Source organism: Sebastes umbrosus, chromosome 15 (assembly GCF_015220745.1).
Source record: "Sebastes umbrosus isolate fSebUmb1 chromosome 15, fSebUmb1.pri, whole genome shotgun sequence".
NCBI lineage: Eukaryota > Metazoa > Chordata > Actinopteri > Perciformes > Sebastidae > Sebastes > Sebastes umbrosus.
Genome location: NC_051283.1, coordinates 10,859,553 through 10,931,641, shown reverse-complemented (window position 1 = coordinate 10,931,641; position 72,089 = coordinate 10,859,553). Strand labels below are relative to the sequence as shown.

At 40.9% G+C, this 72,089-nt stretch overlaps 1 long non-coding RNA gene across 1 annotated transcript; it reads right to left on the bottom strand.

Annotated features, from left to right (window-relative positions):
* Positions 1 to 29,859: 29,859 nt before the first annotated feature.
* On the bottom strand, positions 29,860 to 48,786 carry LOC119503428. The gene is made up of 4 exons (XR_005210311.1): positions 48,505 to 48,786; positions 48,294 to 48,401; positions 31,542 to 31,708; positions 29,860 to 30,153 (listed from the first exon to the last, which is right to left on the bottom strand). It is a non-coding gene; the product is annotated as an uncharacterized LOC119503428 (long non-coding RNA).
* Positions 48,787 to 72,089: the final 23,303 nt, after the last annotated feature.

Genomic DNA, 72,089 nt, shown 5'->3' with positions numbered 1-72,089 from the left:
AGAAAATGATAAAACAAAACATTTACTTCAGCCACACTTCCAACTGGGAAAACCTATTAGTCATAAAATGATAATATTACAATCTTTAGGTTTAATTTTATATGTTGTAAGAGTCAAACAAAGTTTGATGTTGCCAAACAATCAGATATTGTGTTTATTGATAAGTATGGCTCTCTTTTATTTAAGTATTTTCGGATAAGAGTTGCAGTGCAGCTCTTTGGATATTTTTTTTTTGCTGCCATTTAGATTTCATAAAGGCAAAATCACATTGTTCTCTCCATTACAGCCTTCTTGTAAATACCATATGCTGTATTTGCTTTTCAGAGGTGGAGAATTTCCCCACAAAATTGGAATATATAATCATCTTCTGTTATCGTGCCTCCACCATTATTTGCACAAATACAGATGCACCTTTCAAACACTGCTTGATAGATCGATCAGAGAATCTGTCACATCTGCACCTAAAAACTGATGCAAAAAGACTTAGTACGTGTGACTCTTGGTTTGATTTGGCATGAGTTGAGAATTGAAAATGCATCTATGCTTCTAGTTATGTCTTCCACATAGCAACAATATATTTTTTTTCATTTGTAATGCATCGTTAGACATTGGTTTCATCAAAAATCACATACTATGCAATACATACTGTACCCAATATGTGTGCTATCGTTTAACATACTTTTGTCTGAATAAACAGTAGTATGTATCTTTTTGGACGCACTGAGCAGTAATTTACGTCGTCACTTCCTGAGAGCCTCCTTGCCGGTAGGAGGTGTGTAACCATGGTAACCCGTGCCAACCTCATGATACCAAAACGCTTCTTTGTGAGAATAAAAGTCTGATCTAATTTAAACAATATATTACACCTAGCAAAGTGAAATCTTATACTTACAGTTAAAGTGAAGCGTTATTGATGTTACAGAGCTGTCCTTCACCATCTGTTATGAACGCTGTTGTCACTATCGCATTGCATTATGGGATATTTATGAAGCCGTAATGTCCAGCGTTGCATACTGTAATATTTCAACAGAAATAGTTTGCAATTTGCGTACTATCTGTTTCATACTAAGGTTTCGGACAAAAGAAAAAAATCCCTCATACTGTTTTAGCGTTCTAAATAGCATGTTAGTATGTAATTTCTCAACCATTGTTCGGATCATTTTAATTGTTATAGAAAAACTTCCCTGTTTGATGTGAACTTTTTGAATCTACTGTTATATTGCATACATTATAATTGTATAAGCAAATGCAAACCCCCTCTTCTGTTTCTCCCCCTCGTTGTCTCACTTGTTCCGCCTATGCGGGAAAGTAAAACCTTACATATGTTCCCTGCTTTTCGTCTCACTGACACCCAAAAGGAGAAAGAAACCTGTGTGTGAACATATGGAGATTTCCAGTTTTGTCAGCGTCGAGCATCTTTAAAAAAAAAACAACTGTGTGATGTTCAGCTGATGAGACAGATGGTTCATTAGAGAATCACAAGTATCCCGCTAAGTCTTGCACTCACTTCAGGAACAGACCTCAGAGGCGCTCCTGCGGGTTTGGTTCGAGTGTGCGTGCCGCAGGTACTAAAACAGATCTGAGATAAACGGGAGATTACAGCGAGCAGACATCAGATGTTTAAGTAAAGGTCAGTTTTGTGCTGTCCCGTTAAGTCACGGGTCTTTCTGTGATCCGTATTGCTTAATAATATCTGAATGAAACTCTTTGTTTGGCCATATGTTTGCTCCACTTTCCCGTCTCAGTTCTGCCTCTACTTTCTCTTTTCTTTCTGTGACTTTATCCACATCTTCTGTTTTTCCCCCTCCATCTGGACAACTACCAAGTTTTAGTTTCCATGGCAACACACAGTATTTTTTTTTCTTCAGCTAAACTGGTTGGATTGCAGCTACTTTGCAGAGCATTTCATCTGGTTAGAGTGCATATTCTTATCTTTCCGCCCACATTTGATAAATTAGTTATTGCTGACTGTCATGTCATTAAAGAACATATATGCTGAAGATACGTGTGCACAATGTACAGATTATCAGGATGGAAAAAGCTATTATCAGGTCACCTATGTGTATCAAGATGATTAACTCGAGAAGCGTTTGAAGGGATAGTTCGGGTGTTTTGAAGTGGGGTTGTATGAGGTACTTATCTATAGTCTGTATATTACCTACAGATGAGGGTCGGCACGTCCCCAGTTTGGAGAAACAGACAGGAGTACCGACACCAGAACAAAGCAATACAGTGCTGTGGATGGGGCCGGCAGATGAACGTATTTTAGCCTCCTAAAAGCAAGGCTCAATAACAGTTTAAGTGTACGCTATATTTAGAATATTTTTCGAAGACAAATTGAACTGAAAGTGAAAAGTATCTATAATGTTTTTATCATCTGAGCCTGCTGGCTTTGGGGAGAGCATAGATAAGTTTCACTTTCAGTTCAGTTCTCCGTCAGAAAGAAGAAGGAAAGGGCTGTCTGAGGGCAAGGTAAAGCAGTAAAAATATTCTAAACATAGCGTACAGTTAAACAGTTATAGATTTATTTAGGTGAGCCTTTCTTTAAGGTGGCTAAAATACATTTTTCTGCTGTTTCTGTCCACAGCGCTGTATTGCTTTGCGCTGGTTCTGCTACTCCTGTCTGTTTCTCCAAGCTGGGGGCCACGCCGACCGCCAGCTACTGTAAGTTATACACCTAATATGGATAAGTACCTCAAACAACCCCACTTCAAAACACCCTTTAAGGTGTTTACTGTCTTTGCGAAACAAAAAACACTACAGCTGATAAGACTGTCTAACTAAGACACTTGGCGACCGTGAATCTACAGCACAGAAAGCAACAAACAGGACTAAGATATACAGCATACAATATATCTTAGTCCTGTCTGTTGTTGCTGTTGTTAGGAAACAGGTAAAGTCAATGATTAGACAAGGAAGTTCCCGCTGGCGACAGCTCTCCCACTGCTGTGGGCGGGGAAGAAAGAGAGCACTAACAGCTCCTGAGCTGCTCCCAGCAGCAGGATCAGCACCTTGGAGAGCGCCCTGGTGCACGGTCCTGACACTTTCCAGGTCTTTGTGGTAGAGCAACTCGGTATATCACGCCAAAAGCGTACAATAGACCCGTCTGGCCACCAGATGATAGCATGTCAGTGTCACGTTTTACCTCGCCGAGGCGTGAATATTACCCACGTGTATGAAGATGCAGTACCAGCAGGGGGCAACAAACCCACTCATTCAGGTATAGGCAACAAAACCACTTAGTTAGGTTTAGGAAAAACGTAACGGTTGGCCTTCATATACGTAAGTACATAAACTAAGTAAAATATATACAGAAACAACATAATATATGTACAAAAACACGTCACAGATGTCACTAAAAATGACATCAAACGTCACTAACACAACTTATAAAACAAAACACCGGACTCCCAGTTCAAAGTTGTGTGTTTGTTGGAAACAGGAAACATCCAACCGCCATAAGCAGTATTCATCACTTTTTATTCTACGTCATTAGTTCTGAGCATAGCATGTTCACAGGGATGCATTTACATTGCAGTCAGTACAAACTACATGGTGTAAAAATTACACACCAAAATCAAGAAAGGAGCTCTTATTGCACGCTTTTGCCTTGCGCATTATCGTGTCATTCATATGCCTTTTTGTGCGACCAGGCTGGGTAGAGGTGAGGTTGTGTGGTGTTTTCTTGTTGACAGATTCATATTCTTCATGTTTGATCTCCATCTAGTTTATGCTGTTATTCTGTTTCTGACTGTTCTGTACGCGTAACATCTATTGCATGTCTGTCTGTTTTGGAGATTTTAAGATTTCTTCCATTTATTTTCCCAAATAGGGTTTTTGTTTTTTTCTTTTGGTGGGGTGGTGTAAGGATAGAGGGTGTCATATGTTGTACAGATTGTAAACCCCTATGAGGAATTTGTGATTTTGAGCTATATAAATAAAACTTGACTTGATTATTCTTTTAGGATTTTCAGTTTCAGTTTGCAACCTTGGCCGACGCAAAAACAGGAATAGCCCCCTCTAGAGCAAGTTGTTTTAAGAGTAAAGTGCTTAGAGAGTGTGTGTACGTGGAAGGTGAGTGGTGAAGCAAGAGAGAGAGAGAGCAGCGGGAGCAAGTAACGTTATCAACTCCGGCCCAAGCAGGAAAAGTTAACAGTGTTTGGTTTGTCCGTTCTGTAGATTACAACACACTTGTATTGCACCACAGAAGGATTTAGGTTTTGTTTTTGTAACGTTTATGTACTGAGGTGGCTCACACAGATAGTCGTATTGAAAAGATACAGTTTAATATATTGCAGATTGTTGTAATCTGATTTTTGAAAGCACTTTCTAAATAAAAAGGGGAGTTCAGATTTATCAGATTGCTTGTGTTAATTGTTGGAAAAGTAGCAATGTGCAGTAATATAGAAAATTGAGGATGCAAGACATTGAGAATCGTTGTGAATTTGAATTGTTGACAAGTGAAACGTAATCAATCATGGCAGTGCAATACTAAATCCAGGAGCACCCCATTAATGTTGTTAAACCTGTCCAAGTGGATATTAGTGAGTTTAAAACACTCATGCTGTTGGTGATAATTCAGCCACCTGGACCAGGAGCACTGCAGCATCCTCTGCCATCACGATCCTTTAACATAATCATACCCCTACTTTTTGCAGGTATAATAAAGAGATTACATGAAAAAAAGATGGTGGTAGCTGGTACCGGAGCCTTTTTACACTGTTTACTGGTTTGTTCAGGGCAACACGGAGACTGAATCACAGGTTATCAGAGGTTCATGTAAACAGATTAACCTCACCAGCGTAAGGCCAACAGCCAGGTATTTCTGTACTGTAAAACGCAGCCAGTGAATGCATCATGCCACGTCAAACAGGCAGTGAGGGAATGAAAGGTTGCGTAATGATGACTGTGTGTGACTTCTGCGTGAAATGCTGCCTTTTCATACTCACCTTGCCAACATAGGTGATCGCTTACACATGACAGTTCAGGCCGAGCCATTCATCACGGAGTCATGACGAAACAGAAACAGCAGAAAACGACATGCCTTCCCAACATGAATACATGTTTTCCTACATAAATATTGGTAAATCAAACAAGCTATTGCTTCAGTCAGTGTTCATGCTCCCTTTAAAAGCCCTGATACTCATTTCCATTTTAAGGAATTAAGCTTACTTCAGTCCATTAATATGATAATATCAGCCACCCCGACTGCTGTTCCAATGATTCTCATGCATGGAAAGTAATTGTCCATTTATTCAGAATCCTTTCCCTAAGTAATATATTCAAATTGATTGAATCCTGCTGTAGGCAGCCTGAAAACTAATATGTTGACGTTCCTCAGGGTTTTGACGCATTCACTGTCAATTATTTAATAAAGAAAACTAATCAAAGGGTGTCACAAAATGTAGCCATTTACCCAAACAATAGAGAGATATTTCACGCAGAGATGAAATACTGTGAATATTCCCTCAAGTCGTTACTAAAATCATAATTCAATCAAGCAGCCGGTTATTTCAGCTGCAGGAGGTTTTGAAGGAGGAGAGAGATGAAAATGATGCTAAAAGACGACTCCGTGTTGAGAAAGAACAAACTCAACAAAGTTATGATTTTTGCCATAATTGAGCAGCCCTAATTTCATGTGTGGAAATGTTCCGTTGATTTCGATGAGCTACCACAGTAATGTTTTATCAAATAAATCTGAAAATGCACAGGCAATTTAGTGATATCCCCGCAGTTGTGATATTGACTGTCCTTCAAATAAAATCCAAGTCCATTTTGTCTGAGACCGAGACCAGACCGAGTAAAAATGCGGTTTATTCTGAGGCCGAGACCTTCAAACAAGACTCTGCCTAGTAGTAATAAAATGACCTTTCATGACACTTCATCTGAAACATGCCAAAGCAGAGCATCATTAGCTGACGAGAGGAAATGAAGCTCATCTTAGATATCAGTTTCACTCCAAAATATGACATCCACCATTAAAACTGATTTCTAATAATGAGAAAGGGAATCATAATTATCATGTAAAGTTAAAATTAGTGAGTCACCTTTCCTTTCAAAGTTCTCATGTTGAAGATAGACTCACCTCTGTTCCTTAACTCTTTTTTGACTGGACTGCAGAGGGCCAGCCCTACAAATGCAAAAGTCTGTCATCACTGAGTGATGAAGTTACAGGATTGGGTTTCCTCATTGGCCGTTCAAACCGGAACCAACATCGCGGCTCGTTTGGAAACTTTCTACTCTTATATCACGAAAATAGTTCACCGAAATGTGTTTCTGAAAACATTTTATGTGAGAAATAAGCCATGTAGTTGCTAAATCTGTCTTTATTTTGGTTCGACAAAAGTTAGTTTAAAAGTTTCTAGGGAGTTTCCAGAGGCGGCGAGTGGTGCCGGGAGGTGACTGGGGAAGGGTGTGTGTGTGTGGCAGTCACCACGTTGTGTCCATTGTGCCCTGCAGTCATGTACACTTTAGCGATTTTACACACAGAAACTACATGAAAACTAAAATCATACTTGATGATATATGCACAGTATTAGAAAATATTATTGAAAACTACTGACGCACTGCTCTGCAATTCTTTAATGCTATTTGATGTTATCTTTGATTTCTACAACTGATGATGATAATTTCATCAGCTGCGGAGCGCTCTGAGCAAAGCACAGCCGCTTCCCCAGACTTTGTTTCATCCAGAGACGAGTGACAAATGGGATAGTGTGTCTGTCAGACTGTCTGAAGGGTATATCAGCAGATCGATAGTGTCATGCACGGAATGAACTATAGCCTGTGGCAGGTAGGTTTTTCCGTCAAATATTATGACTTTACTTTCAATAAATTGAGACTTTACTCTGGTAGTTTTACAACTTTTCCTTCAAAATATTACAACTTTATTCTCGACTTCTCAGAGAACACATGCAGATATGGGATTTGTTTTCAGTGTGGAGAAAGTTTTGAACATGAGCAGCAATCTTGCTGAAACACGTGCAATGAGCTATTAAAGTCTGTGGGGTTATAAATTAATTAAAATGTATTAATGTATGCTCCTATTGACTGTGAATATGGTGCCACAAGCACATTTAAAGAGGTTGCTTCCCCAAACAAAAGACACAGAAGAGGAGGGAAGAGTAAATCATGCCTACATGTGTGTTGACTCAGCAGAGATAACATTTAATGAGAAAAGTTGATCTACAGGAGAACACATTTGTGAAAGCAATACAGAATACCTGAGAGCCTAGCTGAATTATATTCCATTATATTTTTATATTTTGAATGGTCACCTGCTATCTGAAATTTTTGTGTTTTCCTTTTCATAAATAAGGACATTTCCACCATTAATTGGTGCATAAAAAATCACCTGAATGCAGGAAATGAAGTGGTTGGTGCTCAAAATCCCCCACACATATTGTGTTAGCAACCTCCACTTGAAACACGTTACCATGGCTATGGCGCCACAAACCCCTGATTTGCATAAAGTGGCCTAGACCTCAACTTTATGCAAATGAGGAGCGGCCAATGTGACACGCTGTCTCGCGAATCGCACAGCCACATTACCAGAATGCTTTGCCCGGCTGCTTACATACAGTAGACAATGAATGGGAAGCGTGGAAAGGACGAATCCTGTGGACACGTACCATTATTGGATTTAACATTATAGACATCACCAATAACTATTTGTGTAACAATTTAGCCACAAATTCACAGACATAAACTTGGTTTTAACACCTGATGTTTTTCGATGTCTGACACCTGTAGTGTGAAGTGACGCCGAGGCTTTGGGTGGTGGTGATGAGGGAAAATAGGAGGGTGGGACTGCGCCGTGGCATCAGCGTTTCATCTGTACTGTACGAATAAGGCGCTGGTGAGACTTAACCCCAGACGCCGTGGACCTTGGCTGGTCGCTACCCATGAGGCCGCAGTGGCTGGCTGCCACGGCGACCTCCTGAACTCTGGATGTCAGAGCCGGCAGCAATATTAGCCTCCAGACTGCACTGTGAGATGTCAGATATCTGTCTCTGCACGAGTAGGGAAAAGGGGGGGGAAACAAAAGTGAGAGCACAGGGGAGAAACAGGAGTGAAGAGCAGAGAGTGATAGATGGCACACTGTGATGTCTCTGGAGGGTTGAGAGAAAGTGAGAAAAAGAGGGAGAGCAGGAGGAGAGGAAGGGAGCTTCAATGTCAGCAGCAGGATCAAAGGAGGGAAAGGGGAGGCAGACTTTGGCAATGAAGGCACCTGAAATCCATTCAAATTAAAACATACGCTGACACAAAAGTCGGCACATGAATACAAAGAGCGACTTTGTTTGTTTGAGCCTGGAGAAAGAAAATCTCTTTGTAGGGCACGTTGTATACATGTGAGTGTTTGTCTGGCTGCTTGCCTGCCTGCCCGTGTGGAAATCATCATACACAACTGTGTGTGAGAGCATGTGTGTGGACATTTACTTTTGTGTGTATGTCTGGAGGTAGGCGAGCGTCTGGGAGCTGGGGAGTTTTGGGAAAGGTCGTGAGGCACAGTGGCTTGGCATGGTGGCATATTTCATTTATAAGCTCACTGGGGCATAGCTGTGCTGCAGGGAAGATTAAGCTGTAACTCCTCAGTTTGTACAGAAAATGCAGGGCATGTACCATTAGTGAGGAAAAATAAACCCTCCTTAGACCTGCGAGTAAATTAGTGATGTTGCTGCGGTTGATTTCATCAGCACAATGCATTTTTTAGAGGTTTTAATTATTTGCTTATTTTATTCATTTATTTCCTGTTGGATTTACGATGATCCAAATAGAAACACAGGCATGGCAAAAGGGCATTTATGTCGTGTTTAAACTTGTATTTTTTTTATATTAACATTGCAGACAATGACTCAGCCTAATGGGAATTGCTCGCCGTTAGTGCCGAAACCACTGAGAATGAACCAACTCTGCAGCTTTTAGTTGCTTTTAGCTGTTTTCTGTTTGCCATAGAGACTCGTTTCCAGCAAACGCGCTCAGACAAGTGTACACTACCCTCCCATTACCAAACACCAGAGAGCCCCAGTAAACGACCACATCTAGCAAACTAGGTATTTGATTAAGAGCTGGTAGAAACCAGACCAACAGTAAAAGAGCAGCGTTGATGAACTTGCATAAGTCCATCCAGTCCAGTTTGAAATGCTTAGCGTTGTAACGTTCCCTTATTACAAACCGTGAACTCTACGCGACTCAAATAGTTAATAGTGCAGTTTAAATTAATGAAAACAACTAACCCGAAATCTCAAGTACTGCACTAATTTGCCCCCTGCTGTTCTCTGTTCAGATCACGGTAACTATGGTTGGTAAAGTCTTAAAGCTCCGTGTATACAGCGAAAGTCACCACAATGACAAAAACGCTAATGACGTTGATTGTTTTCCGCTTCGAGGCGCACAGAGTGGATAAACGCGAGACGCTCAGCAAAGCAAAAGCAGCGCACAAAACGCTTCAATCTCATTGAAAACAATTACAAAAAGCACTCTGTCTGATCGGGACCTTAGATGACAAGAAAGTTCAATAAGACGTTCCTGTTCCTCTATGTCTCCTGTGTGATATCTAAGCAATCGTCTGTTAATGCCTGTGTGTCACTTGTGAGTTCCTCCCTAGTGGTCAAACATTGCTTAATAAAGCTCTAAATAACAAACATATGTTTTATTATATTAAATCTTGACCCAAGATTAAGAGCTATGACTGAATGCTAGCAAGTGATCGAGTGTATCAGTGTGGATATATTTTTCTTTCCTGTGGCTCAGAATGCTCAGTCGAGGAAAATCATCTTTACAACCAGATTTTGACTTTGAGTGTTGAGTGTATGTGATCCAGCCTGCACAGTACAGACATTATTACTAGTATCTTATTTTGAAGTGATTATTGTTTGTTGATTTCGTGTTGAGATGAAGAAATAGGAGCCATTCGGCTCTTCAGACACACTTGAGAATGTAAACATTCGTACTGTGAGGTAAGAAGGGGCAACAAAGTCTGCGGAGGTTACATCTTTTTTTTAATGTTGACAGAAAGCTGATGGTGTTAGTTTAAAGATCCAGGTTTCAGCTGGGAAACATTGTCAAGGTAGTTAGCAAAATTATAGGCGAGCAGCAGCCCTCTGGGAGACATTTTTTAGCAGACGAGTCACACGAAAAGCTAAATCCATCACAGATCATCCTCTCTTCAAGGAATTTGACAGAGATTTCTGAAAATAAGGTGCAACGGGTTAAAGTTTTTATTTATTCTACGTGCAATAAGAGCTCTCATTTCTAATGCACCATAAACTGTCTCTTGGTTCCTCGCACAGCTTAGCTTTTATCTGATCCCTATTCTTACCGCTGCTGTTTTTCTCACTTTTATCACATTAACCTAGTCTATACTTTGTGTATAGTACCTTAAAGACTTCAATTGTCTTTTTAATGTTTTTATGCTGCCTTGCTGCAAAAATAATTTCTTCTTATGGGACAATAAAATGATCTGACCTGAGCCAAACAGAGTAAATATACAGAATGTATTTTACTGCTTGTTAACCAGCAATGAGATGCACTAAATATCTCAACAGTAATTCACCAGAGTGTGTTCCATTGGTTCCCATACATCACCGGAAAAAAATCTCATCCCACTCAAGCTCAGCTGGGCGACAGGAGAATAAGATGGTGCTACTCCATAGTTTATCATTTAACATATTTCACGTTTCTTTCACCTTTAGCGCTGCTCAATACCGTCTGACGGCTGACCTTTTAGTGGGAGAATGAGAACGGCCTGTAACTGTAAGCACCCACTCACACACATGCGAGGAGGAATAGGCGAGCGCACGCAATTCTTCTAAGGTCATAGCCCGAGGCGGTCAATGAGAGTGGGGAGCTTTTGTGTTTGCCAATACTTTCCAGCAAACAGTTTGACTCGGCTATATCCTAAAGATAAGCATGAGGAAGAACTTCTCCAATACATTGATGGAAATTAGGGCTGTCGATCGAGTCAAATATTTAATCGCGATTAATCGCATGATTGTCCATAGTTAATCGCAATTAATCACACATTTTTTATCTGTACCTTAACTGGAGATTTGCCAAGTATTTAATACTCTTATCAGGGTTAAATAACGCTCCAAACTTACACTACATTTTGGCGAGGAAAAACTGGCATGGCCATTTTCAAAGGGGTCCTTTGACCTCCGACCTCAAGATATGTGAATGAAAATGGGTTCTCTGGGTACCCACGAGCCTCCCCTTTACAGACATGCCCACTTTATGATAATCACATGCAGTTTGAGGCAAGTCATAGTCAAGTCAGCTCACTGACGGCTGTTGTTGCCTGTTGGGCTTGATTTTGCCATGTTATGATTTGAGCATATTTTGTATGCTAAATGCAGTACCTGTGAGGGTTTCTGGACAATATCTGTCATTGTTTTGTTTTCTTAATTGATTTCCAATAATAAATATATAAATACATTTGAATAAAGCAGCATATTTGCCCACTCCCATGTTGATAGGAGTATTAAATATTTGACAAATTTCCCTTTAAGGTACATTTTAAACAGATTAAAAAAGGTGTGATTAATTTGCAATGAATCATGATTAAATATATTAATCGATCGACAGCCCTAATATATTTACTACTGGGAATCAATTACCAACACAAAACAATAACAAATGTTGTCCAGAAACCCTCACAGGTACTGCATTTAGCATAAAAAATATGCTCAAATCATAACATGGCAAACTGCAGCCCAACAGGCAACAACAGCTGTCAGCGTGTCAGTGTGCTGACTTGACTAGGACTTGCCCCAAACTGCATGTGATTATCATAAAGTGGGCATGTCTGTAAAGGGGAGACTCGTGGGTACCCATAGAACCTATTTTCATTCACATATCTTGAGGTCAGAGGTCAAGGGAACCCTTTGAAAATGACCATGACAGTTTTTCCTCGCCAAAATGTAGTGCAAGTTTGGAGCATTATTTAGCCTCCTTCATGACAAGCTAATATGACATGGTTGTTACTAATGGATTCCTTAGGGTTTCTAGTTTCATCTCTTCATATCCTCCTGGAAAGATCGAATAGCGGCTGAGGGTCAATTAAAAACCGCGAGTTGCGTTAATTCGTTAATGATATTAGTGGCATTAAAACAAATTTGCGTTAGCGCGTTATTATTGCGTTAACTTTGACAGCCCTAAAATGCATACACGCAGCCTAATACACACAAATTGTTGGATCAGTTTTGATGTTAAAATGAAAATATGACACTTCCTAACCTCACCACAACCTCTGCTTTATACATTTATGCTAACCCGATTTAACGGGGCCTTTGACACACAACCATTGTTGCAGCACTTAAACATCCAGACACACGAGCAGGCAGGTAAACAAAGGGAGAAACATTCACATCAGCTGCACACACAAACACACACAGTCACACACACACACACTCACGACGAGCACAGAAAACACACTCAGAGCTGTGTGCACGCTGCTCCAAAATCCTGCAGAGAGGAACATTAAGTCATACAAACACCTTGAGTGTCAGCCTTGGCTGTGAAAGGGGGAAGATGGATGGTCTTTAGGCCCGGCTGCTCAGGCAGTGATGAATGACCAGATAATTTCCAGGCCACACACACATAAACCGGCGCACACGAGGGCTCACACACACCAACACACATCTGTACGAACACTTGCAAAAATACACTAAAAAGCACATCTATTTAAACATTCAGAACAACACACACAACTGCCTTTGTACCTTACATATCTGCACAGGACAGATGCACACAATACACACAATGCATACCGTCTCCTGCAGTCCATGTAGTCGGCTATAAGTTTCCATTCTCTGCCCACTGATGACTGACTGCTCACAGTAAAGAGATCCCACAAGAGTCCATTGCTGTTCCACTGACTCAAAATAGACAGATGGAGGCTGAGGATATTGGTTCGATATAATAATAAAAAAAAGATGGACAATTACATAGAGGTGTTTTATGGTCTCTCAGGAGATGCTGGGATGAGGAAGGATGGAGGGAAAAAAGTAGTGCCCTAGACTTAGGAAGCATTTTCACTTTATTTTATTAGACTGCAGCAAAATTAGTATAAGGTTGAAACAACAAAAAGGGGCCAGGATGATAATCATAGCCATCAATATTTTATGTTTTTTATTCTCTTTTTCTTTTTTTTTCATCAGTAAAGCACCACTGTACCATGTCTGACAATAATACAATTACTGTGAACCAACAACACCATCATTAACAGGGCAGCCAATTATGTCCTGCTGTGTAGGATTAAATAGGAATGGCACAAATGAGGAAGGCGGTGCTGTTCTTTCACAGTGATGGAGGAAGTATTCAGATCCTTTACTTAAGTATAGGTAACAATACCACACTACATTACACTATACCAATACTCCTTTACAAGTAAGAGAAATCTTATACAGAATTATTTTCAGCTAAATATACTTAATGTATCAAAAGTGAAACAATCAATGTAGAAAAATGGCCCCTTTTGAGTGTTGCAGTTAAGCAATAGCTCATGACAGGCCGTGGTATGTTGGGACCCGACGTGAAGCAGAGGGATGACAACCCCCTTAGCTGTCATATAATCACAACATATCACGGTCTGAAGAGTGTTATTACTTTTTTAAAATGGTCATCAAGTATAGCTAAAAACAAAGTTATCCAATTTAAATAGTTTTTATTAATAAACAGTAATGTTCTTTCTGCTTTGGAACGTACAACACAAACTAATGTTATATTAATTTCACGATTTGGCTCTTTATTTACATTATTGTATGTTGCCATTTATTGTGCAACCTCTGAAAACCTGTCCAGCGTCAGTATAGGATGACTTTGATAACTGCTTGTACTGGGCTCACCTTTTTTTTTGTTAGGTGGAGGTGTGTTGCTTGGCGTGGCGAGGATGTTTCTCCACTCTTCGCCGATCCCAGAGTTTTGGTTGCCAATCCATTTACGACCATAATCTCTCTCGTGTCAAGACCTGCGTCAGATAGTTTCTAAATCGTGGTGCTGCGTAGACAGTGATAAGTGTATTTCAGCTGGGCAACCTTGTAGAACCTCCTCTTGTTCTTTAAAGTACAAGTACCTCCATCGTGTTTTACATATACATTATGTATCTTGTATGTAAAATCATAATCTGCAAAGTAATTATAACTAAGAAATACATTTTGTGTAGTGCAGGACAATAGTAAAGTACAATAGGGGCTGCACGGTGGTGCAGTGGTTGCCTCACAGCGAGAGGGTTGCAGGGTCGAATCCGGCTCGGGGTCCTTCTGTGTGGAGTTTGCATGTTAGCGTGGCTTTTCTCCGGGTCCTCCGGCTTCCTCCCACGCAGGTTAGGTTAGGTTAATTGTCGTGGGTAGGTGTAGGTGTGAATGTCAGCGTGAAAGGTTGTCTGTCTCTCGCTGTCAGCCCTGTTATAGTCTGGCGACCTGTCCAGGGTGTACCCCGCCTTCGCACAATGTCAGCTGGGATCGGCTCCAGCCCTCCCGCGACCCTGAATAGGATAAGCGGTTACAGATAATGGATGGATGGAATAGTGCAATATTTACTTCTGGATTGTAGTGGAGTAAAGCAGCATGAAATGGACATACTTAAAGCTACTGCGAGGAACTTTAATTTAATGTTAATTTTGGCAGTCCCTGTGGACAAAAGCGGGAGGGTTTTTGAGAACCAGTCCCTTTAGAAAAATTCTCATTTTACTGCAGCAGAGTCTGACAGTCCTGGGAAAGGTTCTGCCGTGTCTCCCTTCCCTCCACCGGGCCCAGCAATAAGGCCTGGGAACCAACAGCGTGGTGTTGGCGGAGCAGTGAGGTGAAGCTCTGCTCCTGGCCGGAGGAGGAGCCACTGCTGTCGGGCGCGGATTTCTCCACCTCCCACCGAAGCTCCAACTGCAGGTCGAAGGCGTCCGTGAAGCCGCGTCTAGATCTGTCCGTGGTGGGCTAGTTGCTGCCGGAGTTTCTGGTGAACCTGCGTGATTTCGTCTGATTTTGCACGGAATCCGACCCGGTGGTATTGATGACAAGCATACCCAATGACAAGTATACCCAATCTTCTCGATGATGGTCTCCTTTACTTATGGAGGTCATATAGGCATCAGTATTAAATTGATTCTGTTTCATAACCAGTTAAAAGTTCCTCACAGTAACTTTAAAGTACAAGTACCTCAAATTTGTACTTGAGTAAATGTACTTTAGTCACATTCCACCACTGTCCTTCCAGCACAAATAGAGCTAATGCTTTATATTTCCTGCACAGCCCGTGACTTACATTATTGTACGAATCTGCATCTAAAGATTCACATCCAGTGCCGTTGTTCAGCTCCAGTGCAGGAAGTAGAGTGCCCTTTATGAAGTGAAGTGGAAAGTCGGGGTGTGGAGGTCTGGCTTGTTGATGTGCATGTAGCGCTTTAAACTGTCATTCAAGAGACTGGAGTTTGCTTCCTCTCACTGTCACGCTCCACCAGTTAATGTTGGCTTTGTACAACCATGACCTCTGTCTTTCCTGAACCTTGTGTTTCAATCTCTCAAACCCAACCATACCATGACCATAGATTATTTGCCATAACTATGACCTTTCCCTGACCTTAACCATACTGTAATTTGGTTTTGCAGATTCGTCCAATATCACTGTTCTATTTTGGCAATATGGTTATCTTGCATATTAAATTACTTTATTACAACTTTGCTGTTTACAATTACAGTAATCCACTGTTTTAAAAGTACAGGAACCCACTTCAATTCAAAATATAAACTTGATCCTACTCAGTAGTCAGTAATTTATTGTATTAATAAATACATTCTTTTAAATACTAATACTAAACATTAAAGTGTCAATCCGTAAGATTTCAATCCTGGTTGATTTGGCGACGCCCTGCTTACCGTTGGTAACAGCAAATCTGGTTTAATACTACAGGTCCCAGAATACTGGGGGCAGCTAAACACTATAAACTATTGTTTTAATAAATAAGTCAGGAAATAATTGGCCCTTTTCCATCCGTCTTTGGACAACCGTGAAATAATTTTAAGCTGCTCATGACATGAGTCTGCGAACAGCGAAAGTGAAAGTAGTTGGTTACCTCGCTCTCCATCTAACTGCTCACTGTGGCTGATCCTTCTTTTTCCATTACTCTTTGCATTAGTTAAAACTGATCCGCTGTCAAAAATGACGATAACGGTCAGAGTTAAACTCACTGACAAAGAAATTGCATTTCCTGTTACTACTTCATAATAAAAGTCAACTTGTGTTTTGCCAGTTGAATGCTTTTAATGCAAAGCTGCAGCTGTAGGAAATGTTCGGTTGGCATCAGCAGCAGCGGGAACACGCTACAGACACCCAGTTCTAATACTGCAAATATATAAATATTGCAATACTTGCTTTCATCAGTGGGCCAAAGTCTCAATCACCATTGTGATACCACATTCGGCAATTGATATATGTATTTAAATAAAACTATAAAGAGATTATTGCTTTAAAGACACAGTGTGTAATATTGTGGTGGATCTATTAACAGAAATGGAATATAATAATCATAACTATGTTTTCTTTAGTGTATAATCACCTGAAAATAAGAATAGTTGTGTTTTCGTTGGCTTAGAATGAGCCCTTCATATCTATATAGGGAGCAGGTCCTCTTCACAGAGTCCGCCATGTTGCTCTGCCATATTCTTGTATTAAATGCATGAGGTGCATACCTGTATATGGTGGGGAGACACATAAAGTGGCCTACTTGAAAATACTTTACAGAGTTCTCATAAATCTTTTAAAACATTTTTGTGATGTTGTTTATCCCCCTGTCACTGGAGAGAGAAAATGTGAAAACAAACTCTTTCTTCTGGAATTTCGGGCAATTTATGCTGAATATTTGACACATAAAAAACACAATTTAAACCTCTTGGCTCAGAAGTTAGATCGAGGACAGATTGAAGTTATACAATGGCTGCACTGCTGAAGGGTTTAGTTACTGCTCTACATTTGTTCTGAATGTAGATAGAAAAAAAGAAAAGCGGTGAGAAAAAAAGAATAATTGGGTGCCTTGCGACTCACTTGAGGGGGAGGTATTGATTATGGTTGTTACTGCTATGCTTTTAACAAAATAGTTGTTATTTCTGATTGATATGACACAGTGGTTCATGGAAATTTTAACTTTTCTTACTGTTCTTAACTCAGTGTGTGTTTTTTTTATTTCCTGGGAGAAAGGTTTGTTTGGAATAAGTAGACAAAGCGCTGCTGTTGGTAGTTAACATGAGCAGTGACAGCCACCATGACTGAGGAGACAAAGAAAAGAGCACCGCCTACAGAAACCCAAACTTCATCAACACAAACTGTGATTGACAGATGATCTCTGGGAAGTGCAGTGCAGTAACACCCCAGTAATGAGCACTTAGCACCTCAGATGGAGCCCAAAAAACAAAAAGGATTTCATGGATTACCACTTTAAAGACAGCTCACGCTCGCTGAGGCTCCAGTCAGGAAATGTAAAGGAGATGGAATCGGTGAAGTGAGAGGAGTGCTGGGACGGTTGTTGAGAGTATTCACATGGTTGGGCTTGTCACTTTCCTGTCTGGCCTCCCAGCCTCTCTGACCCTCCCCCCTGTGTTTCCTCCTCTGCCTGGGATGATGGGAGATGGCGACTAAAAGGGTGATCACTCACACTGTGTGTGTGTGTGTGCTTGTGTGTGTTTGATTACGTGTATGCATATGTTTTTCAGTGAGTCTGTTTAGTTTAGTTTATTAGGATCCCAATTAGCTGCCATGCCATCTAGGGCGGGGACGATACACCTATCTCCTGATTGGATACTATCACGATACTTGGGTGCCGATTTGATATGTATCGTGATTTTTAAGTATTGCGATTCAATATTACGATTTATTGCGATTTTTGTTAACTTTTTTAACACTAGACCATGGGAAAAAAATCATCATGCACTTCTAGGGGCTTTTACTTTGGAAGATATCTAAATTAATACAATGAAAATGCTTGATTTTCAGCAAGTATGTAGTCAGAAATGTCATGAAGTCAAATATATCCGTCATTGTCAGGAATTATTTATTGAATAGTGGTAGTCTTAATTTATAAGGGACATGTAATGTTTTATACTTCTGGTGAATATAATCCAATCAATCTTATTTCCATATATGTATTTTGTATACAGTTCCTTTTTGTTAACACCTTATTTTGAAAACCGGACGTAGTCACACGTGTATACTTCCGCTAACTTCACCAAGTCCGTTGCTAGCTCTCCCCGTCAACTCCAGTCTCTTTATACATCCATGGTCAGCTCCATTGAGGCCGTTTGAATGCATTTAACATAAATGTCAGTATATGGGTGCTCTACAGTTGTAGCGTCGGCTGATTTGACCACGGAGATGAGAGTGACGGCTGGCTTGACCGCACGTAACCACAAAATGTTTCCGTGGGCCTTTAATATATAACAATGTATCATATTTAATAAGTTGATCATATGTTTAGCTTGTAAAATCAAAGTAACTATTAACTACAGCTGAAAACAATAAAGGTAGTAAAGTAAAAAGTATTACCTCTTACCATTAATATTTACCACTTAATTGTAGTGGAGTACTCCTAGAAAAGATAAGATTTGTTCTACGAGGACCTAAGGATGTTCTTAGCAGCGTATGACAATCTTTAATCACATTATTATTATTTTTTTGTGATTTATTTTTTGTCTGTTTTTGAATAATAATAATAATAATAATAATAATAATGGTAATTGTGTGTGCGTGCGTGCGTGCGTGCGTGCGTGCGTGCGTGCGCGCGGTTGTTTATCTCTGGCCTGTCTCAGGGTGCTGGAGACACCCGATCTGTAACAGGTAGATACACTCCAGCACACACACACACACACACGCACACACACACACACACACACACACACACACACACACACACACACCCTGCAGAATGTAAAACAGCTTGGCTTGCATCCATCAGTCTATTGCGCCGATCCCAGCACCATTATCTATGTGTGTGTTTGTGTGAGCATATGTGCATGATTGCATGTGCATCTGACGTGGGCATGTTTCGATCCTAATGAGTAACCATGTACTATTTGTCTTTCATTGTGTGTGTGTGTAGGGGGGGGGGATTAAGCATGCAAATAAATCATAACTGCGCTGTTTGTGAATTCAGCAGGGGTTTTGTCTCCATGTCAAGGTGCAAAGATCTGCACGCACTCATACAGATGCTCTCTCTGTCTATCCCTCTCACACACACACACACACAGCCAGGCTATGCCTAGTTAGCGTAATGACACATCGGAGGGCCATCAACTGTCCAGGAAGATAAACAGTAGTGACTGGAGGGCCCATTACTCCCAGTCATGCCTGAAGGAACACATTTTAGATGCTCCATCATTACCGACCGTATTAAGCTACAGTAAAAGCCAGGAACAGTGAAGCAATAGGCTGTTTTCTGTCTCTGAGGAATACACTAAAGTTTTGAAGGATAAACTGCTTAATTTGCTTGTACTTTCTACAGTCATCTGCAGTGCTTATTTGCTTACTGTTGGTATATAGTGAGTGGTACTGGATGCCAAATACGATTTAAGATGTAGAAACTACTGTGTCTCATTGTTTGAGGTAGAGCTGCAATGATTAATTGATTAGCTGCCTGTCAACTATTACATTAATCACCAACTGTTTTCGATTAATCGGTTTGAATATTTTTTTTAAGAAAAAAGGTCAAAATTCTCTGATTCAAGCTTCTTAAATGTGAATGTTTTCTGGTTTCTTTACTCCTCTATGACAGTAAACTGAATATCTTTGGACAAAACAAGACATTTGAGGACGTCATCTTGGGCTTTGGGAAACACTGATCGACATTTTTCACCATTTTCTGACATTTTATAGACCAAACAACTCATCCATTAATCAAGGAAATAATGACAATGAAAATAATAGTTAGTGGCAGCCCTAGTTTGAGGTAAACATCGGGCAGTGCCAAAGTTAGTAGCAAGAGTGCTAGTTGTTAGGTTGGTAGTGTTTTGTTGAAATGCTCATTGCATTCCGGCAGCAATCAATAAATCAAATGCTCTGACACAAAAAGAAAAAGATCCCGTAGGTCCTATCTGTGGCTGTTGCAGGACTGCAAGCCCGTCCAATCATTTCATTTGGCCTTGCAGCTGTGAGTACTAACAATAGCCCTGTCCGTTGTTTACGTTCATTATGATATGTTTACGTTCATAATGATAATTTTTGGGGGCGTGGCTTTGGAGGGAGGCCTGAAGGGACGGACTGTCAGTGTTTCCGACTTTCTCTCTAGATTTAGCGACTTTTGGAGCTCGTGCTGCTATGTGCTTTCATTGGAAAAGAGTTGGCAACACTGGGCTCGGTTTTTCAGTTCGATCATTTTAAGAATGTAGCGCACTCTTGCTTTAAAGTCATAGTTCAACATTTCAACAGTAAATGTAAGGCTACAGTCAGCAGCCGTTTAGCTTAGCTCAGGATAAAGACTGTAAATAGAGGTAAACAGCAAGTTCTGTCCAAAGGGAGGTCAATACATAAATAAATCTAACAAACAAGATATACCACATTCATTTAAAGGTGCTAAATGCGAGATTGGGAGCATTTGTATTGCCTCCGCACAGCTCTCAATATGACGACAACTGAGCCGTCGGCTCGTATCAAATGGTGCTAACAGTGAAAACAAAGGCGGCACTACCGACAGAGCTAACAGTGTTAACCAGAGGGGGAAAATTAGGGTGGGTGCTACGCTTCCAAGACGGCGCCATCGGTTGAGTTGGCGTTATTAGCTGTAATAATTGTTTAAACTCTATTACTCATAACCTAGATATTCCCCAGGACATTAAGATGTTAATCCACAATTGCTGTAATTAACACCATGCAAGTTAAAGTCAGATTTAAAAAAATATGTTTTTTATATATTTCCAGAGAGACGGAGGACAAGAGAAAGAAACTGATCCAGGAGCAAACCTGATGGAGAGACTTTAACAAATTCTGAGAAGGTAGGTTTACCCTCCCTTTATTTGACCACAACAGCAACAACATCTAGCATTTTCACTGGATGGCATTTAAAGATATTTTTATTTATTTAACTCCATCAGTCAGGTTATTTCTGCCTCCAGAGCAGCTCTGAGACATATTGGTGTAAATAAATAAATCAGCATTTTTCTGTTTTGGAAAAACAGAGGTGATTTTAGTGGTTAAAAAAAAAACACACCAGTGTCAAAAGAAGAATATAAAAACCACTGATGTGTTTGTCACAGTCAAGCTGCTGCTGTCTCTTCTACTGCAGCTTTGTCTCTGAAATCACAGGCTCACACTGTTTCCAGCCATCTATTGAAAACCGCTTGCAGCAGATACAGTCGCCTTGACTAAAGTAATATATCATCTTGAATAGCACTCGTTCTCATGTAAAATAAAATAATTGTATCATATAATTAATATATTATCCTCTCTTGACCCATCCTAGCCTTGCCTTTTGTGTGAGTGTGTGTCTGTCTGTCTGTGTGTGTGTACAGGTGTAATTTTTTGATGGTGTTGTCTGTAATGTTTAGAGGGGTTGCTTTTATTGATGGAACAGCAGCTGCAGTCTCAGCAGTTCTGCTGCCTCTAAAACCTGGCAGGGACAGCTCTTATCCGGGCTGGAGGACACTGGTGCTACTCAGCTCCTGTGTCTGCACAGATTCTTGTCCCGATAGCTCAATGTTTTTTTTCCCCAGCAGAGAAAACCAGTGCTTGGGGAATTTATTGGAAAATTAAGTAAGGGTGGTGTATTGTTTGTTTTTTGGCAAGAACAGGAGACATACTATACTAGCATGCGGCAGAGTGCACTGAGTCTGCAGCTACAGTAAAAGTGTGTGAGTGTGAACGCTGTCTGCAGTTGTGTTATCCGGTAGAGGGTATTTAGGAACGTCTTTGAACACACCTCTGGTATCAGACGCTGCTGTCGGCTGCTAAAACAAACAGATTGAGGCTCAACTTTGTAAGAGGATTTGAGGAAGAGTCACGGAGCATTTAGATTCGTCACCAAACTTTTCTCCCTTGTTTGGGTAAACCTCTCCGCTATCTGACAGCCTGTGAATAATTATCTCCCTGAGAAAACTGAGAGGAAAACATGAAGCTCTGTCTTTCAAAACAGGTTCAGATCCAAATAAGCCTAATCTACATTTGAGTCTACTATAGATTGTGATTACAGATATCTTTTGTCTTTTAGTGTAGCAGTTAGAGTCGACCAATTAATGGTTCAAAACCATAACTACTGATCCCATGGCAACACATTCTCACTCTTAACTTATACCGCAGCTTGGTCAGTGCCCCTCGGCATCGGAGATTGATGTGCGGGGTACCTCTCTTATGTTACTTTTGGACAAACCAGAGACGGCGTGTCAATATACGCTCGTTAAATGCAAAGTGTCCTTTCAAAATAAACTTCTGTTTTCACAGGAAGTTAGGTTTAGGCAACACAACCACTTAGTTAGGGTCAAGGCCTATGGAAATATGACGCGTTGATGACGCGTGACTCAGCCTCCTTCAATAGGCCTTGGTTAGGGTTAGGAAGCGGTCGTGGTTAACTTCACCGAATAGCAACTCCCGGGACTGACGATACCAATGAGTCACAGGACTAATGACTGACGGACAAAATAAGTCAATGTTACTTCTTAGTTTCACAAACAGCGGGTCTCCTGGTTGAAAGTCTTGTGTTTGTCTGCCCAGTTCACCACCACTCCCGCCTGCCCTTAGCAGATTCTCACGCTATTAATACTACATCACTTGCTCCGACCGTCGAATAATACCGCGGGTGGAGTTAGTTGAAAAGCCTGGTTCGTCACATACTGTCACATGGGAGTGGGCAAATCTGCTTGCTTTTAATTTAGCCTATAGAGCCAATGGATTCCTTAGGTTTTCTAGTTTCATATGATGTTAGTATCTTCACTCTAGCTTTAAATCCGAGCCCACTACAACCTCTGAAAGATTGAGTAATGCGTTAAAGAAATTAGTGTTAAAACGGATATGTGCTAACGCGTTATCTTGTTGCATCTTGTAGATTGATGCTGGTCAATTTCTTTATATGCACCTGACTAAAGAAAGACAATATACTATCATGTAGTCATTTCGAGCAAGGCTCCAACGGAGCTTCATATCACCCTTATTTTCAGTGATCTGGAACATCGACACAATCAAAGGGCTTCAGTCTACACTAATTATTTCCCAACAGTAAACGTGGCAGGTTTTGGAAAAGTGATTACAACAAAATGGTAAATTGCATCACAAAATGAACATCACAGACTGATGATACTGAACAGTTATAAGAGCGACGGTTGTGTTTTCCTTTAAAATGCAGAGTTGGGCGTCTCATATCAGAGGAGCCTTCAGCCTCGTCACTTTTTTTATTTATTCATCTGATTTCCTCTCGCCTTGTTTGGTTTTCAGTGCATGTTTGGATATTTTGATCACATCTGTGCTGTCTGAAGCGCTAAATGATGATCAAGCTGTGAAAAAGAACAAGAGCTGAAGGCACAGTGGACAGTTTAATTATATCAACTTAATTATAAGGGAGTATAATTAGTGTGAAATATTACAGTAGCCGTCTGCCTCGCACCGTTATCATTTTGATTCTCAGGATATTAATGTGTACGTCTGTGGAAACTGGGTCAGTTTGGGCTATATTTCCAAGGTAACAGAGGTCACAATTACTTACTTCATCAATATCCTTTTTGGCGGGTCTCCCAGAATATATCAGCTTGTGTACGTCAGGTTTTATGGACCAAAATGTTTTCGTCTTTCTCACCAAAGACATCATATTATCCATCAAGCGTATGAGGCACAGCGGAGCAATTAAGAGCTGGAGGCTTCATTTAAAGTGCGCCACATGTGCAGATTCTCCGTCCATTAAGTCTGCTTCCTGATAAAAATGGACTGATAGACTATCATATAAGTCAGATTTCAATCATGAGGTATTTGAGCTGCATAGCTCTGGATAAGAATAGATGAATCTGTTTACCATCTCCTAAACAATTTATAGCTGTGCAGCGTCGGCAAAGTGGATGTTTAACAGCACAAATCAGGATATATCTCAGCTCTGACCATTCTTTATCTCCGTGCAAAGAGGCCGCAATAAACTTTAAAACACATAAACATTAACGTTAATTTATCTACGGAGCACATTTGAAAACAAGAAAGCGCTTTTACAGAGAACGTTTTTGAAGATGATTTTAATATATAGTCTGATAAATACAAGAAAATAAAGTAATAGGCAAGGAGAATCATTGATTAATTAAAATATGACCAATCAAGTAGTCATAACATTAGTCAACTAGAATTAGCGCCTTGCGGTTGTATGCCTTCACTAACCAGTCAAGTTGCAGTTTATATCCATGTCTGTAAATGTCATCACTTCATCATTTTATCCTGTTAGACATTTGTGTGAAATTGTCATAATTAGGATATGAATTCTTGAGTTATGGACAAAAACACATTTTGTGAGGTTACAGTGATCTTGATCTTTGACCTCCAAAATCTAATTAATTCATCTTTGAAACCCAAATTTGAAGAAATTTGCTCTTGGCGTTCCTGAGATAACAAGAGAATAGTACAGACATAAGGTCACAGGGACCTTAACATTCAACCACCAAATTCTGATCATTTCATCCTTGAGTCCAAGTGAACATTTGTGCCAAATTTGAAGAAATTCCCTCCAGGCGTTCTTGAGATATCACGTTCACGAGAATGGACCGGCCACGGCTGTCGGCGGCGCGGACAGATAAAAAGCTGAAGGACAAAAAGGATGAGACGTCCCATTGTTAACAAATACCACAACACCTGCAGCTACCCCCGAACCCATTTGTACTTCATACTGAAAACATAAATCTTTATAAACAGGTCACACATATATATATATAGTTTCATTTTTCAAAAAGACTCCGTAGTTTTCTAAAACAGCTGGGCACTATAGTTGTTTTTTTTAGCAAATGTGACTCAAACAGGAGGAAATGGTGTATTTTTCAGGGACTATTTTCGACCAAGGACTATTACGTGCTAGTGAGTATTCATGGCAGCAGGACAGTGTACATAATGTATACGTGGGAGTGACTCAAAATAGACTACAGTGTTCATGGTAATGAAGGAACACGTCACCCAGTGTAACAGTGTGTCTCATTGATGTGTTTTTAATCGTTTTTGGACAACGATGGAGCTCTGTGGCTCAGAGGAATGAGATATATCAGGATGCACACACGATGCTTGTTATAAGAATTAGGGCTGTCAATCGATTAAAATAGTTAATCGCGATTAATCGCAAATTAATTGCACATTTTTTATCTGTTTTAAAATGTACCTTAAAGGGAGATTTGTCAAATATTTAATTCTCTTATCAACATGGGAGAGGGAAAATCTGCTTGCTTTATGCAAATGTATGTATATATTTATTATTGTAAATCAATTAAAAACACAAAACAATGACAGATATTGTCCAGAAACCCTCACAGGTACTGCATTTAGCATAAAAAATATGCTCAAATCATAACATGGCAAACTGCAGCCCAACAGGCAACAACAGCTGTCAGTGTGTCAGTGTGATGACTTGACTATGACTTGCCCCAAAACTGCATGTGATTATCATAAAGTGGGCATGTCTGTAAAGGGGAGAGTCGTGGGTACCCATAGAACACATTTACATTCATATATCTTGAGGTCAGAGGTCAAGGGACCCCTTTGAAAATGACCATGCCAGTCTTTCCTTGCCAAATTGTGGAGCGTTGTTATTATCATGTTAACTTCGACAGCTCTAATATATATATATATATATGTAATATTATTCTATTCCAAGCCCATTTTTATATGATTAAACAAGTAAACTCAGCAGCTCTATTTTGGATCACATGTATGCGCTGAAGCAGCTTGATGAATCGATGAATTTGCATCAGATCCAAATAACATTAACCTTATTTCACCCGAGAAACTCCAATCTCACCTCTGTCTGACCTGTAATTTAACAAGTCATTCTGCTCCTGCTTTCTCGCTTTCTCTCCCCCTTTCTTTCGCTCTTTCTCACTCTTTCATCCATACAAACACTCCACTCTCTCTCTCTCTCTCTCTCTCTCTCTCTCCCCTTTTTCTCTAAATGGCTGTCATGAGTCATGCAGTACATTTAAATGTTAAATACTAAGGTGGAGGTCATGAGCCATTTCCCAACACATTACCGGCTAATGGTTCATATCTTAATAACCTTACCAGTCTGGTCATATTCTCCTGGGTGGATATTAAGACCACAGAGTTTAAATGGAAAGCACTGGAGCTGTGTGACTCCGGCTTTCACCGCCGAGATTGATCGTCAAAAGTGAAAGTTGTTTGTTGCGGGAGACAGATTAGCTCTGCTGAGATGAGGAAATGCTCTTTGGAAGGAAAGAAAATATTCTGACACCGTATAATAGAAGGAACAACAGTCTGGGAGAAGTTTTACTCGGCTGTACACACACATGCACCACCTGGGGAGATGATGATCTGTGTCCCTGCAGGAATTGTCTTGGGACGTTAGACAGCTTAGTTAAAAACAGATCAGTGTCTATTAAGCTGTAACAGTAAACAACATGACAATCTGAAGTCAAGGGGGAACATAAAAGAATAACAGGTTTCACAAACATACACTTTTTTTTTTTTTACATTATAGTATGTGTATATGTGTGTGCTCATGTTTTTGTGTGTATTAATCGGTGTGTGCACATACTGTATAGTCTACACAAACATCTGTGTGTGAGTGTGTGTGTGAGTGTGTGTGTGTTCCGACACATTATTGGAAATGCAGCATTGCCTGTCTCAGACTCGCCCACACTGCCTTTAGCGAGCCATCAATTTGCCGGCTTGTACTATGCAAGCCAGAGTGTGACAGCCCGGCTGTTACAGACTGCTCCAGTGCTTACTTAGGCTATTAGAGATCAATCAATAGATACATAAAAACCTCACCAAGTGATTGATTAAATTCACAGTTCAGGATTTTCATCATTATCTCTATATAACAAATACTGACAAAGAGTGTATATTGATAAGACGTGAAAGCCAATTGATCGTTCCTTTCTGGACTGAAAGTGACTACCAAAACGCCAGTAAAACATCTGCCTACAGAGTGCCGTGCAAAATTAAAACTAAATTATTTCTAGTCTATAGTCATATTTAATGTATCTACTTAAATGGCCTGTGTTGAACAATAACAATATTATAAATATGTACGTGTACTGTTATAACTATTTACTTACTGAACATTTTTTGCCCGACAGCTTCTCAGTGGAGCATAAAGTGAGCGATGGACATACAGTAAATGGAAGTTAGAAAAATCCCGCACACAGATTTTGAGAGCAATCTCAAACTTTTTCATGTCAAAGACCTCCAAAATCGATGTACAATAGACCTAAGTCCATGGATGTATAAGAGGTTGTATCTTGTGCGTTTGCCCTGCGTGTTAGTTAATAGCCTACAACTACATTAAAATCTGTTTATGTCTTGCTACTAGCACTACTAGCTACTGGCCGATAGCCGGTTGTTTGGGAACAGAGACGTTAATACATCCACCGTGGTACAGGCTTACAGCATACAGCCCATGGGTGTATTATAAGATAATAAAAGTGATGAATAACAGCCAATATATCCATTATTACACCCGCATACAGCCAGCAGGAAATGTCTCTGGCTGACCTTCCAGTTAGTGATACTATATCTTATGTATTTATAAAAGGCGTGACATGTAGCCAGAGGACATAATTAAGAAAAATAAGTATTGTGAGTCCTCATGGTTCTGATATCTTCAGGCAAAGGCTACTAAGTAACTACACATACATGATGGTACATTATATCCCAATTTGTGATCGCGTCATCTTTGCACTTAAGTGCAACACATATCAATGTAGACAAAGTGTAGTGTGTTAGAGAAGTGTCTTTGTTTTAAGCCTGCTGCCAGAAGGCCGCCTACTGATCCTCACAGAACTGAAAGCGACTAACAGGACAGCACTTTCTGTGTGAACAGTGTGTGTGTGATACTATAAGATCATTGTGTATATGTGTGTGAGTTTCCCAGCATGCCTTGACAGCCCAGCTGTAATGGATGGCATCTTCAGATGTGTAAAGGTGAACAGAAGTCCGACTGGAGTTTCACTCTGCAGTTTGTCACTACAAATTGCTTGGTGTGTGCATGAATGTACAGTATGTTTGCTTCTCAGTGTGCGTGTGTTTGTGTGCTCAACACAGCACAGCTTTGCTCAGCTTTCCAGGCTGCTGTGTTTCTGTATGTACATGTACGTATGATTTTCCCTCTGTTTTCTGCGTCTGTGCTGAAAGAGGAGCAGCCAGCTTGATTTCAGCTTCCAGTTGGGCTCATGGCCTTTGAAGAAATGAAGTGTCTACTTGCTTCTTACTCACGCTGTGCCTTTAATCTCCCCAAAAATACACACTCTCACACACACAAACAAAAAGCCACACAGCTCCAAAAAATTATTTTAAAAGGGATGTTCAAAATAGCCAAATGCCCAGATAATCGTTGTGTTCTTATGAACTCATATTTTCAGGGGATAAACTTCTTAAATTAGCAACTTGCTGAAAGTTTCGAAGGTACCAGTGCTGAATGTCTACACTTCATACTGAAAACTCTTTGTGCAGCTCCCTCTGGGTGTGCTTGAGAAATGTCAGGGAACTGAATCCTCTCATAGTCATTGCAATGTAGATACTGTACAAGATTTTTGCACAAAACCTAGGGCTGTCAATCGATTAAAATATTTAATCGCAAATTAATTGCACATTGTTTATCAGCTCAAAATGTACCTTAAAGAGAGATTTGTCATGTATTTCATACTCGTATCAACATGGGAGTGGGCAAATATGCTTGATTTATGCAAATGTATGTATATATTTATTTTTGGAAATCAATTAACAAAGCAAAACAATGACAGATATTGTCCAGAAACCCTCACAGGTACTGCATTTAGCATAAAAAATATGCTCAAATCATAACATGGCAAACTCAAGCCCAACAGGCAACAACAGCTGTCAGTGTGTCAGTGGGCTGACTTGACTATGACTTGCCCCAAACTGCATGTGATTATCATAGAGTGGGCATGTCTGTAAAGGGGAGACTCGTGGGTACCATAGAACCCATTTTCATTCACATATCTTGAGGTTAGAAGTCAAGGGACCCCTTTGAAAATGGCCAATCCAGTTTTTCCTCGCCAAAATTTTACATGATTTTGGATCGTTATTTGACCTCCTTCGACTAGTTAGTATGACATGGTTGGTACCAATAGACCAGCCCTATCAAAAACACATTCACACCAATTACAAAACAACTCAATGATATATTATTTATGCCTATTATCACTAAAATATATGAATTGTATGTCCCCATTTTTCCAAAAGTTATGATGCCTGCTGGGGTAAGACTATGTTCACCATACCACGGCCCAGAAACGTTTCTCAGTAATAGAAAATGAAGTGAGAAATTAAGAGAAATTAGGTGTTGATTATGTCTTAGACGCACTTAAAGTAATTAACATACCAAATTACTTACTGTATAGACTCTGAGTGTCTATGAGTGTTTGCACTGCTAAACTGCTTTAATAATTACATTATTTTATCTTCAATATTCTAGATAAACACAATTAAATCTGTGCCCTGTGCATTTGTTTTTTTGGCCAAATCTTACAGTAAAAGTCTATTAATATCAATGTCCAGTTCACCCTCTTCTCACTTGCATAAATAAATAAATAAATCACAGTCTTGATGTTAATGCGTTCCATTCAAAACATACCAGACAACGCCTGAATAATAATTGATGACGTCAGTAGTCATTGTTTTAGCACATGCAGTACAAAACATTTTTTCTTTTTTTTCGTGGATTCATATATTTATTATAAATATTTAGCCTGTTTGCAACATTTATTGTTGTAAATATGTTAGTTCCACTCCAATGCATTAGATTATGTTAATAGGTCTACCATGGGAAGACAGCTTATGCAAATGCAGATGTTCTATATTTTATTGTGTTTGAAGTGCAGCACACTTTGGATACAATACATAGCTTGGGTTTGTTGTTAGCACTGCTGCTGCTGCTGCTGCTGGCGTCTTTCTGTCTGCAGTTTGCATGTTCCACTCTGCGTGGGTTTCCTCCCACAGTCCAAAGACACGCAGGTCAGGTAAATTGTGCAGAAGCTAAATTAAAGAAGATGATCACATTAATTAAATAAAGAGATCTAACCACAGCCCCACATTGAGGGCCATCACATTTGCTCCTACAGTAATCTGTGAAACTTAATAACACTGCCCCTCATTTCCTCTTCCTCTACCCACCAACCCTCTGTCATCTCATTCGCTTGGTCACAAAATAATGATAAAGTCATTACAAAGTAGGTAAGCCTGGAATGATTCAGTCCTCTAACAAAATGAAGACAATTGTATTAGCAACTGAATAAAACTATAGTGAGGCAATTCATGTTAAATCAACGACAACACAATGTTTTGTTTTGTATTTAGGATGATTTAAAACTGCAGTAATCAGTATTGTTATTTTAATAATGGGTTAAATGACTGTGTGCAAAATGAAAGAGGCTGCTCATAGTTACAAACACACAGAGAATAATCACCCTACTCTGCCGTTCAGCTCTAAGTAGTGTTTTAGCATCTTTCAGTTCATTGTTTTGGTTTTACAGCCTGCACCTTTAATGTTTTAGTTCAGTCTCACGACTCTCATCGACCTTGTTTATGACATTTAACAATGTTATCAATTAGCTTGTGAGCATAGTGGATATTTAGCAAGCTTAAAGGGTAATTTCCCATGTTTTTGTGTCCAAATGCTTAATGGGGACATCAATTTCTGAAATTGTTCCAGTATTGAGAAAAAACGCTGTTACCGGCAGCCGTGAAACGAGCTGCGAAGGCAAGTGAGCAGTGTCAGTGTTCACTAAAAGTGCTTGTTTTTGACACTGACAGGCTTAGATTGTTATTATAAGTGTCTGACAACATTATGGAAAGGACCTCACAGACAAATAAATCATTTTTCTTACCTTTCGCTTTATCCGGTCTGTTTGTTATTGTTTCCAATTCCCGCTCAAGGAGAAGTCTCGCTGGGAAATCTGAATATATGGCTCAGATAAATACAATACACTCAGCTTCTCTGGCTCAAATAATACAGGGGGTCATCGAATACAAAGACCTCATCCACATTATCAAAATCATCTAAATATTCAGCCATTACATTGAAAATCTTTTCGATAACACTAAGCTACGCTTTCTGTACTCCAACACAACAAACTCTGCCCGGCTGACACTCGCGTTTCCACCATGGATGTATTCCACTATTCCACCGTTGTCTTCCGGCAACACGCGAGATTTCAGAATGAGACGTCTCCTTGAGCGAGACTCTTTCCATAATGTCAGATACTTGTAATAACAATCAGAGCCTGTCATGGCAAAAACAAGCACTTTTAGTGGACGTAAATGACGGTGCCAGCTTGACCCAATAGAACCTGCACAATGTGTTGTCTACATTTCAGTTTCATCTGGTCCTTAATCTACTCTCAGGTTAAAGGAATCACCATTACCTGCAATAAACAGGAACTGTCCTTTAATTCCCCCTCTGTCTAGTCAGTAGGAGTAGTCACGTCCTTCCTCATTCCACATGATGGATGTACTTGAACTTTCTCACTGGTGGTGGTGTCGTCTGTGCGTCTGGCCTCCACTCCTCTGCATTCAGAAGAAACCTGCTGCGCTGCAAAGCAGATGGATGGACTCAGTACACAGTCGTGGCTTCAGGTGTGAGCTGCCAACAAACAGCAGCATTTGACCCATTTAGCAGCAGCACTTAAGACACTTTTTCTCTCAATATTCTAACAGGGCTAAACTTTTTGCACAGCTGTTGTTGTGCTTATACTTTATAGGTGTTTAGTTTAAGTCAGAAATTGTCATTTAAACACAAAATATGCAGGCTTTTAATCTGGTTTGAATAATGCTGACCCTGTGATTTGACTTTTATTTCACAGATTAGCATTAAAGAGGACCTATTATGCTTATTTTCAGGTGCATACTTGTATTTTGGGTTTCTACTAGAACATGTTTACATGCTTTAATGTTAAAGAAATGCTTTACTTTTCTCATACCGGCTGTGCTGCAGCGCCTCTTTTCTCTCCCAAGAAGCCCAGTCTGCTCTGATTGATCAATCAAACTCTTCACGCTCTGCTCCAGCTCCGCTCTAACTAGCTTTGTTTGAGGGCGTGCCAAACTATCCATTATGCAAATGTGTTACTTGGTGTCATCACCACATTATGGAAGAAAAGGCACGACGTCAAGAAAGGCGTTTCAGGCAGTTCAGGAGCAGTGTTTCTGTGGGGCAGAGTAACTCCCTTTTGGTGTGGACTTTGGGCTTTGTAACTTTGCAGCCCATTTACATGCACAAAAATAACTATATAAAACAATAAAGGAAAGAGAAAAAGCACAAACGCATAACAGGTCCTCTTTAATAGGAGTGAACCAACAGATTGAGACAGCAGAGACGTTTTGTTTTTTCACTTTCATTTCTATTCAAGGGGCAAAAAATAATCAATATAATTATTTTACGGCATCAGAGCATAAAATGGCCATAATATACTTTATTATGCAGGACTTTGCTAAGGTTGTTGATAAGTAGCACTGACTCACAATTTAATTCACTTACCAAGCTGCTGAAATTTCTTTTAACTCAATTTTTAACCCAGTTTATTTTATAAAACATTTAGTTGAAATTGGAGTTTCTTGAGAGTTTATAGTTCCACTTAGCACACTTATGGCAAACCTACACAGGAGGCATATCAGTTCTGTGTTTTAGCTTAGTCTCACGTGCGTCTGACGGAACAGATATAGGTCTACACGGGCTTGCACTTGTAAATGCAACCTCAAGCGTATTTTTACACTTCAGGTCTTATTTTCTGTCATTTTACGGGAGAAAACATATAACTACAGTACTTGTGTTAGACTTTGAACGCTGCCACAGTACGGGTGACCTACATTTAATACTGTGACTGAATGCATCCTGTGAAGACACGGTTTACGTTAGAAATTGCATACCTTTTCTTTTTACTTTTAATACATACTGTAGCTGCCCTTGAACAGTACATACTGTTGCATGCAGTATGCATACAAATGAGACATACTACTTCATCATAATACTTGAACTTTGACCCTCCTGCTTATATATCCACTGCGTAGAGGATTGTAGCTCAGAATAGCCAGAAAAGCATGCTGGCTCGCATACTGCAAAATGCGACCAGATGCAGTAGGACATCCTGGTATTTTTGGCATACTGCATTTGACATACTATGTATTGGGACATACTAAATCTTTTTTTTCTGGCCTGCTAAATAGTATGGTAGTATGGGTATTGGAACACACAGACAGTGTGTCTGCTTACTACTCAGTTTGCTGTAAAGTAACAAGCCAGAGAGCTGATTTAACTTTACTGGCAGCGAAAATGGTGGATTTGCTTAAAAATGTATGTATTTTTTGGTCTATTGCATGAATTTGAACATGACCCAAGAAATGAGATGAGACAAATGACAAATAAATATTTTTTTCCAGGGATATCCAATTTGCAAATATTGGACGAAATCCGTAAGAGTAGGGAAAAAGTTTTTCCAAAATCTTGCATATATGCCTCACAGTTATGTTGTGCTTTACATGTGGTCCATAGTTTTTCAGATGTCCTGCTAACTAACAGTACTGAAAACACAACCTCTTTGGCGGAAATACTGTAATTACCAAACCTAACCCCAGTCAGAAGGCAGCAAAACAGCATGAATCTGGGTAACAGAAGTGTAACTGACGCCTACAGTAGTGTTGAGTTGTAAAGATTAAACGCTCTAGTCTCATACATGATTGCTTTATTGGAACAAAGACTTCCCACCCACTGGATTTTCTGAGAATCCAAACTCCACCACCACCTTCAACTACCGTCTTTGTCAGCTGCTCGCTGCCATTAGAGTGACTGACGCCACAACACATCTTTGCTATAAAGGGTTGTTTGCCTCATTCTCAAGACTAAGTGAGTGCTATTCTTAATATATTTAGAATATCCAGTAGTCTGTTGAACGTCTGTGCTCTAATGAGCTAGCTTACTGATGTGTTCATTTGTCAGTTGTCGTTTACAGGCCACTATATTTCAGAGCAGGGCGTAGGAGGCTATCAGGGTCTGTGTCAAAGGCTTGTGTAGGAGGACATAAGTGATGTTGCTGCCATGCTGGTCACGGATAAAGCCCTAACTGTATCTGTCCTCTTTGTGTTTGTTTCTTACAGACGACATATATGCCAACAACTCCCAGTAACAAGCGGTCTCCCACCACAGTGCTGTATGGTATGAACAGCTGAAGCATTGGGGCATCACTCAAGAAAATATAGGAGCTGTCAGGTATGTTTGGAGAAATCTGTTGGACCACACTTTCCCTTTTTTTGCTAACACTTTCTGGTACTGTGACAGGTGGAGACTCCAGGAAGTCAATGTTCCTGACCAAATAATAGTCTATAACTCTGTAAAACCACAACTTGGTACTTTTTGTTTTTTTTGTACAACTTAAATAAACTAGTGTAGTGTCCGTTTGGAGCATGTGCCTGTCCGGAATTGCCGATTGCTTGGCCCCCAGAAGTGCTGCTTGCAGCGTTGTTGCAGCCGCCAAGTGTGAAATTGATTGGATGAACGGTTTTCGAGATATGCGAAGGGCAGTCATACATAGCGTACATACACAGACAGAGATTCCTTGATTTATAGTTAGATTATGCTGCTACAGTGCCACCTATTGGCCAAATGGTATCATGGTATAATTTGTGTTACTCAAACAGCATATCTACACATGTCCACCAAATGTGGTCGCAATAGGACAAAGTGTTCAGGAGATGTGACATTTTTTGTAATTTAAGCCCTGCCCACAGCATTTGAGTACTTTGAGAGCCAGCTATAGCAAATTTGTATGGAACATCACAACTTTGTCCGGCTTGGTCCAGAGATGTTTTGTACAAAATGTTGTGATGATTGCTCAAAATGTGTAGGCGTAGCAAAAAAATCTGATTTGGACAAAATCAAATTGGACGCTAATGGGCGTGGCTTATAGGGATAGATTTGTCTGTACCCACATAATCAAGAAAAAAATAATTTTGTTTCTGAGACTTATGGTTAATAAGTTACGGGCCAAGACGTAAAGTTCATTGTTATAGCGCCACCATCTGGCCATATTGCACCACTTTCGACATTGCACTCCCTTGGGTCCTGGGCAATACGCCCGCCAAGTGTCAAGTTGATTGGATAGAAGGTTTTTGAGATATGCGAAGGACAGTCAGACAGACATGAGCTGGTATGTAGATTTTTGGCTGGGCCGCAGAGGGCCAGCCCTACAAACGCAAAAGTCTGTCACCAAGTGAGTGACTGAGTGATGAAGTTACATGATTGGTTGACAGAGTGTTGGAGTTTCCTCATTGGCCGTTGCTCTTTCAAAACGAAAAGGCGGGGAACAGTCCTTTATGCAAATGAGCCCATCCAGCGCAACTGTCTGGCTCACGAGACTTGGACCAAGCTGTCAAAGTAGTTCTAAAATTAAACGAGATTCAGCAGTGGCAAAGCCTTTTTGTCAACGAGAGGGTACGTCACCGCTTGAACGGCCAGTTGAGGGGAGCAGCACGTCTCCTAGTGTCCTCGCCGGACCTGGTGGACATGTACCGCTGGATTTAACGTTATAGACATGACCACTGACTATTTGTGTAACAATCTAGCCACAAATTCACAGACTGACCAAACACGGTCCAGCCATATACTCAGTTTTGACTGAGTCTTGTTTCTTTACCCTTGGACAGACCCAGGCTGCTCCTGTTTCCAGTCTTAATGCTAAGCTAAGCTAGCCGGCTGCTAGCGTTAGCTTCATAATCTTGACATAAGAGTTGTATCAATCTCTTCATCTAACACTCGGCAAGAAAGCAAATGTTGAACTATTGTTTAACCGGTTATGAAATAATTTGATGTCCTACAAAATAATGCATTATCCCGAAAGCTGGTCTACAATACAGTCACACATAAAGACTTTCAGTTTTATTAAAAAACACACTAAGATGACACACAGGACACATGAAATGATAGGCCTATACAGTATATACTCTAGTTAGTTGCACATCAATGAGCTGGAGGGGGTTGATTGTCTTTTCAAGGGCACACAGCAGTAGTGTAGCACCCACAGCAGTGACATCTGCGGCCCGATCACAGTATGCTACTTAGTGGTCTGGAAAACTCTACAGGGTGCAGCGCAAAGCAGGTTGTAGGTCCACTGCATGGACTTCACACCCTTTTCAATTTGCTGTTTTTGTCAGCCATCCAAATGCCAGTACATAGCTACTCTCCCTGAGCTGCCACTCCAAGAAATCAAACCTGTGACCTTCCCATAACCGGTCTGTAAGTTTGAGAGTGAGTCTGCATGCACTTTTGCACAATCGTTATTCAAACGTAGTACACAGCTTAGCGTCAGCAGAGAGAAACATTTGGAGCGTGAATGCTTAAGAATAGGCATATCCTGGAAAGATCTTGTGTCTGGTATTTGGCATTCAGCGCGTGCACTTTAATATCCCCATGTCATTCAGGTTTAGCTATATCTGCTATTTGAGGATTAACACCTCCTGACAACGGCAAACATTGTGTTTCCTCATCTTTAGCAGATCACACAGGGAATAGAAATAAGCTTTGTTTCAGCATCTAGAGAATGGATTCTGTGTGGAGATGCGATGTCCCACTGGCTTACACACCCTTGTCTCGTTACACTTGTCCCCGTCACCTCTCAGAGTTTCTGAAATGATGAAGAGTTGCAAAAGAAAACCAATTTTCATCATTTTCAGCTGAGGAACTTAGATGACATGCCATAGACGGTTAAAAATACTATTTAATATGCTTTTCTACCCCAGATATGATGAAAGACCAGTTTTATATCACTAGTTAAAGGGTTTGTGTGCCGAGAGCGATATCTGCCATGAGTCAGTAGCTCGAGGGTGTTGAGAAATTTCTTTTGTTAAAGCTGCGTAATTGTAATTCAAGTGGTCTGAGAGAAAACTAGACTTCTGCACCTGCTCTTGGCTCTTCTTTCAGGCTTTAGAAAATCTAACCCATGATGGCAGATTTTGGTCGATCAAAGGTCATTTCAGAGAAAGGGCGTTCCTATTGGCTGTTATACAAATGCAGACGTGTTTGCACGTCAGTGTTGCCAGATTTGGGCTGGTTTTCGTCCAATTGGGGTACTTTTTATTAAGTTGTCTGGGAAATATAGTGTTGGGCTGATAGATGAAATTTGGTCCGATTTTGTCAACATTTGGCAAGGTTAACTAATTTTATTTGAGACATATTTGATTGACATCAGTTGTAGTCAATTGTGGTTAGGGATAACGGAGGACCAACTTCCCTTGACATCGTCATCGTTGACATTGACTTGGCAATTTGTGACTGCACTCATTGTAGGTTGCAATATCCTATTTATCTAACATTTTATCTTTGGCTATTTAATGTAGATATGAAGCTTTGTATTCTTATAATGTGTTTTCTATTGGGCATGTAATGGTTTTATAGTTATACACAGGTTTTCTGGCAAGGTTATGATTTGGGCTGGTATTTATTGAATTGGGCAGGTTTTAAGGTGTGATTTGGATGGGAACTGTCAATCTGATCTGGCATCACTGGTGCTGCAGGAAAAGTTGCTATTCTAGCATTGGCAACAACTGCAAAGCAACCCAAAACAGGAAGACAGACTTATCAAAAAGAGACTGTGACAATATCAGCGAAGCGTTTCGGAGATGGAGAAAATGAGAGGCCAAAATGTTAGCAACATTTTCTCTCCATATCTGAAATGCATAGCTGATATAGTAGCTCGCTAGAGCCTCAAAACACAGTAAGCCTATGTCATCTCAAAGGGAACAAGTTTGCAAAGAATAGTTTCATAGTTCTCATAGAATTGCAGCTGTATAATGGCATCAGGATCACAGTCGGGATGATGTTTGAAATGAATGACTAGTATTTGTACAGGTTACTGCATGAAGGCTGTATTTTCAAATTCTGGCCTTTTTTGCCTTCTCCAGAAACTGCCTAGCCTGGGGCACCACTTGAATTACAAATATGCTGAAAGGTTATTATAGAATTCTTTTCCCAATGACGACAAAATCATACCGCCTACACCAGCTTTAATAGCAGTGAATGTTGCTTTTGTGCTGCCTCTGTGCCTCAAAAGGACAGATCGCTTTGTTGGCCTGTGGACGGGTTTGTTAGACAGAATAAAGTCGTGCTTTCTCTCTGTCTGTCTCTGCAGCACTTAATATTGGCGTTTGTCAGGGAATACAAGAGTGGCTGAACACACAGGGTCATAGCTGACAGAGACGGTGTCCCTGTTTTCTTCCCTCAGTTCTGGTTGCCAAAAGAGGCTCTTGACAATGTGTCTGTACAAACTGTCTGCTCCATTCTGTTCACAGGCGAGAGCCAAAGGGTCAGAGAAAATCACCTTAGAATCTGAAGTAGTCTGACTGTGCTTGCGTGTGATCTTTTTTTTTCCATCCTTAAAGAGAAAAACATGTTGTCTCGCTGCTGGTCCTTGTTTTTATAAGGGACTCATTGGCAATAAGCATTTCGGTTTTAGGGTCAAACTTTAGATTAAAAGAAGCCCAGTCTCACCAGAAAGTGACACAGAGAAATTCTGCACTTTGCAGATTTAGACCCACTTGTTTATATTACCTTTCAGCTGGGTCAAATAAATCTATTAAGTTAAAAACTAATGCTTGGTCTCCCCTCTTTGTCCCACATTGAGCCTAGCTGTGACAGCTCTAGTGTTAACATTTGAACATTACTGCCAGGCCAGTGGCATCATAAATTTCTGACAACATCAGACTGTGCAGTCATGCATTTTTTAAATGAAATCTTGTAAGTTCAGATTTTTTTTTTTTAATGAATTCAGGTGACATTGCTTCACCAGCAAACAAATATTGCTTCATGTTTCATAAGACAAGAGACCGTAGGAAAAGCACTCCCCTGATGTGTTACTTTTATATCACACTGTATTTTATGCTGATTAATTATTTCGCATTAGAGCTGCTGCAGTTTTTTTGTTTTATATCTCTGCAGTCACTTCGCATACTATAATATATACTATAAATATCACCACAATCTGCTGTGGTCACATGGATCATTTTACTTTTAAAGGTGCAGTGTGTAGGATTTGGCAGCATCTAGCGGTGAGGTTTCAGATTGCAACAAACTGAAACTTCTCTCCTGTGTCAAGCGTGTAGGATGAACTACGATGACTGATGTCAAAACACGAATGACCCTATCTAGAACCAGTGTGTGGATTGTCCATGCAGGCTACTGTAGAACATGTCGGCCGGCTCTATGAAGAGGACCAGCTCCCTATGTAGATATAAACGGCTCATTCTAAGGTAACCAAAACACAACGATTCTTAATTTCAGGTGATTATACACTAATGAAAACATTAATATTATATCTAATGGGCAACCTCCGGGTCTGAGAAATGAAACCAATGTGGAAGTGCCTTAAACTTGCATTCTTTCTAATAGCCAGCAGGGGGCGACTCCTCTGGTTGCCAAAAGAAGTCTAATTGTATAGAAGTCTATGAGAAAATGACCCTTCTTCTCACTTGATTTATTACCTCAGTGAACATTGTAAACATGAGTTTATGGTGTCAATCACTAGTTTCAAGTCTTCTTCAATACAGCATGATGTTCATTTAGTAAATTATGGTCCCATTTAGAGTCAAATAGACCATAAAGCAGGGGATGCTTTAGGGCGTGGCTACCTTGTGATTGACAGGTCGCTACCACGGCGTTGTCTGTGTTTTCGTCGTTGAACTTTAACCCTTTCACAGTGTGTTTTCAGTTCAGGAAAGTTAATTATAACATTTGTGGTTGCCTACAAATGTCTTTGGTTGTACTTCGCTCCACCCTCATCTGTCACTTCTGGTTGCAAAAAACAAGATGGCGATGGCCAAAATGCCAAACTCGAGGCTTCAAAACGGCAGTCCACAAACCAGTTGGTGATGTCATGATGACTACGTCCACTTCTTGCATACAGTCTATGATTATATTCCATTTCTGCCAATAGATCCCCCTAAATGCTGCACCCTGTTCCTTTAAGAAGACCACAATTGTGAATGGATGGCTCGGTGGGTTGTTGTTTAACAAAACTTCGCGATGCAGGACAAACACTGGGATGAAGAAGCACCGTCTGAGTGATAAGTTGTTTGTCCTTGAACCGGAGCCGCATCTTAATTCTTATTCAACTGTTCAAGTCAGCATATGATTCCGGCTCACTCGATGAAACTTTGTTGGAAAGGTCAGGACCAGTTTGAAATTGCGGTCCATGACTACGAACTGCATCCAGTATGCGGTTTGACACATAACAAACAACTCCAGTGGTGCCCTTGATGGTGCACAACCCAAGGAATCAATGAATAGACCTTGGCTCCATTCATTCTACCGTGGCTTTTGGCACTCAGCCCACAGTATCTGGTTACTCTCCAACTCCCAGTGCTTGAATGTTTTTTCTCTAGCTGGACTTTATCTGAGTTTCATGCCTCAGAGTTCATTTTTTTTCTTTTTTTTTTCATATCAGCCTCCGTGTGACTCAAAGACAGCGTTCAAAAGCATCAAAATGTTAAACGCTGGTATTTTCTCAGCTTTTCTCTTTAAGATAGGAGGTGCAATATTGGGAAATAAAGGCAAAAGATGAAACACTTGACATCTATTCACTATCTGCCTGAATAGAGGAGTTCATCAAAAGGCACAAACAACATTGTGAAAAGTTTTTTCTTTTTTAATGTTCTCTGTGTGGGTGAGAGATGAATTCGCTGTGTGAGAGGGCGTCAGGGTTTTATTTTGTGAGGAGGAAAAACACAGTGTTGGCCGGTTCATTTGCTCGGTGAGCTGCAATACTGAGGAGAGCTCTCCAACTTAACCATAGGGCTTCCTAATGCGTTGAGATTACCCCCTATTATCCCCTCTCAGAGGGAAAAAAAACCACTGCTACACACTGAGTACACTGTAAAAAAACAAAAAACGGTAAAAGCACTGGCAGTTTAATTTGATACCGTCAAATTACGGTAAATAACCATACCAAAAAAATTACATGTAATAAACTGTATAAAAAACAGAGCAGGTTTGAGGTCAAAAATTAATTAAATCACAGTATATTACTGTTGATAAACGTGTAATAAACTGTGGGAAAACAGACTGTTAAAATACATTAAATACCTTCCAGGTTGATCTCTGTAAATTTAAGGCATTTAATATTTACTTTTTTAAACAATTCAGTCCATCTACAGTAATTCCCTGTTAAAATAATATTTTTTTCATGTAAAATAACTAAGAAATAATGTATAAAAATGTAATAAGCACATAAAACCAAAGACAAATGTTTGCTTATTTACGGTATAAATCTGTCAATTTAAAGAATTACTAGATTTAAAAATTGTAATTGGACACTGGAGAAACTTACAGTAGTACATCAAAAAATAGCTACATTTAAAGGAACAGTGTGTAAGATCTGGCGGTATCTAGCGGTGAGGTTGCAGATTGCAACCAACTTAAGTTTCTTCTGCGTGCCAAGCGTGTAGAAGAAACTACGATGGCAGACACAAAAACGCAAATGACCCTCTCTAGAGCCAGTTGTTGTAAGAGTAGTGTAGGTCAATTGGAGCGAAGCCAGTGCATAGAGTGTATGTGGAAAATGAGTGGTGAAGCCAGAGAGAGAGAGTGGGGGCGACGACAAGAGCAAGTAATGTTATCGACTCCAGCCCAAAACAGTGTTTGGTTTTTCTGTTCTGGGCTACTGTAGAAACGGGGTGGAAGGTGGTGCAATACGGCGGACTCGATGAAGAGGACCCGCTCCCTATGTAGATATAAACGGCTCCTTCTAAGCTAACGAAAACACAATGATTCTTATTTTCAGGTGATTATACACTAAAGGAATCATACTTATTAATATTATATTATATTTCTGCCAATAGATCCCCCTAAATGTTACACACTGCTCCTTTAAGGCCAATCACTGTAAGTTAAGGCCATCTAGTAGTTACTTTATGGAACTGCCCCATCTGTAGTAGTAGTAGTAGACCACGTAATGAGAACGTACACACACTCGCACAAACACTTTGCAATTGCTAGAGCTGCGTCTCTATGTATGGGAGACAATAATGAAACATGGCTGTATAGGAAGGCATCAAAGGAGATGATCAGTAATGCACACGAATGTGATGTGACATGCATTTTTGATCAAAACACGCGTGCTGCATGTGCGCGCACATGCGGTAGGAATGCACAGACGCGCAGGAACCCACACACATATGAGTCGTCCACAGCTGCTAATGAGAAGCCAAAGGGGGCTCTCGCTCAGCAGCCAATTATCCCGTCCCTTCGGAGGAATAGTCTACAGTATGTGTGTGTGTGTGTGTGTGTGCAGATGTTTCGAGCCACAGCCTGTTTTTCTCTGTGCCAATACGACAACAGTCTTATTTACATAATCTTTCAGCTCTAATTATGTCTATACATACCGCTTATGAAATGTTTCCCGTTCTCGTGCGGTTGTGTTGAACCTTGCTCCCCAGAGCGTATCAGTGCTTTGTTATGAGCAGAGTAAAAATGAAATCTAAAAAGCCTCTTAGCATTGAAGATGCTTCTTTATTTCAGGCCTGGTCCCTTACTTTGCATCAGCGCTGTCATTGTGTTATTCCCTCTGTCTGTTTAATGACCACAACTGGGTTGATCATAAATTATGGACAGAAGTTTGGCGCATAAATACGCAAAATAATTCAAAAGAGAGCCTGTCAGCGCTACAAAATTCTCAGTATTTCAGTCATGAACTTGCATTTTGCATCAGATGTTTGTCACATACTGTATGTGTTGACTTGATACAGTACTAGTGGATATTCTCGTTTTCAGATGTGCGGTGTTTGGTGACTGCGTGCCGTTTCCCCACAATTCTTCAAACCTCTTTATACAATAATCACGCTACAAAAGGATCATTCTTTCTTCCCCTCTGTTGCGTTTCTCATCCACTTAAGCTCATTTAGCCAAAGTGTTCCATGGTGAGAGCCGTCAATTTGACAGGTCTGAATGGGAATCTGTGCGAATGTGGCTGTCAGACAGTGTGTGTCTGTGTGTGTGAGTTTTGGTGTAAAGGCTGTGCGATAAGTGTAATTGTGTCACTCTGAGCATGGCTGCCTGGTTAGGGGGTGAGGTACTTCACATTAATGCTCCCCTCCTCTTTAAATTGCTTCCAGCTGAATCATTAGCATATTCAAAGGCCAATTTAGGCCCTGCATAGAGACTCCACTTCAACAATGTGACGGTACAGTAGTGTTTCCACTGTGTGTGGGAGCAAACATGTACTTCTCATGTAAATATATATATATATATATATATATATATATATATATATATATATATATATATATATATATACGTCTTTTGTCTGCGTGCGTTTCATGTGTGCGCCCTCTCGGCTCCGTGAGCTTGTCAATAAGAGTTAAAGGACTCCAGAGGAACACGTGATTCTCCAGGGTGCACAATGACCCTTTGAGCTGAAATGCAAAGTGTGTTAGAGAGAGCCTTCACATGCTATCAGTCAACATGTGTGTGTCCGTGTTTGTGCATTGCGAACATGCGCTCTGGCTGAAAAATGCGTGCGTGCGTGCGGCCGTGTCATTTTTAAATGCGAGAGGCACGCATGTGTGGGTAAAAGTGTGTGTTGAGCCATTGGTATTCCATCGCCCTGAGCAATGCGTGGCCAAACAGATCCCATCATGTTTGTGTTAGGAGACCAGATAGGCTTCATTCCCTCCAGGCCCGCTGCATGCTGATGCTCCTTTCAGCCAGCTTGGATGGATTACAGCATCCACTTCGTGCTCTGGACCTGCGCTGGCGTGCGCGACTCGTGTTGTTTTTGGAGGTTTGTTTGGATGCAGCAGCCCGGAATTGCTTCAGTGTCGGCTATGTGTACGTGCTCACTGTGCAGCTGGCTTCATTGGCCTGAGAGCTGGATGCCATGCAGCATGTCAGACAGGACTGAAATGATTTGTTTCCCCTGGAAAGAAACAGCAGCCCTTTAATTCTGGTGCTAAGTGTACCAAGTGAATAATGTATGTCATAATTCAAGTAGGCTACACAAGTAAACAAAAAAGAGCAGTGCTGAGCGGACCGACACTAATCACCAGTTTCTACACAGCTTTTTTACAAAACGCACGTGTTCAGAATACACATGCAGCAGATCTTTGCATTGCTTTGCAGCATGAAACATGGAAAAGCTTAAAATGTATTACAACTTGTTAGGGTTTCCTCCGACAGTACGAAACAGTTGAATACTTTATTTGCCTCTAAAATGTAAATTAACTTATCAATCTGAACTCCATCAGTTCATCTGATAAATTCGTCACGTTTCACAAAGCAGAACTCTGATTTAATCAAATCACATTATGAAAACTGTGTGGACATGCTGACTGGCGGTGTTTTGTGATGTCAAACAGTAACGTCACACATCTTACTTTAGTTTATTTAACTCAGTTCACAGAAGAGCTGCTAACGTTAAATATCAGCCAAAATGACAAGTCTTTTTTTTAGGAGTCATTCTAAGTCATACGTTATGATTTAGGAGTAACATCTGTGTAACTGGGAACCAAGATTTGTTAACTTGAGCAATATGTCAACAGAGCCTGGCAGTCACTAAACTCCAATAATATATAATATGCGAGTGATTGACAGCTGCTCAGAGACGGCAGGCTCCAGCTCAGCTCTGACTGCTTGTTTTCCTCCGGTCTGTGAAATCTCGCAGATGCCATTAGGAGCACCGGAGGACACAGAGGCACATGATTTTCTTCAGATTATCTGTCTCATGCACTACTGTCAGGATATAGTGACCGTTTTATAAAAATAACTTTTTTTAAATCATATTTGCTCCATTTCTACCCACTGCAGCTTTAAGCCCTATTTTGCTATTCTAAGAGTCGTCTGGTAATAAAATAGAATACAATAGTAGCTAGAGTGGATGTCTGCTACTCAAAGGTATTTTTAACCCTGTTAAGAAATGCAGAGGCCACATGCACCAAATTCTGTGAACTTACGGGTGCCCTTGAAAATGAAAAGACTGCTAACCAAAAAAAGTAAAGTTCTTACACTTTTGGATAAAAAAGTAAAATGTATTTATTCTGGCATATTAATAGTTAAACATTTTGCCTTAGAACTAATTCTGAAGCAGTGCAGCTTCTTGTGTTATTTCTGAAATAAAGTCATCAATAAATAATATAAGAGCATAGTGCATTTTTGGGGGGTTGAGCAGCGAGAAAATGTTCACTTATGACTTTCCCTCCTGATGTATTGAATTCTCTCTTACTGATGAGACAGCTTACTCTTTCTGCAGACACTGGCAGAACCCTGACGGAGATTATGACCTTTAGACTGTACTTTTTTGGGTAAAAGCTATAAGCGAAAACGACCCTAATATCCCTGTTGTTACGAGATCTATAACCAGTAATAATACAGTATTTGACTGTGCTTTTCACCCAGATGAGGTTTTGTTTTATAACCATGCTATAAAGTGCTAAAGCAGTGCGGCGTCTGCAACAAGAAAAGCAGGTCATATTCCTGGTTAAATATTCAGGCTTCTAGTGATGTATTCACACTCTCTTGTGTCAGAATGGAAAGAAGAAGCTGTCAAACTGATCGCCTAAAACAATCTTCCTTTGGCCACTGTCATGTCTCATTGCATACTGAAATGTTGCAGTGTGTGTGTGTCAGTGTACTGTTTGCAAAAATAGATGTGAGGTCGAGCATCCCTCAAATGCTTTGTTGACCTTGTTAAGCTTTTTCCTCTGACTCTGTCTCCGTCCTTTTGTCTCTCTTTGTTCCACCACGCCCGATGCAAAGTGGAAATGACATGCTTCCACTGGGCGTTCTCCTCTAATGGACGTTGTTCTCCAAGTGTCCGTCCCCTCCCCCAGATGGTCTACAGATTTGCGCAAGCCTTCTGCTCTGCAATCCCCGTTTCATTTTTGTCTCCCGCTTTAATCTGAGTATCTGCCTCTTTCATCTGGCCCTTGACTCCTGCCCGGGAGTTTCTTACAAAGTGCAGCTCCTTTTGTTTAGTTTGCTTTGCACACAGCTAGGGAGGTTGGGATTTCTGTTTAACAAGTGTTTATTTGTGCTCACCGAGGAGTCCAGCTAGGAAAACAGAAGGCAGTGCGTGGTTCCCCCTGGGAGAAGCCGAGCTTGCCAGATACAAGAATCACAAATCAGTGATGGAGGGGGTGAAAGTGTTGATGCTATAGATCTTTTCAGACCGTTGCTCCGGGCCAACGGAGGTCTGGAGTTTGCCTCCTCCCAAGGAATGTGCTTTTAAACTTTCACTGTGAAAATAAGGTAATGTGTTGGCAGAGATACTGATAACAGTTTTTTTTTTTCTCTCTCAGCTCAACAAACTAGTAAAGCAGAATAGAAAATAGAAACTTTTCCCTGAGCATACTGAATTAAGACACAAATTGTTAATTTATGTGGTTTTAGTTTTGGATCTCAATGGGGATCTGATATCAGAAAATAAATGTTGATTTTATTTTAAAGGGAGACTTGTTAAGTTATATCGACGAATTGATTGTATGCATTTTTGATATAAATCTATGGATGAGTCAGAACATTTTACAGTTGAATCAAGAAGTTCTTGGTCATCTTGCACACGTCAAAAACCTTGGTGTCGTCATTGACCATTGACCAAATTGCCCCTTTGGTCATTAAAGAAATACTACCCGAGTCAAACCATTTAGAGGATACTACATGCTTTTATCTCTAACAGGCTTGATTAGATATTGATCAGTCACAGATGCATTTTAAGATACTTTTATTGGTTTATTGGCAATAAAATGATTTGTTTTTTAAATCATTGAATGAATGTGACCATCTTACCTATTGGACATAATATGCCTGCTAGGTTCAAGGGGTGTAAACTGAAGTTTCATCACGATACTACATGTCTTTCTTTGGACAATGATATTTCCTGATATCACAAAGTCTGCCACGATATGATTTTGATTCAATTCATGAATAACAAATGGTGATCTGATCCAGTGTACTCCATTGCAACACTTACTTTTAGTTGTGCAGATTATGGGTGGTCATGAATAGAGATTAATTCCAAAATATATAGATATTTGGATCTTCAAAAGTAACAATTATAAAAAAGGAAATAAGCCGTCATATAATATAGCAGCTTAGTGTACCTCCACCATGCTCTGACATATTCTGACATTATTGGATGCTGGAGGAACGAGTGTGGCTCAGATAAGTTTCACTGTCATATGGAAGCCTTTGGCAGCGTGTGTCACTGCCGCTCTGTCAGTGGACAGCCAAAATGAATTCCTTATATACACAGTGGACATTACAGATTACTTTGTGTGACGTGCCGTCAGTGTCAGACGGGATTAGTATTAGAGTCGCCCTATGAGGAAATTAAACACAATGAATAACTTGGCTTCCAGGAGCAGCGCTGCTAGACTGAGCCACCGGGAGCCAACTGGTAGTATCAGTGTTCCAGTTTCCCAACAGTGCCAGCAGAAAGTGAGTCACTGTGTTGCAGAGAGTTTCACTGTGGACTGTTTTTTTGTTGGACTGTGTTACTGATGCCGACACGGAGGGAGTGCAGATGCGTGCGACTCTACGGGGCTCCAAACTTTTCTCAAAGAGAAGGAAAATATTTCCAACTGTGAAAAGATAGCACTATGTTTATATACATACATTATGTAACCATACACATTTTGCTGTGGGTGAGCATACTGAATAGCATATAGCTGGTATAATGGAAACTGCATAAAAAAGAGACATTGTTTTGCTGTTTGACGTGATACGCTAATAACCAGGTACCCATGTCCACCCAATTCATACTGCTACATGTAGACACTGTAGTTTCTCTTTCAATAGAAATGGAAAGGACGTCTCTTATTTAATTTATTGGACCACCAGAAAAGCTGAATGTCCTCATAATTGACCCTTCGCTAAGTTCCGCCCCTCGAATGCAGACTAGCCAATCATAGCGTAGCATTGTCCAGCTCCGACCAGGGTCTGACAACTGGGAGGTTGGAAGAAGATATACGTTTCTAAAATGTTATGTTTAGATAAAACTGTGGAGCTAAGATTAGCAGAGTAACGTTGCATTAGAACACCATTAACTAGCATTGGCATTTCTATGCTACGCTATTTACTGAAGGAATACTGAATGTATACACGTGCTGCTTTTGCTTTTTAATAATTGTAATGGTGGATAAAGACCTACCCGGCTTGCAGGAACAGTGTTACTCCTTCATTTTTATCGTCGGTCTTGATCACCAGGTGATGATGGTTCACTTTTAGGCTGGCTATACACGGGGAAACTTTCACACAACTAAAAAGCATGATAATTTATTTTTATATAAGATAATGAAAGCTATACAGAGTCACAACTAAATGTTAATTTAGCTTAAAATAAAAAATATATATAGACTTACCCTACTGTGCAAGAACATTGTTGTTCCTGTAAAGGTTATGTCCTTCATGTGAGTCGTCAAGACGTTGGGTGTCTGATGCTTGCATAGGGACCGGTGAGATTTTCCCTCGATTTAATGGCCTCTTTATTCACAATACTCCGCTAACAAATTATATTCTGAATGTAGCTCTCAAATATATATTGTATTCCTTTCTGTCTACTTCTTTCAGAACGATTATTCCAGAAATTTGCTATCATTTCCTTTGGTATATCGCACTGATATCTTTGAAAACACTATATTGACATACCGGATGCGAAAGCTTCACAGGCCTAGCAACAGTAACCAAGGGTGGAGGGGCATAGCAAAGGGTCAGTTAGTGTGAAAAAGTTTCCTTGGATGTAGTAAAGTAGCTCCACAGACACTACAGTTGCTGCAGGGACACACACACCACAAAAACAGCTAAATTATTGCGACACAAACTCCGCTGTGGTTTCATGACCAGCAGGAGAAGTCAGACACCTTTCTGTAGCGTCAATTACCTTAATCAGAGGTCGGTTTATACAGTCTCCGACAGAGAAGTGTTGAGTGAGCTTTCTCATAATATAATCAACTGCATGCTGTTCAGAAAGAGGAAATGATGATATTGACTTTCCAGATAGGAAAAGACCACCAATGGAGCGTCATAACTAATGAGTCTATGAGTCACAGAAACCTCCAATGTGGTTCAGTGTACATTGGAAAAATAAGCTGCATCAAATCCCACATATTTGTCACGACTAGGGGTGTACGTGTATTCCCAAATCATTTGGTGCAGGACGTTCAGCTTGGTATTCAAGTTTCTGTGGTTTTGTACACCCTATGAACAACTATAACAGTGAGTATGATGGTGATTTCTTTTTAATGCCTCCACACTGGCGACATCTGTGGCCAGAGGCATTATGTTTTCGGGTCGTCCGTCTGTCCGCCTGTACGATCGTCCATACCGTTCTCGTGAACACGATATCTCAGGAACACCTGGAGGGAATTTCTTCGAATTTTGCACAAACGACTTGGACTCAAGGATGAACTGATTACATTTTTGGTGGTCAAAGGTCAAGGTCACTGTGACTTCACAAAACATGTTTTTAACTTCAGAATTCTTGTGCTAATTATGACAATTTCACACAGATGTCTAACAGGATAAAATTATGAAGTGATGACATTTTGAACTGACATGGTTGTAAACTGCAACTTGACTGGCTGGCATTCAACCGCGAGGCGGTAAATTCTATTTTTTATAGTCACAATGACTATAAATGTCACAGCTTCCTTACTCTACTCCTTTTTCTGTTGTACTATTAGACATTGCATTATTCAATCTGTTCTGTATTTGGGGTAGTTTCCACGACAAAACCCCACCCGCACCCTCCATCCCACGCACTTCTGTCTTCCTGTCGTGCAAACTTTGTCGCGAGATGAACACGAACGCCGCTGCTAATGAAACTTTTTGTATTTTTTTCCCTGCTCTGTAGCAGTGAGAGACTTCTGGTACGTCGGCCTGCTCTTTGTTCCCCCCACACTGACTGTCACATATTATATCTACCTGCCTCTCTGGCTTTCTCGCTCTTTGATGGCAACAGTTTTCTACCTCTTCCTTCTTCATTCGAACAAACGCACACAGACGAGTGAGTGCATGCGTGCACACACCTCTGGTCATGTGCACACACACACACATGCACATGCACAGCTCTTTTCCTGGCACTCCGTTGATGCAAGGTGTAAAACAAGAGATAATGGCAGCATTTCATAAATAATGCAGAAGAAGAGTCGGGTGCCTCTGTGTGTGTGTGTGTATGTAGTGTGTGTGTGTGTGTGTGTAGTGTGTGTGTCCATATCATGAGAGTGAGATTGCCCTGTCAGCACTAACACCCCTCCTCCCCAGCACCTCCCTGACATCGAAAAAAGACCCCAAGATACAGGTTTAATCCCCTCTCCCCCTCACTCCCTCCTTTCTTTCTTTCTTCCACACAAACATATACACAACACACACTCACCTCCACACACACATTGCGTTGCTCAGACACCCTCCATCAGGTTTTAATCTCGGCAGCAGTGCTCTTGCAGCGTGCTCCTCCTTCCTCACTGGCTGAGAGAGAGAAAAAAATATAGAGGAGACAAATGACTCATTTTATGGTGCAGGAAAATTACCGCCTAAGAGATATTACAAGGTGTATGTATACATATATTGTAGGAGGAAATGAGATTTAGAGCACATTTGTGTGAGAGAATAACAAATAATAGGGGCGGGGAGCGGGGGGAGAGTGCATGTGTGGCTGTTTTGCAAATGAGAGAGTCTCGGCTGAATAACAGTTGTTCCGTGTCCTGTACAGATGGCTTGACATACACTGTGTATAGTGTACTAACTGTATACAGTCTCTCATGCCTCCAGGACACGTTCTCGCTCCGATCGATCAAGAACAGAGGAGGAGGATGAGGAAGCAACAGTGAAAATCTATTGCGGCGTGCACGATATCTGCTCTGTCTATGAGAAAAATGCACTATAGCAGCTTCTTGGTTCATTGGCTTGGCCCAGGAGGGGAGACATTACGGGTGTGATGCAGGACCTTTTTTTCGATCAAATCTGTTCTCAATGTGCTCGCTTGGGCCAACCCAGAAGGACGCACAGATGCTCTGCAGAAGCAAAACAGAAATGAAAAATAATGATGCGATGATTTAGTTTGCTTTTGTTTACTTGTATAAGTCTTTTTTTTAAATGCCGATACATGATTTATACAATGAAGAAAGTGTGCTCCGGCTGGTGGGCGGGTTACAAACGTTCTCATTTTACAGCTTAACAGTACACTACAAGATGTTTCTGAAAACATTTGAGGTGAGAAATAGGCATTACAGTAACAGAATATTGATTCATATTTGATCAGCGCTGCCTAGTTCGACCGTTTGATCGGAGTTCGCGAGTGATTGACAGCTGCTCAGAGACGGCAAGCTCCAGCTCGGCTCTGATTGGTTGTTTTCCTCCGGTCTGTGAATTCTTGCAGATGCCATCAGGAGCACCGGAGGACACAGAGGAACATGATTTTTTTCAGATACCTGTCTCATGCACTACTGCCAGGATATAGTGACCGTTTTATATAAAAATAACTTTTTTTTAAATCATATTTGCTCAAATTCTACCTACTGCTGCTTTAACTATCCACACAAACTCCTTCCTAGATGATTTCTGCTTTTGCTTCTGAGACGAAGGACAGTCATGATTCACACCAGTAGCTTGTTTGTCAGAGGAACATAAACCTTGACCACTTTACGCATTTTAATAAAAACAAATGCTGCTATTTTTGTGGTGAGGGCAGCCTCTGTTTTTGAATGCAATCTTTGTCTTTCATCACGTCTGTGGGAGTCTCTGCAAATATTTACTCCATATATGGAAGTCCTTCGTTCAATTTTGACCTTCATTATTTGAGTGGTGTGCCATTATTCAATTTTATATAATACCAAGCTACAAACTGCAACGTCACTCTCGTCACTGTTTACAGTCTATTAACGATCAGTTCAATAATTATTTAGTAGCTAGATTAGACTTGTGACACTACATCCCTTTTTGTCGCAGTGAGTGGGCTGAATTCTTTGAACTGAGGGTAAATGCGACGATGCCTTTGATTTGCTGTCAAATTTACATTCTCTCTATGAGCCAAATCAAATGTAATCATTTTGTTGACACTGTATTAAACAGGCTTCTGATATGCTTCTGATTGATTTCACACAGCAGTTATATTTAAACCACCTTTAGCGGTTTCCATTACATTTGCGTAAGACACTGTTGATCATATTGATTTACTCAAAGGACAATATCTGACATGCATGCATAAAGGCTCATTGTTACCGCAGCAGTGGGGGCTGTCACTGGATACTGTGTTGCTACCTCAATAGTTTTTATGTACGACTCCATAATCCACATCAGTTCTTGTTGTGCGAGCATAAAAAAACCCCTCCTCTAAATGCCATATTTTGCTCTGCGGTTTCCTGATGATTAATTTGGCTCAGAAACCACACTATCCTGCCTCAGCAGAAACAGAAAGGAGCTAAAATGAACAGGTCCCGACCTCCTAATCTCCCAGTCGTGGAAAAAGAATGCGCTACAAGGTTCCTTTTGAATTTCATTTATCTCCATGACTCTTTCTGAGTTTTCTTTCGCAGAACTAAATGGGAAAAAAAAGAAGAGGAAACATTTCTCTGAGCGAAGAAAAGCCTTTTGAAAAGTTTATTTCCAGAGTGAAGCGGTAGTGGTTTCACGCTTGTCTGTTCTTAGTTTTTCAACAGACATACTGGACCGTGCTTGTACAAACAACGGCGTGGTTTGAACCGCTCGCTAGACGTGGTCTGTACATCTGAATGACAGGAAGGCAGCTTATCAAGTTCCTCATCGTCAGGCTACTGACATCTGTCACCTTCAGTCTTTCATCTTCTCCCCCCCCCACAACACACACCTATACACACTCGCACACACACACGCACTGTTCTGCTGGCGCCGAGTCCCCACTTCCAAAGCATCTCTGCCACTTATCTCTCTCATCACTCAAACTGTTCGCAGTAGCACTCCTCCTTCCTCTGCGGCGCGAGGGAACGAACAGAACGAGGCGGGCGAAAAGGGAAAGGGAAGACAGAGGGGACGGTTCGTTCATTCGGGAGGGCTCATATGTTCTGAAAGGTGCTGCTTTGGCAGCAAAAACTTTCCTCTGACACGTGTCCAATTGATACTTTGAAACGGGTGCCCACTCAGCAGAAGTGATGGGACAATTCCCCTCGTCTGCAGATTGGGAAGATGAGAGCGTGATGTTAAGGAAGAGAGAGCGTCGGAAGTGCCGCCGCCGGCTGAAAACTCAAGATATCACCTGCAGCCGTTGTCAGGGTTGTTTCATCGATTTTCATCCACTTCCCCCTCATCATCGTCAATGTCGCCCACGCTGTCAGCCCCACCGCCGTCATCATCATCATTATTTACACCAGTGCCTCTCATCATCATTATCTTCTCCATCATCTTCATTGCTCATCAGCATTCGCAGCGATTTAATGTCCAAATACTGTAATTGTAATCGTGACGCAGGTCAGGTGCAGAATCAAGTGATTGCTAGAAATTGTGAAATCGAGACCTCGTGTGGCGTTACTGTACGTTTCAGTCCTGATGTTAAACATTCTTTGGCAAGAAAACCCTGATGAATACAGATGCTTAAAGGCAGGATTCAAGGGCTCGCTGAACGGTTTGATAAGTATAAAAATCTTGTGAATCATATGTCACTGTATTGCCTTCACAGTCACCAGATCTCAACCGAATCAAACACCTCTGTTCGAGAGCTTGTGGAGCGACGTGTTAAACAGAATGCTATTCATTCCTCCAGAGGAGTTTCACAGAATCTATGCCGAGGAGCACTGAAGCTGTTTAGGGGCTCTTGTGGTGAAACATCACCTTCAGGCCGTATTTCCCTGAAACTGGGCGCAAATGCATGTGGATGTTACCAACAACTTTTTGCAATGTTGGCTGCCACCGCTGACAGCGCAAACAGCTCGTCACAATGTTGAAGAGCTTATGGGATTCTCTTTAAAAGCATCAGACGGATGAAGAGGACAGGGAGGACGGAGGTCTCCAAGAAAACCTGTACACCTGCATGGCATTCAAATGCATTTTGGGTGACCACATGGAAGTACAGGTGTAAATGCATCCAAAACTCAATAAGGATGAACTGTGTAAGGATGGAAGTGTAAATCATAGATTGTATATAAGAAGTGGACGTAGTCACCATGACGTCACGCATTGGCTTGTGGACTGCCCGTTTTGAAGCCTTGAGTTCGGGAATTTTGGCAGTCGCCATCTTGTTTTTTGGCCGTCGCTATCCTGGTCTTTTGCAACCAGAAGTGACAAAAGAGGATAGAGCTAAGTACAACCGAACGCTGAATAACACATTTTTAGGTCGACCAAAAAGTTTATTATTAACTTTCATGAACTGAAAACACACTGTGAAAGGGTTAAAGTTGTAAGATGAAAACGCAGACAACTCCCAGACCGGACAACGCCGTGAACTCCCAAAAGTTCGCTTCCAAATATTGAAATTCCAAAAGACACGATTACACACCACTCCAAATATGCAGTCGGTGGTAGATGATATCCTTTCTTTAGTTGATTTTGTGTTTCAGGAATCAATGAAATTCCTGTCCCTGCGTAATACTTGCAACAAAACAATTACAGGAAGTACTAAAATGTGTTCCCATTATTACAATCTGCCTTAGTCTGTTATTACTTAAGCAGTTAGAGAGGGTGCATGCTGTTAGTTATATGGAAATGCTCCCATAACAACAAGACCACTGCTGCAAATATCATGGAATAGAAATGGAAAATTTTCTGTAAGAATCCTTTTGATATGACAGAAAAAAATATATATTTTGAACCTCCAAAAATGATTTCACAAGTTGCCTGGCACAGTTTCTTTACTATGCAGTTTGAAGTCCTAGAAAAGGTGATAAAATATTACAACAAAAGGAATGAACAATATGGACGCTTTCCAGCTTGCAAACACGCAGTGTGTGTGCACTGTATGCCCCTTACAACAGTGTTACACACACCCAAAACAGCACTATGAACTTAATCTATGAATATCTAATATGGGCTACATTGTCTCAGCTCATCACTTGCTGCTATAAATATAGTTTTAGCTCTACTGTTGTCACTTCCCTTGCTTTTACCGGCAAACTCAGCAATAGAATCAGTGTAATGCAGCATGAATGCGTGCCTGAAGCACTGATATCTGCAAATACTTTTTATTATTTTAAACTTTAGTTTCCTCTTTTTTCCAATTCCCAACTCATTTCTGGAGGTCATACTATTGCTGCTGACATTTCTAACAGGGTGACCTTAAGCCAGGAGGAATGTACTTATGTAATAGCAGAATATATACAGTATTTTAAAATTAATAATTGGATAGACATTTTTCATATGAGCTTAATTATGCCTAATTAGGGGTTACAGACTTGAATATAATTTTTTAACCCTGCTGAGTAGAAGAGTCTACAGTCATGCCAGCGGCTCTGTGAGGCTGCATTCAGGCACAGCAGTGTTTTGAGCTAAACAGCAGTGTGCTCACATGCTCACAATGATAACATGCTGATGTTAAGCAGGTTTACCCATCCCCTTCTCATTTCCAGGGCGTCAAATACCGACGCTTTGGCACGCCCCTCGGTGTCTGATACCAACGCACAAGGCACCCTCTGTATGAGGCTTTCAAGCAACTACAATGTAAACCCATCTGCGTCAATATTAAATGATTAAATGCTCAAAGAAAGTGCTCCGGGAGTGTGTTGGTGTAGTATAAAGAGCCAACAAACACAAGGCTTTCATCCAGGAGGCCGCTGTTTGTGTCCCGTGCGTTAAGTTTCACTTTCACTTTACAATCAGCTGTTCGTTCGTGCCCCGTGTTCACAACGTTCAGTTTCACTTCACAAACGTAGTAATTTTAAGCCCAACCATGATGGGTTTTTTTTCTAAATCTAACCAAGTGGTTTTGTTGCCTAAACCTAAGCAAGTTTTCTTGTTTGAATTCAAACGCTAACAACGTGTTTATTACCGTAAAGTGACACTAAGGGGTCCTGACAAAGCATCAGTATGTGACAAGTGGTAATGAGAATGTGTTGGTTTACCAAGGTCACCATTTTAGTTTAGCGTTTAAGCATGCCAACATTTGTTAATTAGCACTTAACGCAAAGTACAGCTGGGACTGATGGTGATGTCATTAGTTTCATAAGTATTCACTCCTAAATCAAAGTGATGGACAAACTGACTTTGACTGATTGGCAGGGGTCACCAAAGTTATTACAATTCATTCTGAGGGGAAAATGAATGTGTGTACCAAATTTCATAGAAATCCACTTAATAGCTGTCGAGATATTTCAGTCAAAACCATAAACGTCAACCTCATGGTGGCTCTAGAGGGGAAGTTAGGGGATCACCAAAAGTCATGATTTTTGGTGGTTATCCCAGGCTGGTCTCATACGCTGTTCGTAGCTATACCTATGAAAAATAATGCACTGTTATTCGTATATATCCCACATAATCAATTTGTATGTAATCCACGTAATTGTGAAGGAGGAAGTATAAAAAGCGACACAAGTTGCGTAGGGAGGAGGTCGGGGTGGGTCAAAAAACACCAGACTTTCATCCAGGAGACCGCTGGTTGTACCCTTTGTGAAACCAGAAGTCAACGTTGATTTAATTGTCACGTAACTTCCGTACTTAAGTTACACCACTTTCTGTGTTATTTTAACACAAACCACAAACTTTTCCTAAACCTAACTAAGTAGTTTTGTTGCCTAAACCTAACAAAGTTGTTTCCTGTGAAGACGGAAGTTTATTTTGAAAATACTGTATGCATATAACAAGCGGGAATTGACACGTGTATCTGGACATTCGTAGGAAAACGCACAAAAAATGAGGAATGACTTTTCGTAAGATATCACATAAACTGTTGTATGAGGATACGTTGGGTTATTTGAAGAGCCACACCGCTAGAATGGCTAAAAATAAGAGTTATTAGAAGAAACGTCCAGCCACAGCTCTGCAACAAACTGTGGTCTAGAGGCACAAGTACAGCAAAGTGGAAGCCTTCCATCCGCTGTGACAGTGAGTTTGCAACTCACTAAGCGTTAAATAAAAACAATAAGAACACCTAGACAGGTACAAGGAGAGGATCATCGGGGCGTTTGAAAGCATGATTGTCCCTGCGTAGAATACTGCGAGTCAATAAGCTCACACCTCCTCTTTAAATAAAATCAGTCACACTTTCGTGCCCTGGACTGTAGCAGCAGCACTTCTCTCGGGAGAGTGAAATGTGCTGACTTTCATTTACTCGCACACAAACACAAACACAGTGAACTCAATAAGAAGATTACGATGGCTCATCCTGCGTCTCAACTCAAGGGGAAGATTACTAGATTCCCATAGCAAATTAGCTCAAATGAATGGTTCATTATCAGTGTGAAACATGGCGGAAGTGGGATGTGATCATTATGGCCGCTCTTGGTTGGCTTGATTAATCATGTAATCACTGAGACAAGCTCGGATTGCACTACATACCGCGGCGGCGTGGAGCACAGTCTGTGATCCGAGTGTAGTTTTGCTAACCTGCCAGGAAATACATTTTTAATGATTTGTTTGTTTCTAACTGTAAATAGCAGGAAAACAAACGGGATGCTTTAGCTAAAAAAAAAAAAAAAACCCCGCAGATATGTTTTTCCATCCCTGCATGCCTGTCAGCCGTCTTCACCCGCTTCTCTCCCTGTCTCCCTTCCTTCTCCGTCTCATCTCTCCCAGGTGTTTATTTACAACACAAAGACGGCGCTTTAATGATGCCTCAGGTTGTCAATATAATCAGAGAGCGATCCTCTCCGTCTACACAAGCTGTCAGAAAACAAAGGCCTACAAGTAGCACTTACAGCGCCTGCAACGTGAACTGGCACCCACGTCGAAAGCTCTCTTTCCACCGCGGTGCCGGGACAAAGACACGAACAAAAGCTCTGTCAACACAGTCTGACATTCTTTGGTTAGATCCCTCTGTGTGTGTAGTGTGTTTACATCTGCTAACAGCCGTCTCTTTTTCGGAAAGCCTCTCCGAAGCGGCCCTAATGATCGCTGCTGATGACAGATTTCGGTGCATTGTGGGAAAAGGCTCGGAAAGATCAGCCGACTTTGGAGTAAAAATAGACACTCTATCCTTGATGCTATTTTCGTTTTTTTGTTGTGAATAATTAAAGCTTAGATTTTGATGGTGTGTGTGAGCACATTCATGTGTGTACATCTCTGTGTGTGTGTGTGTGTGTGTGTAATTACTGGCATTTGCGTAGTGGAGCATCTCTCATTACAGTCGAGAGGCTTGCAGAGAGGACAAGGTCAAGGCTCAATTTATCATCGTTTGCTACTCAGGGCACAGCGTGTTAGCAGGCGCTGTAGCGGAAGTGTAGACACTCGGGAGGTAAAAACAAGATGTGGGCCGCTTCATGAGAGACTAACAGAGAGATTTATTTATTCACTTTGAATTAAAGTCAAACTGAATTTTTAATATCTCCTCACTTTTTTGTGTAAGGAAATATGAACTATGTCAGTGACAATTTCAAAGCCGGTGTTGCTAGGAGACGCGCTGTCAATTTCCATGGTGCGCTACCAATCGGACCGTGTCACAGCCCGAGGCTACGAACATTATTCAGCAAGCACATAGCGTCGGTTTGGTACCGTTAGCAATTTAAGCTGTCTGTACCCTTTTAGGGTGACCCCCGAATAGTTCAACTATTCAACGATTCGATCTACGGAGCCTGATTCGACTGCCTCGCAGTGGCGGAAAATGTGGTTATGAAACTAAGGATCCTTCTATTCTGGCTATTTTTGGAGGTGCTGAATTGGTTTCTCCCAATAAAAATAACTCATGTGCTTTCAGTCGATTCTCCTTAATGTACGTGAATCAATCACCATGTAGAATAAGCTGCATGGTCCACATTTGCAGGACTGTCGGAGTATCATCTTGGTGATAGCCTCAGAAAGGCTAAATGTCAACAACATACTGTAAGGCTATTGTTTCAAAGAATACATTTATTAACATAAGAACGTAGCACTATTGGAGCGCTAGATGTTTTTTAGATTTATGAACGATTCTCTAAAATCAGAGGGAGATGCGTAGAAACAGCTGTTGGTGGCTCGCGTCTCTCTCTCTCTCTCTCTCTCTCACTCTCTCTCTCACTCACTTGTTTCCCTTCTGTGTGTGCATCACTACAATGGGGGGAAATGAAATTAGGGCAGAAAGTTCCTATTACAACCATGAAAAGAAAGCAGGCTAAGAAACCGTGTCTGTCGCTCCGCTTCAGTACTCTGGACAGCGCCGCATCTACACACACACACACACACACACACACACACATACACTCTACACAACAAACAGCATGCTCCATTATTGTGAAACAACAGCTAAGTGATAGTCACATGTATCTCGGCCAATAATTTAGTTGTTTTTACTATTTTTCTATAGATAAGTAAAGCCTAAACAGATCAATGAGCAAAAAAAAAAAAAAATTGATTTGACGATAGGTAAGACCAATCAGATTAGACTTCGTAAATTCTTAGTCGGGGACATTTGTGAGGACTGGGGTTGGGCGATAATGCTAAAATCTTCAAACCGGCCATCGTCAGCCCAACAACCGACGATCGCTGATATATTTTTTCCGGGGATGAGACTGAGCGGGCGGGCGGGTGGGTGTCAACTCTGTGCAGACGCATCACTGACGGTATGATGATGCACTTTCAATGCTTAGTCTGATAGTCTGTAGATATATAGCCTCTCTCTCTGGCCGCTGAGCAGTGGCCGAGCGGCTCTCGTTTTTCGGACACAGACCATTCAACCAGCAAAATAAAATGACAAACATCGCCCAAAAACAAAAAAACAAGCGCCGATGTACTCAGCCAATCGCCGACAGCAGATATATTCGTCCAATCGTCCAACCCTAGTGAGGACCAATTGTGCTCCTAAGTTTATGTTTAAGTCGAAGCTATCAATCTAAGCTAACTAGTTGTGGAAGTGGAAGCTAGTTAGCCTGGCTTGCTTATGTTAGCACAGATTCCCACTTGATATTACTTTTTGATATATCAACATCTGCTGAGTTATCAGCAGCTCCAACACACACTCAGCGCAGTGTTTGTCCCACATTGTTGAAAAGAGGGAGTCTAGCTAGCGGGAGGAATCGTGACAGAAAAAATGTTTGGATCTTTTATACTGTGGCTTTCTCCTCGCAAACAGACATTCTCAAATCTCCACAAAGATCTCCAATTCCTCTGCCCATCTGCGTCCGTGTAGTTAGAAAAATGGGAATGTGCGTGGATGGGCGAAAACCTGCCGCACAGAATCCCCAAAAAAGGCTGTGTCTGACGGTGTGACGTGACTTCGGCCATTCGGACACTCGCGACCTTTGCGGATGCGGTAAGCATGAATCGCGCTTTAATCCTATGTCTTCAGCACTCCGTACATTACTCCGTTACTCCACCGTTAGACCTGAGTGATAGTATAGGCTCTTTTAGTGCCCGCCTACACAGATATTGGACCAATCAAAATTGCACAATAGGGGGGCGCTTTAATGGTCGAAAAACTAAAATCTATTCTTTTTAGTCTTTGCAATTTTGACCAAATAAGTACACGAATCAAAACAAATTTCAGTTCGACTTCAAAAAGGCAAGTTTGTTATTTGGAATAATCAAAAAGGACGCAGCTTGAAAAAATACACATGGATCAACTGTCATCTCTTTTTGCAACAACAAAAAAAAGATCTCACCCACCTCTCTCTGAAAGTTTTCTCCCTCCAGTGCCCACATCTTCATTAATGACCAGACACCTGCTGATGAATCCAGCAGTGCTCTTCTGGGCGATCTCAAGTCTCCAACACGTTTCAGACCTCGCCGCTCCGCCTGACTATCACGCTGCTTCTATCAAATCAAAACCTGCAAGTTAAGACAAATATGTGACAGTATGCGATAATTGGAACTAATTGGACAACATTATACATTCAAATTTGCTGTTTATTTTCCACGTCTCGACACATCAACAACTTGTCATCTGGGGCGCTCTGCGCCGTCTGATATCGGTGCAAATGAGCTCATTTCAGCTGTGTGTGAGCGACGAAAAGCAGGAAAACAGGAGAGGAGAAGTCCAAACTGTGTTTCCGTTTTGCAACTATTCCAGAAAGTTCTCTAATTAGGCCTATCTAGGTGGTTAATAAATCAAAAGAGAGCAAAAGCAAAGGGGGCCCCGTGTTGGAAATCTCACATCTCCTATGAATAAATGATGAAATATGAGACAGACAGAGCAATTATTAGCTTTCTTAAACATCGTTTACACACCAAACAGGCTCTACATAATGCATGGGGCTGTTTTTAATGGCGCAGATCAAAGAGAATCAAAGCCCCACTGGTGCCACTGTTAAACTGACTGCAATTAAATAAATCATAAACAAAGAACAGGCATGTAGCAGTCCAGGGGCCCTCGGAGTGTGTCCCCGGTGAAAGACACTGACGTGATTGGATCACGGGGGTCCCTCTGGACGCCGACTCGAGAGTCGTAAATAATATGAAAACTCGTTTGTAATAAAGAACATGGTTAGATGGTTCGATCACGTCGGCATTATTATGCTTATTGCATCCGCACATTATCTGGCCTCGAGGCGGGCCTGAATTCAATCACAGCCCGGCAGCCATTTTGTGCCAGTCAGTCAAACAAGCAAATTGCTTGTATGGCAATCAGCCCGCTTGCCCGCCAGTGAGCACTGACAGCGCTGCGATTATTCTCTCTGCTCATTCGTTTTCTAATGCCTCGCCGCTTTACTGTCAGCGCTCTAACACCAATCACACGAGATGCCAAAGATCAAGTGTGTGCGCGCGCGTGTGTCGGCCGGTGATAAATCCGAGCTTTCTAAATACAACACCTTTGACCTGTCATTCCGCAACAGAGGTGATGCTGATAACGAAACCAAACACCATCACTAAGCTGTCTTTTTCTGCATCGTGTGTGTGTGTGTGCGTGTGTGTGTGTGTGTGTTTGAGATGACAGTTGAGGGATTCAGGGAGCAGCGGGTGAGAGAAAGGAGCCAAGTTGTGCGCTTTCAGCTGTGCATGTGTGTCTTCACACGTGTGTGTTGGGGGTTCCGATATCAGGACAAGGATAGAGAGCTGATAGGGCTCGAGATTACAACAGAGCTTTCAATTTTCTATTTTCTAAAGCGCCCCTCTCCCCACTTCACCTCACCACCACCGCCACCACCACTCCACACCAGCCCTGATTATTTTCCACTCTAACAACGTGAGCCCAGACTGAAACACATACAGTAGCAGACAGGTCACACCCAAAGCCTCCACATCTGAGACAAAACGTCTCAGATACACCAGCGAGACGTTCTGGAGTAGCAAGCTTCCTCCTTTCTCATTTAAAGGTTGGCTTATTGTTTTGACATAATTCAAAAAAAGTGCGTGATGAGCCTTGCACCATTCTGCCTCTAAACATCATTATATTTTACAGCAGACTGTGACAAACGCTGTGTGACTGTGACGAACAAATCACGCTGGGCTTCAGGGGAAAACATGTTGAACAAATGTGGAGGACAGGGAGAAAAAAGCAGCAGTGAACATTTTTTAAATATTTACTGGAGACTATTACTAATATATGGTATTGATAACTGAAGCTGGGAGTACATTCTGTATATAAGATGGCATTAAACATACATATATCCTGGCTACTTGGGGATCATAGAAAGCAGACTTCCCAGATGGAGCTCCTTGTATATATATTTATATTTTATGAATGTCCAACTTGGAGTTCTAGTTTTTAAGAGATCCCTGGAGCTTGTAAGGTGTCCACTCCAACTTTTCCCTGCTGCGTGAACACATGAATTTGACTCCTCTAATTGTGTTGTTCTAAAATATGTTCTTGTAAAAGTTGGTTACATTACATTCATTTGGCAGATCCGTATGTCCAAAGTGACTTACAATAAGTGAGGTCAACCTCTGTAGGAACAAGCAACAGGTTCTCATCCTAACTCATCACATACCGTCGCTTTGTCAGACCCCTCGGCGTCACTTTATTTTGGCATCGAAACAACTATCTTTACCCTTGACGTCACTTTAAGATTAGGCAACAAAACCACTACAGTTAGGTTTGGGAAGAAGCTACATGGTCAGGCTTGAAATTACTACATTTGTCGTGAAAGAGAAACTGAACGTTTTGAACATGGGACGCGAACAAATAGCGGATTGTGAAGTGAAAGTGAAACGTAACGCACGGGACGTGAACAGCGGTCTCCTGGATGGAAGCCTTTTGCGTTTGTTAGACCCATTTATCCCCATTTTAAGCCCAACCATGTAATTCTTTCCTAAACCAACTATAGTGGTTTCGTTGCATTGTTACGGTTGTTACATTGAGTAGTTTTGTTGCCTAAACCTAACCAATCGTTTCACGACATTAACCACGTGGCGTTGTGCGTTTCTGTCAGCGTGATACGAGTCTGATATGAAACGTATTTATAAAACATATTTTTGGTTCAGAAACGTCGACATTCGACATATCCGGTGGTTTGCAGAAACGTCCAATGCCAACATGTTTTTCCTGGCGACCTGGTTGTGTAGTTATGGACGGCCCAGCGCGTCTCATACTGGTGCTAAAGGGTGCCATGTGGGCAGTGTCACACACCGCGGCCGTGACAGGAAATGAGAATGGGCTGCCACAAGAGTTAGATGTCATCCAATTTGTATAACCCAATTGGTTTCTAAAATATCCTTCTAAGACAAATAAATAATAAAATGTACTGAAAACATGGGCAGTTTAGAGGTAGATGGTGCTGCAGGACTGCTTTGAGTGGTTTCTGATGTTTTGTCCACTGTCACTAAATTCAAGCTTCAATATACCAACTTGTTAACGCTGTTAAACAGTAATTCTAGTTTGACAGGTAATTGAATTGAAATACATTTCTTAAGGTCGACCTCCCAACCTTATACACATTTGGAAATAAAATACTATTCCACCCTGATATAGTTCATGTGGATTCAGGTGAACAACCGGGGAAAGAATTCAGAATCTATTCATGCCTATTATTCCTTAACACTGACAGATTTAATCACACTTTTTAAAAATACTGACCGTTTAGCTTTAGAGCTGCTACCATTAGTCTGTCATTTCCTCCGTACTGAGATAATGCTATTACTCAACATAGTGTTGAGCAGAAGGTGATTTTAATGTCTATAGTTACAGTGAACAACAGACAGACCAGAAACTACTTATTGGATTAACCCCCGGACCTTGTGCAGTTGGAGACAAACTAAATGTTCTGACTTTGGTGGGTTTTCATCACCTTTCCATTCTTGTGAGGACACTTGAGAGCTAATAAGGAAGAGAAAAAAAAGGATGTACACACACACACACACACACACACACACACACACACCTACTGTAGCCTGCAGCTCTAACAGAAAGAGCAATCAGGGGTGATACATTGGCAAATGTCAAACAAGGATTAATGGATTAATAACATTGTTAAGTATCCTCCTAGTACTGCCTCTGTGGAAGTTTCCGATTTTTTTTTTTCCAGCCCTCCCTCCGTCCTCTCTCTTCTTCACCGCACTAATAGGGAGTGTGAAGGGAGCTGGGGACGTTAAGAACCAATCTCACAGACAAAAAACTCTCGGCAGAATTTAATCTCTCCGTCCTCTTTCTGTCTCTATCTGACAGCACCGCTCTCCAGCTTCCTAATGTGTGTATGTGTGTGTGTGTGTATATGTGTGTGTGTGTGTGATGGTGGTGGTGTGTTCTCCAGCCTGGGTTATTGGGGCTTCCATTAAACCACACTCAGTGTAATCAGCAGAGAATTATGGGCGCCTGGGGCAAAAAATACTCTGTTAGTCTTTTCTAGGTCTCTGTAAGTATATTAATGTGGGTGGGTGTGCGTGTGGATATTTTTTGTTTGCATGCATGCAGGTTTCCAGAGAATCTCTGTGGCGGTGTATTGAGCTTAAAGAAGAATATTTTCTCCAAATTAAGAATTAATTTTGACACAGAGTGGACCTAGAGCGGGTAGCTTCCCTCGAACACACTTTGCCCTGGCCAATTAAAAAACCCAAGGGCTAATAGGGCTACTGCAGCCTGTCAAATGATTATCTAGAAAGTGTCTCACTTCCAATGAAATGCATGGGTGGCAATTCAGCCAATGCCAAAGTGGCAGTCGCTTGTTAAAGTCTCTCCAGCACCATATATTTTTTTTCTTTTTTTTTTTTTTTTAAATGCACGTCTTCAGTTTCCCAATTGTAGAGCTATTCCTGCACACCTCCAGGTGCCTTTTTTCTTACTTACAGTGAAGAAATTTTATCAACTCACAGAGAGAAAACTCTGAGGACCTTTCGCAACCTCACGTCTTGCCTTAAATCAGCTGTAATATTGCTGACGGGACATTCTGCGAGCGAATATGTGAGTGAGTTATTCCTCCCCTGAATTCTATTAGCAGCTCTCTACTTAGAAAGGTCAGCCTTAATTTCCACAGGGAGTGATAATTACACGGGATTCCAGCTTCTCCTGTGGCCACAAACATCCGGCTCTTTAGGGGTTAGCTTCAAGGTATGCTTTTGACTTCATACTAATTAGATCAGTTTTAAAGGTGCTCTATACAATATTCAGAACATTAATATAACAGCAAAGAACTATTTTCTATGTAAAGATATAGAGGAGTAATGTCTACCTGAGCAGAGAATGAAGTCATTCTCCCTCTTTGTGTGTTGTAATTTGTGCTTCTCTGTGCTTTGTCGACATCGCCGGACCGGTCACGTAGGCTTTTAGTGCATGTTAGTGCATGTGAGCGTGCCCCACTGGCCAGCTCACGGCTGCCGCTTACTGCTCTCATACGACGGTTAAAGCTGATAACGCCGTCCCGACCGATGGCGCTGTTGCGGAAGCGTAGCGCCCAGCCTCAGGTTCCCCCACCAGGTTAACACTGTTAGCTCCTTCAGCACTGTTGCCATTGTTTTCATTGTTAGCTCTGTTAGCACCGTTAGCTGTGAGCTGCTGGCTCAGCCGTTACCGTGTTGAGAGCCATGCAGAGGCAATAGAAATACTCCCTATCTTGCATTTAGCACCTTGAAGGGGGTTTTCACAAGCCATAGTCTGTTTGGCTGGTCTGAATCAGCGTGAAAGGTAACACTTTATAATAACCATCATTTATACATGGTAATTTGATAGTTAATTAAACTTAGTTAATAGTTATTTCAATGTTAACAAAGGATGAAATGATACTTCACAATGTTGGCTAATTATTAGTAATGCAACAGTGTGTTGCACGCATTATAACATTATATATATATATGTATATATATATATATATAAACATTATTTAGATTGATAGTTAATACTTTGTCAATGTTTAATAATTAGTTTCTGGTCCATCTATCTATGTAATGTTTATAGATGTTTTACAAACTATTTCTTAAAGGTTTACAAAACCTTTGGTAATCATAAACTAATACTTAATATAGTAAAAATAAATGTGTGCAACTATAAACTATTAATAAATACTTTACTAATCTAATCAGAATGTATTTGTTATTATCTTTTATCAGCCATGATACAGTATAGAATTTATAACCTAATTATTTTATGTTATACAAATAAAACTAATAATAATTAGTAAAAAATATTAATTCTTATTTAATTGTTTGTTAATAGTAAAACAACTATCTACTAAGTTTAATTAACTATCAATTTACCATTTATAATGATGGTTATTATGAAGTGTTACTGAGTGGAATAAATACTTTTGGTTTGTTTTCTATTTAGTCTGGTTTGGTTTCACAGTGCACAAATTAAAGCGGACCAAATAAAAATAATAATTTGCTTACGGACGTGTACGTAGTGAATTTATCATTTTCATCTCAAGAGCTGACACCTCTATGCGGGGAATCACAGACTTTGAAATATTGCTGTCAAAGTTTTTTCACTTTGACTCTGCACTGATCTATTGTACACACAAATTCCTTCTCCTCCAGTTTATCCCGATTGACTTTATCCATCCATCCATCCATCCATCCATCCATCCATCCATCCATTATCTGTAACCGTTTATCCTATTCAGGGTCGTGGGGGGGCTGGAGCCGATCCCAGCTGACATTGGGTGAATGCTGGACAGGTGACACATTGAGAAAGACAACCATTCACGCTCACATTCACTCCTACATGCAATTTAGAGTCAACAATTAACCTAACCTGTATGTCTTTGGACTGTGGGAGGAAACCGGAGACATTGACTTTATAAACGTCACTATTTTTGTGGACTTTATTTATTTTGAACTTCTTTTTATTTCCTTTCCTACAGTCGTACAGCACAGTCACATGTTTTGACATAACACAGCAGGGTCACGTGTCCTTAGGAGGCAGTCCGTGAGCCTCGGCATCTGCACAATGTCCACACATCACTCCAGCAAGTAGGAACGAGCAACACTCTTCGTCCATAGGCCCAGAGAGTACACAGATGTACATGGAGGAAAAACAACATGCCTACCCATACTCGAACTAGGCGAGAAGATAAGTATAAACAAGTAAATGGTGATAAAAAATCACAAGGAGAAAAATAAATACATATCAACAGAAATGAATAGAAGACTTAAAAAATAAAAATCCCCAGGTTGTTACATATTCATTTAGTTTACATCAATTAAGAAAAATGAGGTTATTGGGGACCACTTAGTTAAGAATACATCTGTCCTTAGTTGTAACCTTGCAGTGATGTTTTCCATGTAGTAAACCTCTTTAACCTTCTCCCTCCATTGTGTTACTGAGGGGGCCTGCGGCCTCAACCAGGATACTGTAATCATCTTCTTAGCAATTTAAAGTAGGACTCTGAGTAGTAATATCCGATTGTTGTCTTCTATATCCTCTGGTATTATTCCCAGTATAAAATAAGATGGTTTTAAGGGCAGTTCTATATCCGAACATTTTTTAATTTCTTTTTTAATATTTTGCCAATATTCTAGTAGTTTTGGACAGTCCCAGAAGATGTGCGTGCGGTCTCCTATTAGTCCACAGCCCCTCCAGCATTGATCGGAGGTACCATCGAATTTTGATCTGACAAAAGGAGTCCTGAAAAACCTCATCCTGACTTTCCAGTCAAATTCCTTCCAAGTGGGGCTGTTCATTATTCTATGTCCCTCTCTGCAAGATACTTCCCAGTTTTTATCCGAAATTCTAGTGTTCATCTCTAGTTCCCATTTTTCTTTAATGTCCAAGCTGTTATCCATTAGTTCTTCTAGTAATATCTTGTATATATGATATGATCTTCTTTTTAATAGTCCCTTTAATGGTTAACATTTTTGTGGACTTTATTTATCATATTCTGTACGTTCTTTTCCGCCCAGATGTCAAGTAAACATTGGACTTCTGCAGAAGTCCAAGTAAGTCCTCTCCCACTCATGTTAACCTGTCGTTTACCTCTGTTCATCCGAACAAATGCCTGCACAGGGAGTCTGCATTTTAGTTCACTTGGAAATGGTCCGAGACCACGTCTTGCAGGCGATCTCAGACCGGTTGCTTTGGTCTGCATCAGAGTACGGTTATTGCGTTCATAACAGCCCAAATGAAACGCAGTTTGATTAAAACCGACTAAATGTTGGCTTGTGAAAGCACCTTAAGTTTAGAGTTATGACTCGATTTCAGTCTCTCTTTCACTTGCTGCATTTGCTGTTGCCTTGTTTTGATTCTATCCATTGCTATTTCCCCATTGTAGCATCATAACCGTAAGAGAGATGACAATGATGATTGGAACTCCGTCTGCATGATGATTGCCTGATGATTACAAGTGTGCCATTTGCATTCAGCAGCTCGCCGCTCAATGGAAAGATGGCTCCACACCTCAATCACTGGAGCCGTATGCCCATAATAAATACACGACAGGCCGTTAAGACAGAAAACCCAAGTCATGTCTTTTGCATACCAAACATGTCGAGGAGATGGAGAACTGCGAGGGAATGATACACTGTAGTTTGGGGAGCTCGCGCTGGCGTATAACTCAACTCTCTTCGCTCATCCACAGGGAAATTAACTGTGGCGAAGCAGCATTACATGAATTACCAGGGTAATCCTGTACTGACACTGCCCTAATCTGCACAGGGATATAGGGGATCAAATCGCAGCTTGCATATTTCACTGTGTATATAACAATACTGGCAGGTGGTTCAAGGAAATAGCAAAGCAATATACCCCAGTGTGACAGGGAGGTGAAGAAGTCACAGTTTGGTGAAACAAGACGAAGAGTCCACAGCCACACTCAGTGAGGCTGTGGACTTACACTCAGCGCTGCTTTGAGCTAAATGCTAACGTCAGCATGCTTACATGCTCGCAATTACAACGCTGCCATGCTGATTCCAAGCAGGTGGAGTGTTTACTATGATCACAACCTCAGTTTAGTGTGTTAGCATGCTTGTATTTGCTAATCAGCAAACCCACGCATCATCTCCTGAGGCACTGATGTATGCAAATAGTTTAGTTCTCCTCCTTTTCTCAGTCCCCGACTCATTCCTGTGCAACGATTGACACTCTTTTAGCCTGATTATTTTTAGAGGGTGACCTTTTACGCAGGAAGAACTTATGTAATAGCAAAACTTCTACTCTAGTCTGAGAGGAAGACCTGCAGACACTACTCAGGGCTGTAAAAACACCTCAGATTACTGTGCACGTTCCTCCGGTAAAAAAATGTATGTTATTAATTATAGTCAGTGTTTTCACTGACAAGATACTATTGAACATCAGTCAAAGGTAAGGCAGTAAGTGACAGAAGCAAATGCAATATTTATCCATCATAAAAGTTGTGTTAGTTTATTAATAATACCACCATTTACATGCATGTTTTTTTTATTAGACTGCTATTAATTTTGAAGGCCCAATAACTAATTCCATCATATTTTATTTGCTAGATTGATATAAATATATAAACATAGGAGATATAGGAATAGCATTCATAGTTATGTACCTCTGAGTGACCTCTGAAACCAAACCTACACCCTTGATTTAGGCAAAAGCTAAACATCTGCATGCTAAAATGCTCACAATGACGATGTTCACCATCTTAGTTTAGCCTATTAGAATGCTAATTAGCATAAATAATCAAAAGTACAGCTGAGGCTGATGGGAATGCTATTAGTTTTGCAGGTAATTGTTCATAAACCAAATTATTAGACAAATTAAAATTTTGACCTTTGAAAAAGTCAGGGCATCACCAAACATTTTACTATTTACAAATTTACAATTCATCTTAAGGGGGACCTGAATGGCTATACTAAATTTAAGGACAATCCATATACAGTAATAGCTGTTGGGACATTTAACTCAAAACCTCAACTCTCAACCTTGTGGTGGCGTTAGAGGAAAAGTCAGGGATTCACCAAAGTCATTGGGTATCACCAAAGCAGTGGGCTGCCTCCGGTTCTGAAAAGTGAAGCCAATGCAAATGGCCTTAAACTTGCATTCTTTCTAATATCCAGCAGGGGGCGACTCTTCTGGTTGCAAAAAGAAGTCTAATTGTATAGAAGTCTATGAGAAAATGACCCTCACTTGATTTATTACCTCAGTAAACATTGTAAACATGAGTTTATGGTCTCAATCGCTAGTTTCAAGTCTTCTTCAATACAGCATGATGTTCATTCAGTAAATTATGGTCCCATTTAGTGTTGAATAGACCACGGCTACCTTGTGATTGACAGGTCGCTACCACGGCGTTGTCTGGTCTGGGTGTGACCTTTTCACAGTACATTTTCAGTTAATGAAAAATGAGTTGCACCCTCCCGTGTCACTTCTGGTTCACTTCACTTCTGGCAAAAAAACGAAGATGGTGACTGCCAAAATCCCAAACTCGAGGCTTCAAAACGGCAGTCCACAATTCAATGGGTGATGTCACGGTGACTACGTCCACTTCTTATATACAGTCTATGCACCAACGTCATTAGAATAGATCCCCTGGGCACACTGAATATCTTCACCAAATGTCATTGCAATCCATCCAATAGTTGTGAGAGACATTTCACTAAAAAACAGAAGAGTCACCTCATTGTGATGTTAGATGAAAAGTTAATAGATCACCAAACTTATTACAATTCATCCTCTGGTGAACATGAATGTCTCTACAAAATTTCACGGCAACCCATCCAGTAGTTGTTGAGATAGTTCAGTCTGGACCAAAGTAGTGAACCATCTGTCCTGGCATGGCTAAAGATCCATTTAGACTGACAGCCAGAGATACTGTACAGCTGGTACGGAAGCAGCATCGCCATCACTTTCATTCCGGTAAAGGGGTGATGTTGCTAGATGAGCTAATCCAATATAACCGTTGCTTTGGGCCTACAACACAGACGAATGTGTTAACGATCGGCCAATCCCAGCTCCCTTGGCGCCAAGTCAATAACGTAAAGAATGAGGCATCCCTCGGCCTTCTGCCTTTCGGCTGATTGACGTCTAGTGCCGCGCTAATAACAACGCCGGCCTGCGGCGAGTGCCATTAACTGGAATCAAACCAATGCAAATGTTTAGTCCACGCCCGCCTACTGCAAAGCAAGGATCTAAAGAGTATGTTTCCATTTTGAAGTAAAGACGCTGATAGAATGGAATCGAGTAGAGAGACATGTGGGGAGATTATCTCATCTTACCACTGTTGGACTGATGCTGATTCAGACCCAGACATGGTGAGGGAAGGATTACTGCAGGCTTTTAGAATATCTCTTGAGAAAGCTCTTCAAAGGAGGTATTATACAAAACATCCAGCAATATCTAAGTGCTCTTTGTAAAAGTCTTACCAGTGCCCTCCTCTTTGTAGCAGTTTGTGTCTCACCTCTCCGTCTCGCTCTCTGCCTGTTCACTGGGGACACTCTAAACAAGTATTCATGAAGGACATTTGCTAATTAGCATTCCCAAACACAAAAGCAAAGCAGAGGTGAGGAATCCAAAGAGCTTGTGTGAAACAGGTGCCGAGCGATGCGGAGGGGCGCCGACGAGGCCTTATCGCTGGCACAGATGTGCTTGTCTCCT